Source organism: Eleutherodactylus coqui, chromosome 7 (genome assembly GCF_035609145.1).
Source record: "Eleutherodactylus coqui strain aEleCoq1 chromosome 7, aEleCoq1.hap1, whole genome shotgun sequence".
In the NCBI taxonomy this organism is placed as follows: Eukaryota; Metazoa; Chordata; class Amphibia; order Anura; family Eleutherodactylidae; genus Eleutherodactylus; species Eleutherodactylus coqui.
The window spans coordinates 201638352-201709536 of record NC_089843.1 but is presented as its reverse complement, the minus strand read 5'-3'; the positions used below and the strand labels follow the sequence as shown (position 1 = coordinate 201709536).

The following is a 71185-nucleotide window of genomic DNA, read 5'->3' as shown; positions in this document are numbered from 1 at the left end:
AGACATTTTTCTGCAAAGGTATAACAATTATGGTTTTGAATATATGTTCCCAGAACGTGCGCGTTTTTAAATCAAAGGCCAGAAGGGCAGCAATTTTTAGTTTTTTGCATCAGAAGAATGCTGATTTATTTTGCTTGCAGGAGTGTGGTATAGACACTGATGTCAGCCCGTCAGAATGGCCTTATGGTGCTGCAGCATGGTCGGGGAGTACATATAATAAAAACGATGGAGTCGGCATACTTATTAACTCCAGAGAGTTGGCGCTACAGAGTAGCGAAATAATTGAGGCTGGAAGATGCATCTCCGCGGTGTTATTATATAGAGGTACGCAATTCCGTGTTATTAATGTGTATGCACCTGCGGAGAAGCATGAGAGGAGCGCTCTATTTAACAAAATAAAGTTTTTCATGCAAGGAAGGACACCTACCGTCCTCATAGGGGACATGAATTGTGACCTCTCAAAAAAATCGTTTGACGTGTCTGCAAAATGTTTATTTGAACTATGCTCTGATTTTCACCTGAGGGATATCCAACAGGCGTGTGGCATATCCCCTCAGCTTAATACATACCATGCGGACAGGGGTGGAGTCCACTCCAAAATTGATTATTGTTTTTTATCAGAGGGTCTATCTGCCACAAGTTATGTTCAAGAGATGGCGCTATTCTCAGATCATGAGTGTCTGTTATGTGGGGTGGAGGTAGGGAACGGTGTTGTGTGGGGGAGGGGAGTCTGGAAGCTGAACCTCAAGCTTCTGGAGGGACAGGACATAAAAAAACAATATGAAAGTCTGTATAGGAGGTGGAGGGACAGAAAGGGGGACTTTGTAAATGTCTTAGATTGGTGGGATTGGGTAAAGGGGAAAACTAAAACCTTTTTCAAGTCGGCAGGATACAAAGTAGCCAGGGAAAGGAAGGCAGAGTACGTGAGGCTTGGCAACAAACTAAGCCTGTTGATAAAATTGCGCGATAACGGAAGAGATGTGCAAGAAGACATCTTGAAAACCAGAAGAGAGATAAATAAGTATCTAGTGGAAAAAGGGAAGAGCATAATGTACCGCGCTAAATTAGACAAGATGCTGCATGATGAGACATGTTCGCGGTTCTTTTTTAAAAAAGTGTTTTCTAAAAAACCTACCTTCGAAGTAATAGAGAGAGAGACAGGAGGGGAGGTGAGGGGGGAGGAGGTGTACGAAGAGGTAGCATCCTTCTATGAGGACTTATATAAGGTAAAATGGAGGGATGAAGTCCTGGAGGATGACGTGTTAACTACACTTGAAAACAAGTTAGGGGAGGCGGACCAAGTGTCCATCACACATGACATCACCGCTAAAGAAGTGTGGGAGGCGGTCCAGAGTATGGCCGCTAATAAAACGCCTGGTATGGATGGGTTACCGATTGAATACTATCGTATGCTGTGGAGTGTGATAGGGAAAGATGTGTGTGAAGTGTGCCAGTACATGTGGGTGAATGTGGATGTAGCTGAAAGTATGCGAGGTGGACTGGTTGTATTAATCCCCAAAAAGGGCAATCTGAAAAATTTAAAAAATTGGCGTCCGATTACGCTTCTTAATGCTGACTATAAAATTTATGCTAAAATCATTGCAAATCGGATGCGTGCGGTAGTAGAGAGTGTGGTGAGCGAGGACCAGTACTGTGCAGTGCCTGGTAGGAGAGTGCATGAGAGTCTGTGTCTGGTGCGGGATTGTCTGGGAGATTGTAAGGAGCGAAAGAAGAGTGTGTATGTGGTGAGCTTGGACTTTGAAAAAGCGTATGATAGGTTGTCGCATGGGTTCTTGTTCCGAGTGTTGGTGTGTATGGGGTTCCCGGGTATGTTTGTAGAGCGAGTGAGGAGTCTGTATGAAAGGATTTATAGTAGTATGTTAGTGAATGGGAAGGTTGGAAGGAGAGTGAATGTGATGTCTGGTGTGCGTCAGGGGTGTCCGCTGTCGGCCGTGGTTTTCATCTGCGCCATGGAGCCGTTACTATGTCTAATAAGACAGGAGAAGATGGTGAGGGGGATCCACATCCCAGGTAGTGACGGCAGAGAGTTAAAGGTGTGTGCGTATATGGATGATGTGTGTGTGATGTGTGAGTCTGAGAGTGCAGTGAGGAGAGTGAAGCTGTTAGTGTCTGTGTTTTGTGGTGCGTCTGCGTTCCGTGTCAACTGGGATAAAAGTGAGTGCAAGGTGTTTGGTGAGACTGGAGTGGATGCAGATATAGGTTTAAATATTGTGTCCGGGCCAATTAAAATTCTAGGCATTAGATTTAATAACAATTTACAGGGGGAAGAGAGCTGGGAGGAGGCAAGACAGAAGGTGGAGAACCGGTTAAATTTTTGGAAATTACGCAACCTGACTATGATAGGCAAAATCGTAATATTAAAGAGCGTAATTTTGCCCATTTTCTTATACGTGGCATTAGTTTTCCCTCCGGGATACATGGGTCAGAGGAGGCTGAACAGGGTCATGTTTCTGTTCTTCTGGGGGTCCAAAATGGAACGTCTGAGGAGGGAGGCAGTGTACAAGAGTTGGGAGAGAGGAGGGATGGGCTTTCCCAATTTAGAGACATACTTTGGATGCAACAGCGTAGTTTTCCTACTAAGCATGTTGCAAAAAACCACCAAAGGGGCGTGCATGATGAGGTATCTAGCAGGGAGATGGTTTGTACGTATGAAATGGTGCGAATACGACTTGAGGAAACCAGTTGCTTTCCAAATCCCTAAGTGGTATGAATGGACGGTGTGTTTTGTGGCGAAGTTTGAGTTGGATGACTGTGAAGTGAATGTACTTAAGAATAAGCGAATGGTTAAACGAATGATTGAGAGTAAGGATGAGGTGTCTGATATTAATTCTGTTAGCAGAGTGAATGTGGAGAGAGTGTGGAAGAAAGTGCGGATGGATGGGATGAGCAATAGGCAGAGTGAGATTGTATGGCAGAGTCTGCATGGCGTGTTACCGGTGCGAGAGTTTCAGCGTGTGAGAGGTTTGGTGAGGAGTGAAAGATGTCCGAGAGAGGGATGCGGTGGATGTGAGAATGTGGTTCATTTATTTTGGAATTGCAGCCATGCACAAAATGTGCTGCGGAGACTTGGTCCGTTATGCAAAGAAATAACAGGAGTTAATTTCATGTCCTTTGAGTTAGTTATGTTTGGTTTGGGTGCGAGAGGCAGTGTGAGAGAGAGACTGTTGTGGCTGTTTATGGCGTGCGTGAAGGAAGTGTTGTGGGATGTAAGGAATGTGTATGTGTTCAAGAGGAAGGATGTAAGTGAGAGGGACAGCGTGCGAATGGTGTTGGGGAAATTATACTTTATTTATTTATGGGACAAAAGAAAGGATGGAGTCGATGCGGAAGGCATATGGAAGGTCAAAAAATGGATACAATTAGTTGATTTGTCATGATTTGTAATGTATTTATGTTGTATAATGTGATGGATTTATTATGTTGTGAATAAATAAAAACCTTTGGTTATAAAAAAAAAAAAAATCTGTTCTTATCAGTTTAATATCTGATACGTCCCCTATCTGGGGACCATATATTAAATGGATTTTTAGAACAGGGAGCTGGAAAAAGAGCTTGCTCTGTCCACTCCACGCATTGACCTGGTATTGCAGTACCTCCAGGACCGGTGCACCCCCTTTCCTACAGCAGTTTCCAAAAGCAGAAAAACAAAACTGACGAGCAAGAGGTGCAGCGCAGCTGTGGCGGCTGCTGCTACCACCACCCAAGCACTTTGATTGACACTCAGCCCGTCTGCTCGCAACATTGTATCCACTGAGCAGCTGCGTCTGCCAGAGTGTGCACAGCACAGGTACAACTGGAAGCAAAACAACACACACACCAGTTCATATGGCAGCCGCACTCTATAGTTCGTACCTACCGCTGCGCTAATAGCCAAGTTGGAAACATCGGGCAGGCACAGCGTATCCTGGCAGCCTGCGTCTGTATGCTTCACGTATTCGGGTCATGGGTGTATGTGCAGGGGGCCCGGAGCCCCAGGGGGCCCATAAAGTCTCTCTTCCCCACATTGTAAACCAATGCTATCAATGAAGCTTTATAGTTTGGGGGCCCAGTTCCAGACTTTGTACTCGGGCCCCGCAGCTTCAAGTTACACCTCCAGATCAGGATAATGCTAGGCCATTCCAACCAGCCTGTGTGTGTGACCTGCAGTCGCTGGTAGTCGAAAAGCGGCCGGCCCCGGATGCGCGCTTCAGAGTGGACAGACAGCAGCGGACCCCCAATCACACAGGCCCAAGGCTTGCTATGTAGCACGGAATACCTCATTGGACTGCAGCACTCCACGCGGGCTGAGATACACGCTCCACGTGGGATGGGCAGTATTCGTCCATGAAGATCCAGGCCAACGTTTAGAGATGGAGCAACACTCGGGGAGCAAAGAACTCCAACGAACGGACGTCTACTTTACAAGGATGTATTGCTTTATTCAATGCATGGACACAGAAACAGTTCAACCGCTCGATTACAGACCGCAGTCAATACAGTAAAGAAAGAAATGTGTCTGTTTAATGTAAACTTGCATGGAGCTCGTTTGTCAGCCACTGACTGACTGAATGCTGAAACGTGGTCTAACGTTACATGCACCACCAGGGATAAGGCCTTGCCTATAAGCATTCCCCAGCTGGCAAAAACGGAACCTCCCTGCCTATTCCTCACCATGGAAGAACGGAACCTACCTTTTTTTAAAAAAAAGAAAGCCACAGCAGCAGCCAACTAGATTTTGGTAGGCCGCTGTCTCCCCCTTGTGTGCTGCATAAAAAATGCACTCCACTAAAAATAACAATGATCCACGAAATAGAGCGTATGGAGAGAACGAGGCTTCTAGATGAGCCGTCAGGCTATGATAAATTGTATCACACCTGGGCGATATGGATAGATGCCCGGAGCTCACCCCTATTTACCAAGTGGTTACAGACAGGGACATGTGAGTAACACGTTTAAACCACAATTGTAAAGAGAAACAACAATTCCGGAGCCCGCCCCCCCCCCCCCCCTTTTTGTTTTATTTTCTCTTTCTCCCGTGTCATAGATACCTACCCTCCCTTACCACTCCCCCCCCCCTTACCCTCCCCTCATTCCCCTGTTTGTAGACCTTATAAAATATCACAGACAAACATGATATAGTTCAACTCGAAATTGATTTATTAAGTTTCATTGTCAAAGTTATTTTTACATTGCTTTGAGATAAGGCAAAAGTTTCCCCCCCTCCATGAAACCAATAAAACCTATATTGAATAAAATAAAAATGATGCAGTTACCGGTAGTTCTGCAGCTTCTTGGTGGAAATAAAGACCATCTCCCGTCTCCCAGCTGCAGCAGAGACTGACTGAAATGGCTGCCAAGCCCGGTATTAATGCTTCTAAATTGATGACATCACAAAGGAGTGACATCGTCAGCCTTCCAAACACCTGGCTCAATTGCATACAGTATGTATGTATGTATGCATGTATGTGAGTCTATCTATCTATCTATCTATCTATCTATCTATCTATCTATCTATCTATCTATCTTTATTAATTATGTAGAATATAGATATGGATTATTTCTAATTTACAGATTTTGTAGATATAGATTAAAGATAGATTTAAGATTGTATGTGTATGTGTGTGTGTGTGTGTGTGTGTGTGTGTGTGTGTGTGTATGTATGTATGTATGTATGTATATATATATATATAATGTATATATGTAAAAAAAATATAAAATCTGTAGGTATGTATGTATGTATGGCGGGCGGGCAAAAAAGGCCTGCTGTATGTTTTTAAGTTCTTCGGATGACCATGCCGCTCTAATATTCTCCTTACTAGGGTCTACTAATGCTGGCCCAGGGGAAGGCAATAAAGCCCTATGGGGCCGAAGCCAATTTCCCTTATTTTAGGTAAAAAGTTTCCATCCGTCCCTACTCGAAATGCGGCTGGCCGAAGAGATCCCTCCAACCGACCGGCCGACGCACCTTCAGAGACAAACTAGTGCTTGCTTCTAGTGTCATCGCCGGCTTAACCCTCGTTTGTAGGGAGCTGACGAGTCCTGCAGCAGCAGGCTCTGCAAGCCTAGGATGCGTGAGCACGGTGCAAGAGGAAGGACTGAGGGTGTGAGGCTGGGCGCGGTTGAGAAGGCGTGGGGCGGGGCTATGGAAAGTTTTAATAGCTCTCCCAGCTGCCTGGGTGCATTGTGGGTGCGCCCAGAGTGCTGGCTGAGCGTGTTGCCTCAAGCCTTGGAAGTGGAGTTGGGCGGACCGGGCTACAGGTGAAACCCATTTCGGGTTATCGCTTCTCGGCCTTTTGGCTAAGATCAAGTGTACCTGGTACAGGAAGTCTTAGCCGGAAGGTAACTCGGGTACCCCTCTCCTTTGCCTGGCGGGATCGCCCACTTCGGTGGGCTTCACCCGCCTGCTGCCATTAGGGAGAGGGATTAGTCCCAGAGTAAACGAGTTGCGATCCCCCTGCCTCTTCTGGTCTCCGGGCCAGAGGAGGGCACTTATTCCTAGGCGTCACAAGGCGGTTTGTGACACTATAGCTACAACATGGGTGAAAACCCAACCGAAATACCGGCTTATGCGCGGATAAAGAACACCGTACGTGTCTCTTTTACCAATAGTGCGGATACACGTGGCCTGAGGTATGTGGTCGAGGACGTGCTACAAGGAGTATTTAATGTACAAAAACGTGAGATTCTAGCGATCCAAGACTACCCCAAGCGACGGATCTATGACGTCACCCTAACTGAGACGGGCATCTTTCGAGACCTGGTTGCAGCCATACCGAGCAAAAAAGATCCGAAGCTTGCGGGTGTCTTGCTGGTCGAGCACGTCCTCGACATAACCAAACTCGTAGTGATTAAGATGTATTCACCCTACATTGACGTTAAAGAGGTTGAGGATTTCCTTCTACGCTATTTTAAATCCGTCAGATGTATGGGAAAGATAATGAACGAGTTTGGTATCTGGACCTCGAAGTGGCGTTTCCAGGCCACGTGTGTAAGTGACCCCAGTAAGCCGGGGGGAGTGATCTTGCCGCCAGCGCGTTTTAAATTGGGCAAAGTGAATGGCGACCTGTACTTTGCGGGAATGCCCGACTTCTGCAGGATTTGTTCACAATACGGTCACCATAAGGATTCCTGTGCGAGCACCTGTAAGAAGTGTGGGGGCACGGATCACGAAACTACTCAATGTCAGAAAGGGAAAGGATGTTATTTTTGCGGCAGTGTTGGTCACCTCTACACGTTTTGCCCCCACAGAGCACAGAAGACGGAGCAGCAAGGGCGACCCGGACCCAAAGAGCAGCCAGGGCAGCCAGATGACCAAGCAGCACCCCCCCAGGGAGAGGAACCTGAGGAGATGGAGGTCTCCAGTGGACCCCCCCAGAGTGGTAAGGAGCAGCGGAGCATCAAAAGGAGGGTGAGTGACCGGCGGACAGGCTCTCCCTCCCGGGAAACCGGTAGAGGTAGTAGAGCCGGGGAAGCCGGTCCAGGCCCTCCGAAGATGCCCGCTCAAGCGGTGCCCGAGGTGGAGGACCCAGGGGGCACAGCGGCCGCAACGCAGAAACGGCGGAAAGGCTCAGGAGGCAAGCTTTATTCGGAGGTGGTGCAGGGGGGAACCCCGGAGATCCCGGCGAAGTCGGAGGACCCGGGGGAAGTACCCCCTGCTGTGTCATCCCAGAAGGCCCCTCCCCCTCCCGGCCAGGAGGGGGCGCGGGGTGCCACCTCCGAGGGCACAGAAACGCAAGTGAGCCAAGTACCCACCCCGGCGGAGGGGACAGAAATAAGCACGGGAGCCGGCCTGCTGGCCCCCTTGGAGTTTCCGGAAGGAATAGAATCGATATGGGATCTAACGCAAATCCCTCTCTCGGGCACCGTCGGGGGTCCACTAAGTGGAGTGGGTTCCTCTCCAGCATCGCCGTTCTCGATAGATTCGGATGCGGGGGGGTGTGAGAGTGCTAGCGAGGTCTTTGGCTTGCCCGGAGACTTTTGAAGACCCACGTATATCCTAGTCTCCAATGGCTGCTCTGTCGGGACTCACTTTTAATGTCAGAAGTATCGAGAGCCACGTGAGGAGGGTCGCCCTCTTCAACTACCTGACTATCTTTGCTGCCTCCGTATTTTTCCTGCAGGAGTGCGGCATCCCGCATAGAGCAAACTACAAAAAATACCAAGATGACTGGGTACATGGACCGTCGGTCTGGTCCGGCTCTAACGAGACCAGATCGGCGGGGGTCGCCATTCTTTTTAAAGGGAACGTTTTAATTGACGTTATTAATGAAATTTTACCAGGCAGAGTTTTATTGGTCAAGGCTTTTATCAATGGTATAAAGTGGCAGTTTTTAAACTTTTATGGATCAGCTGATAAGAAAGAGCGAGCAGAGATGCTAGAGATTTTACCCCTTTTTATTAACGATTCCGACCCCCTGATTTTAGCAGGGGATTTTAATTGTATTTTAAAGGGGGAACGCCGGCTTTCTAGCTCAGTGAGCAGAAATTATGATAAGACCTCTTCTATGTTAAAAAATCTGATTTTAGACGCCAAGCTCACTGATGCTTTTAAGAAATGCAATCCCAACGCATCAGAGGAAGCCGGCGTCACCTGGAGCAACAAGATCTGCAGCTCCAGGATAGATTTTATGTTCTGTTCTTATCAAGTACTGCCTTTTAGATGTGATTCTTTTACCAACATTTTCTCTGACCATAAGCTTTTATATTTTAAAGTTGATACCGTTTTAAAGAGGAAATCCGGTAAAAATGCCTGGAAGTTTAACGTGTCCCTTTTAGAAGATCCGCAGGTTTTATCCGATTTTATCACTTTTTATAAAGACTGCAGGCGAGTGAAAGATCCCAACACTCCCACCAGCCAGTGGTGGGAGATGATGAAGCAAAAAATTAAAAACTTTTTTATCAAGGTTGGGATCGCCAAGGCTAAAGAAAAACGCACATTTTATTCCAACCTGAACACTCGCCTGCAAACCCTGTATAAGTTCCGTGAACATGATATAGAGGTGGACCACGAGATCATCGAGGTGAAGAAAGAGATCGCCCGGTGCCTGGAGCAGAGGGGAAAAGAAATAATCTTCCGCTCTAAAGTACAACATCTGGAGGAAAATGAAACCTGCTCCAGGTACTTCTTCAAGAAGATAAGAGACAAGCGGACAGTCCTCGATGATCTCGGTGGCACCAAGGACATACAGGGTATTTTAAAGAAAGTGTATGAGTTTTATGCGGATCTTTTTAATACTAAACCTGTTGACAGTGATTTTATGAATGACTCGTTGAAGGAGATCACTGACGTTTTAGATCCTGGTTCTCGTGAGATTTTACTAAGGGACATCACAGAACAGGAGATTTTAGAGACTATTAAGAGTTTTAAACCAGGTAAGGTGCCTGGGCCTGATGGTATACCCATTGAGTTTTATGTCACCTTTTTTGGTATTTTTAAGGATGACCTCTTCTCCCTTTTTATTGAAGTTTTTATGTCTAAAGCCCTCCCGGGGTCCTGGAAGAAGGGTGACGTGTCTCTCCTATACAAAAAAGGAGACAAGACCGATATTAAAAACTGGAGACCGATCACCCTTCTGAACAGTGACTACAAAATAATGGCCAAAATATGTGCGAACAGACTAAAGACCGTAGTAAGCAAAATTGTACACCCCAACCAGGTCTGTGGGGTGCCCGGGAGGAGCATATGGGAGAATCTTAACCTGATCAAAGATGTTATTAGTGACACAAAATCAAGACAAGGTCAAATGGCAATTTTAACAATAGACTTCGAGAAAGCCTTTGACCGAGTGTCACATTTTTATCTTTTTAAGGTTTTAGAGAGAATGGGTATACCGGAAGGTTTTTTATTGTCTCTTAAAGCGTTTTACGATAATTGCACAAGCAGAATTTTAGTCAATGGTTTTAGGACACAGGAAGTACTTTTAAATTCCGGGGTGAAGCAGGGGTGTCCCTTGTCCCCACTACTTTTTATCTGCGCCCTAGAGCCTCTTTTATGTACAATCCGACGGGACAAGCTGATCCGAGGGATCCCCCTGCCCGGCGGGGGGGGGATCGAGGCCAAAGTAGTGGGGTACATGGACGATGTGGCAATACTTGGAAGGGACACCCTGTCAATCCAGAGAGCATCAAGGCAAATTGAGTTTTATTGCTGCGCCTCGGGTTTTAAGGTAAATTTTAACAAGAGTAGCATTTTAAACATCGGGGACCTGCCATTGTCAGATGTCCCCATCCCTGTGTCCGACTCAGTGCAAATTTTAGGTGTCTCCTTCAACGAGGACAACAGAGGTCTTAATAGTTGGGACTTGGTGGCACAGAAAGTCAATAAGAAAATTTGTATGTGGAGCATGCGGCAGCTGACCATGGAGGGGAGGGTTTTAATCACAAAGTCAGTGATTTTACCCATTTTACTGTATTTAAGCTTGGTGTTTCCCCCTCCTGGCAGAGTTTTTAATAAAATTGTAAAGGCATGCTTCACATTCTTATGGAGCTCCAAGATGGAAAAACTCAGCAGGGAAATCGTAATGAAGCCGAAGGAGATGGGAGGAAAAGATTTCCCTGATTTTAAAGCCTTTTTATATACGAAGTATTTTAGTATGTGTATTGGTGCTCTTTTTAAAAATCACTATTGGTCTTATTTTTTACGATACAATACTGGCTATTTTATGAGGAGGAATGGATGGTTCCGCACGGTTTTAAATTCCCCTTATTCTTTTAACTTGCCCCGTGAGTATAAGATTTTAGAAAAAATAGTGATTTTATATAATTTTACTGGCAAAAGTGCGCAAATTTTAATGAACAGTAAAGGCATTTTAAAAACCATAAAAGAAAGTGGTTTTTATGTACAAGTCAGTAATTTTAACGAAAAAAAGAGTAAAGAGACCTGGATGATGGTTAACCACTATATTTTTAATTCACAGAAAGATCTGGCCTGGAGCTGCGTCCATGACTGCCTTCCATGCCGGGCATTCCAGCATCGTAGAGGTTTGACCAACACTGCCGCATGCCCAAGACCCGGATGCCCAGGAGAAGAAACAACACTACATCTAATATGGACTTGTTTTATCGCCAAGAAAGTATGGACTAAGATATCACCGCTTATGATAAAGATCACCGGACTTAAGAAACTGACAGTGGAAGCCGTTTTATATGGATGCCTGGAATGCCCCACACAGACTCAAAGAATTATGGCATGGAAGATGGTCAACTCGGTCAAAGCAGCTCTGTGGAAAACCAGAAACATTTTAGTTTTTAAACATGAAGTTTTATCTGTGAAGGACATTTTATCAATTACTCTTAATGAGATGCACCAGTACTTTTTAGTAGACAAGAAAAATTTTCCTGTTTTAGCGAGAAAATGGCTTTTAGCAGAATGGAGCTCCATAATTTGATGCCACCAAGGGCCCTTTTATGTGATTTTTAATTTGTTTTGTATTTTAACATGTATTATACGTAGACAAATGTTTTAAATGGTATGTTTTAATGTGTTATTAATATGTTTTAAGGTACTATTGACAAACATTTTTAAAGCGTCTATGTAAATATATGTTGTGCAAATAAAAACACCCCCCCTTGTGGAGGGTTTGTCAACTTAAAAAAAATCTGTTCTTATCAGTTTAATATCTGATACGTCCCCTATCTGGGGACCATATATTAAATGGATTTTTAGAACAGGGAGCTGGAAAAAGAGCTTGCTCTGTCCACTCCACGCATTGACCTGGTATTGCAGTACCTCCAGGACCGGTGCACCCCCTTTCCTACAGCAGTTTCCAAAAGCAGAAAAACAAAACTGACGAGCAAGAGGTGCAGCGCAGCTGTGGCGGCTGCTGCTACCACCACCCAAGCACTTTGATTGACACTCAGCCCGTCTGCTCGCAACATTGTATCCACTGAGCAGCTGCGTCTGCCAGAGTGTGCACAGCACAGGTACAACTGGAAGCAAAACAACACACACACCAGTTCATATGGCAGCCGCACTCTATAGTTCGTACCTACCGCTGCGCTAATAGCCAAGTTGGAAACATCGGGCAGGCACAGCGTATCCTGGCAGCCTGCGTCTGTATGCTTCACGTATTCGGGTCATGGGTGTATGTGCAGGGGGCCCGGAGCCCCAGGGGGCCCATAAAGTCTCTCTTCCCCACATTGTAAACCAATGCTATCAATGAAGCTTTATAGTTTGGGGGCCCAGTTCCAGACTCTGTACTCGGGCCCCGCAGCTTCAAGTTACACCTCCAGATCAGGATAATGCTAGGCCATTCCAACCAGCCTGTGTGTGTGACCTGCAGTCGCTGGTAGTCGAAAAGCGGCCGGCCCCGGATGCGCGCTTCAGAGTGGACAGACAGCAGCGGACCCCCAATCACACAGGCCCAAGGCTTGCTATGTAGCACGGAATACCTCATTGGACTGCAGCACTCCACGCGGGCTGAGATACACGCTCCACGTGGGATGGGCAGTATTCGTCCATGAAGATCCAGGCCAACGTTTAGAGATGGAGCAACACTCGGGGAGCAAAGAACTCCAACGAACGGACGTCTACTTTACAAGGATGTATTGCTTTATTCAATGCATGGACACAGAAACAGTTCAACCGCTCGATTACAGACCGCAGTCAATACAGTAAAGAAAGAAATGTGTCTGTTTAATGTAAACTTGCATGGAGCTCGTTTGTCAGCCACTGACTGACTGAATGCTGAAACGTGGTCTAACGTTACATGCACCACCAGGGATAAGGCCTTGCCTATAAGCATTCCCCAGCTGGCAAAAACGGAACCTCCCTGCCTATTCCTCACCATGGAAGAACGGAACCTACCTTTTTTTAAAAAAAAGAAAGCCACAGCAGCAGCCAACTAGATTTTGGTAGGCCGCTGTCTCCCCCTTGTGTGCTGCATAAAAAATGCACTCCACTAAAAATAACAATGATCCACGAAATAGAGCGTATGGAGAGAACGAGGCTTCTAGATGAGCCGTCAGGCTATGATAAATTGTATCACACCTGGGCGATATGGATAGATGCCCGGAGCTCACCCCTATTTACCAAGTGGTTACAGACAGGGACATGTGAGTAACACGTTTAAACCACAATTGTAAAGAGAAACAACAATTCCGGAGCCCGCCCCCCCCCCCCCCCTTTTTGTTTTATTTTCTCTTTCTCCCGTGTCATAGATACCTACCCTCCCTTACCACTCCCCCCCCCCCTTACCCTCCCCTCATTCCCCTGTTTGTAGACCTTATAAAATATCACAGACAAACATGATATAGTTCAACTCGAAATTGATTTATTAAGTTTCATTGTCAAAGTTATTTTTACATTGCTTTGAGATAAGGCAAAAGTTTCCCCCCCTCCATGAAACCAATAAAACCTATATTGAATAAAATAAAAATGATGCAGTTACCGGTAGTTCTGCAGCTTCTTGGTGGAAATAAAGACCATCTCCCGTCTCCCAGCTGCAGCAGAGACTGACTGAAATGGCTGCCAAGCCCGGTATTAATGCTTCTAAATTGATGACATCACAAAGGAGTGACATCGTCAGCCTTCCAAACACCTGGCTCAATTGCATACAGTATGTATGTATGTATGCATGTATGTGAGTCTATCTATCTATCTATCTATCTATCTATCTTTATTAATTATGTAGAATATAGATATGGATTATTTCTAATTTACAGATTTTGTAGATATAGATTAAAGATAGATTTAAGATTGTATGTGTGTGTGTATATGTGTGTATGTGTGTGTGTGTGTGTGTGTGTGTGTGTGTGTGTGTGTATGTATGTATGTATGTATGTTTGTATGTATATATATATATATATAATGTATATATGTAAAAAAAATATAAAATCTGTAGGTATGTATGTATGTATGGCGGGCGGGCAAAAAAGGCCTGCTGTATGTTTTTAAGTTCTTCGGATGACCATGCCGCTCTAATATTCTCCTTACTAGGGTCTACTAATGCTGGCCCAGGGGAAGGCAATAAAGCCCTATGGGGCCGAAGCCAATTTCCCTTATTTTAGGTAAAAAGTTTCCATCCGTCCCTACTCGAAATGCGGCTGGCCGAAGAGATCCCTCCAACCGACCGGCCGACGCACCTTCAGAGACAAACTAGTGCTTGCTTCTAGTGTCATCGCCGGCTTAACCCTCGTTTGTAGGGAGCTGACGAGTCCTGCAGCAGCAGGCTCTGCAAGCCTAGGATGCGTGAGCACGGTGCAAGAGGAAGGACTGAGGGTGTGAGGCTGGGCGCGGTTGAGAAGGCGTGGGGCGGGGCTATGGAAAGTTTTACTAGCTCTCCCAGCTGCCTGGGTGCATTGTGGGTGCGCCCAGAGTGCTGGCTGAGCGTGTTGCCTCAAGCCTTGGAAGTGGAGTTGGGCGGACCGGGCTACAGGTGAAACCCATTTCGGGTTATCGCTTCTCGGCCTTTTGGCTAAGACCAAGTGTACCTGGTACAGGAAGTCTTAGCCGGAAGGTAACTCGGGTACCCCTCTCCTTTGCCTGGCGGGATCGCCCACTTCGGTGGGCTTCACCCGCCTGCTGCCATTAGGGAGAGGGATTAGTCCCAGAGTAAACGAGTTGCGATCCCCCTGCCTCTTCTGGTCTCCGGGCCAGAGGAGGGCACTTATTCCTAGGCGTCACAAGGCGGTTTGTGACACTATAGCTACAACATGGGTGAAAACCCAACCGAAATACCGGCTTATGCGCGGATAAAGAACACCGTACGTGTCTCTTTTACCAATAGTGCGGATACACGTGGCCTGAGGTATGTGGTCGAGGACGTGCTACAAGGAGTATTTAATGTACAAAAACGTGAGATTCTAGCGATCCAAGACTACCCCAAGCGACGGATCTATGACGTCACCCTAACTGAGACGGGCATCTTTCGAGACCTGGTTGCAGCCATACCGAGCAAAAAAGATCCGAAGCTTGCGGGTGTCTTGCTGGTCGAGCACGTCCTCGACATAACCAAACTCGTGGTGATTAAGATGTATTCACCCTACATTGACGTTAAAGAGGTTGAGGATTTCCTTCTACGCTATTTTAAATCCGTCAGATGTATGGGAAAGATAATGAACGAGTTTGGCATCTGGACCTCGAAGTGGCGTTTCCAGGCCACGTGTGTAAGTGACCCCAGTAAGCCGGGGGGAGTGATCTTGCCGCCAGCGCGTTTTAAATTGGGCAAAGTGAATGGCGACCTGTACTTTGCGGGAATGCCCGACTTCTGCAGGATTTGTTCACAATACGGTCACCATAAGGATTCCTGTGCGAGCACCTGTAAGAAGTGTGGGGGCACGGATCACGAAACTAGTCAATGTCAGAAAGGGAAAGGATGTTATTTTTGCGGCAGTGTTGGTCACCTCTACACGTTTTGCCCCCACAGAGCACAGAAGACGGAGCAGCAAGGGCGACCCGGACCCAAAGAGCAGCCAGGGCAGCCAGATGACCAAGCAGCACCCCCCCAGGGAGAGGAACCTGAGGAGATGGAGGTCTCCAGTGGACCCCCCCAGAGTGGTAAGGAGCAGCGGAGCATCAAAAGGAGGGTGAGTGACCGGCGGACAGGCTCTCCCTCCCGGGAAACCGGTAGAGGTAGTAGAGCCGGGGAAGCCGGTCCAGGCCCTCCGAAGATGCCCGCTCAAGCGGTGCCCGAGGTGGAGGACCCAGGGGGCACAGCGGCCGCAACGCAGAAACGGCGGAAAGGCTCAGGAGGCAAGCTTTATTCGGAGGTGGTGCAGGGGGGAACCCCGGAGATCCCGGCGAAGTCGGAGGACCCGGGGGAAGTACCCCCTGCTGTGTCATCCCAGAAGGCCCCTCCCCCTCCCGGCCAGGAGGGGGCGCGGGGTGCCACCTCCGAGGGCACAGAAACGCAAGTGAGCCAAGTACCCACCCCGGCGGAGGGGACAGAAATAAGCACGGGAGCCGGCCTGCTGGCCCCCTTGGAGTTTCCGGAAGGAATAGAATCGATATGGGATCTAACGCAAATCCCTCTCTCGGGCACCGTCGGGGGTCCACTAAGTGGAGTGGGTTCCTCTCCAGCATCGCCGTTCTCGATAGATTCGGATGCGGGGGGGTGTGAGAGTGCTAGCGAGGTCTTTGGCTTGCCCGGAGACTTTTGAAGACCCACGTATATCCTAGTCTCCAATGGCTGCTCTGTCGGGACTCACTTTTAATGTCAGAAGTATCGAGAGCCACGTGAGGAGGGTCGCCCTCTTCAACTACCTGACTATCTTTGCTGCCTCCGTATTTTTCCTGCAGGAGTGCGGCATCCCGCATAGAGCAAACTACAAAAAATACCAAGATGACTGGGTACATGGACCGTCGGTCTGGTCCGGCTCTAACGAGACCAGATCGGCGGGGGTCGCCATTCTTTTTAAAGGGAACGTTTTAATTGACGTTATTAATGAAATTTTACCAGGCAGAGTTTTATTGGTCAAGGCTTTTATCAATGGTATAAAGTGGCAGTTTTTAAACTTTTATGGATCAGCTGATAAGAAAGAGCGAGCAGAGATGCTAGAGATTTTACCCCTTTTTATTAACGATTCCGACCCCCTGATTTTAGCAGGGGATTTTAATTGTATTTTAAAGGGGGAACGCCGGCTTTCTAGCTCAGTGAGCAGAAATTATGATAAGACCTCTTCAATGTTAAAAAATCTGATTTTAGACGCCAAGCTCACTGATGCTTTTAAGAAATGCAATCCCAACGCATCAGAGGAAGCCGGCGTTACCTGGAGCAATAAGATCTGCAGCTCCAGGATAGATTTTATGTTCTGTTCTTATCAAGTACTGCCTTTTAGATGTGATTCTTTTACCAACATTTTCTCTGACCATAAGCTTTTATATTTTAAAGTTGATACCGTTTTAAAGAGGAAATCCGGTAAAAATGCCTGGAAATTTAATGTGTCCCTTTTAGAAGATCCGCAGGTTTTATCCGATTTTATCACTTTTTATAAAGACTGCAGGCGAGTGAAAGATCCCAACACTCCCACCAGCCAGTGGTGGGAGATGATGAAGCAAAAAATTAAAAACTTTTTTATCAAGGTTGGGATCGCCAAGGCTAAAGAAAAACGTACATTTTATTCCAACCTGAGCACTCGCCTGCAAACCCTGTATAAGTTCCGTGAACATGATATAGAGGTGGACCACGAGATCATCGAGGTGAAGAAAGAGATCGCCCGGTGCCTGGAGCAGAGAGGAAAAGAAATAATCTTCCGCTCTAAAGTACAACATCTGGAGGAAAATGAAACCTGCTCCAGGTACTTCTTCAAGAAGATAAGAGACAAGCGGACAGTCCTCGATGATCTCGATGGCACCAAGGACATACAGGGTATTTTAAAGAAAGTGTATGAGTTTTATGCGGATCTTTTTAATACAAAATCTGTTGACATTGATTTTATGAATGACTCGTTGAAGGAGATCACTGACGTTTTAGATCCTGGTTCTTGTGAGATTTTATTAAGGGACATCACAGAACAGGAGATTTTAGAGACTATTAAGAGTTTTAAACCAGGTAAGGTGCCTGGGCCCGATGGTATACCCATTGAGTTTTATGTCACCTTTTTTGGTATTTTTAAGGATGACCTCTTCTCCCTTTTTACTGAAGTTTTTATGTCGAAAGCCCTCCCGGGGTCCTGGAAGAAGGGTGACGTGTCTCTTTTATACAAGAAAGGAGACAAGACAGACATCAAGAACTGGAGACCGATCACCCTTCTGAACAGTGACTACAAAATAATGGCCAAAATATGTGCGAACAGACTAAAGACCGTAGTAAGCAAAATTGTACACCCCAACCAGGTCTGTGGGGTGCCCGGGAGGGCAATATGGGAGAATCTTAACCTCATAAAGGACTGCATAAGTGACACCAAGTCAAGAAAAGGTCAAATGGCAATTTTAACTATAGACTTTGAAAAAGCCTTTGACCGAGTGTCACATTTTTATCTTTTTAAGGTTTTAGAGAGAATGGGTATACCGGAAGGTTTTTTATTGTCTCTTAAAGCGTTTTACAACAATTGCACAAGCAGAATTTTAGTCAACGGTTTTAGGACACAGGAAGTACTTTTAAATTCCGGGGTGAAGCAGGGGTGTCCCTTGTCCCCACTACTTTTTATCTGCGCCCTAGAGCCTCTTTTATGTACAATCCGACGTGACAAGCTGATCCGAGGGATCCCCCTGCCTGGCGGGGGGGGGATCGAGGCCAAAGTAGTGGGGTACATGGACGATGTGGCAATACTTGGAAGGGACACCCTGTCAATCCAGAGAGCATCAAGGCAAATTGAGTTTTATTGCTGCGCCTCGGGTTTTAAGGTAAATTTTAACAAGAGTAGTATTTTAAACATCGGGGACCTGCCATTGTCAGATGTCCCCATCCCTGTGTCCGACTCAGTGCAAATTTTAGGTGTCTCCTTCAACGAGGACAATAGAGGTCTTAATAGTTGGGACTTGGTGGCACAGAAAGTCAATAAGAAAATTTGTATGTGGAGCATGCGGCAGCTGACCATGGAGGGGAGGGTTTTAGTCACAAAAGCCGTGATTTTACCCATTTTACTGTATTTAAGCTTGGTGTTTCCCCCTCCTGGCAGAGTTTTTAATAAAATTGTAAAGGCATGCTTCACATTTTTATGGAGCTCCAAGATGGAGAAATTAAGCAGGGAAATCGTAATGAAGCCGAAGGAGATGGGAGGAAAAGATTTCCCTGATTTTAAAGCCTTTTTATATACGAAGTATTTTAGTATGTGTATTGGTGCTCTTTTTAAAAATCACTATTGGTCTTATTTTTTACGGTACAACACTGGCTATTTTATGAGGAGGAATGGATGGTTCCACACAGTTTTAAATTCCCCTTATTCTTTTAACTTGCCCCGTGAGTATAAGATTTTAGAAAAAATAGTGATTTTATATGATTTTACTGGCAAAAACGTGCAAATTTTAATGAATAGTAAAGTCATTTTAAAAACCATAAAAGAAAGTGGTTTTTATGTACAAGTGAGTAATTTTAACGGAAAAAAGAGTAAAGAGACCTGGATGATGGTTAATCATTATCTTTTTAATTCACAGAAAGATCTGGCCTGGAGCTGCGTCCATGACTGTCTTCCATGCCGGGCATTCCAGCATCGTAGAGGTTTGACCAACACTGCCGCATGCCCAAGACCCGGATGCCCAGGAGAAGAGACAACACTACACCTCATATGGACTTGTTTTATGGCAAAGAAAGTATGGACTAAGATATCACCGCTTATGATAAAGATCACCGGACTTAAGAAACTGACAGTGGAAGCCGTTTTATATGGATGCCTGGAATGCCCCACACAGACTCAACGAATTATGGCATGGAAGATGGTCAATTCGGTCAAAGCAGCTCTGTGGAAAACCAGAAATATTTTAGTTTTTAAACATGAAGTTTTATCTGTGAGGGACATTTTATCAATTACTCTTAATGAGATGCACCAGTACTTTTTAGTAGACAAGAAAAATTTTCCTGTTTTAGCGAGAAAATGGCTTTTAGCAGAATGGAGCTCCATAATCTGATGCCACCAAGTGCCCTTTTATGTGATTTTTAATTTGTTTTGTATTTTAACATGTATTATACGTAGACAAATGTTTTAAATGGTATGTTTTAATGTGTTATTAATATGTTTTAATATACTATTGACAAACATTTTTAAAGTCGTCTATGTAAATATGTGTTGTACAAATAAAAACGCCCCCCCTTGTGGAGGGTTTGTCAACTTAAAAAAAAATCTGTTCTTATCAGTTTAATATCTGATACGTCCCCTATCTGGGGACCATATATTAAATGGATTTTTAGAACAGGGAGCTGGAAAAAGAGCTTGCTCTGTCCACTCCACGCATTGACCTGGTATTGCAGTACCTCCAGGACCGGTGCACCCCCTTTCCTACAGCAGTTTCCAAAAGCAGAAAAACAAAACTGACGAGCAAGAGGTGCAGCGCAGCTGTGGCGGCTGCTGCTACCACCACCCAAGCACTTTGATTGACACTCAGCCCGTCTGCTCGCAACATTGTATCCACTGAGCAGCTGCGTCTGCCAGAGTGTGCACAGCACAGGTACAACTGGAAGCAAAACAACACACACACCAGTTCATATGGCAGCCGCACTCTATAGTTCGTACCTACCGCTGCGCTAATAGCCAAGTTGGAAACATCGGGCAGGCACAGCGTATCCTGGCAGCCTGCGTCTGTATGCTTCACGTATTCGGGTCATGGGTGTATGTGCAGGGGGCCCGGAGCCCCAGGGGGCCCATAAAGTCTCTCTTCCCCACATTGTAAACCAATGCTATCAATGAAGCTTTATAGTTTGGGGGCCCAGTTCCAGACTTTGTACTCGGGCCCCGCAGCTTCAAGTTACACCTCCAGATCAGGATAATGCTAGGCCATTCCAACCAGCCTGTGTGTGTGACCTGCAGTCGCTGGTAGTCGAAAAGCGGCCGGCCCCGGATGCGCGCTTCAGAGTGGACAGACAGCAGCGGACCCCCAATCACACAGGCCCAAGGCTTGCTATGTAGCACGGAATACCTCATTGGACTGCAGCACTCCACGCGGGCTGAGATACACGCTCCACGTGGGATGGGCAGTATTCGTCCATGAAGATCCAGGCCAACGTTTAGAGATGGAGCAACACTCGGGGAGCAAAGAACTCCAACGAACGGACGTCTACTTTACAAGGATGTATTGCTTTATTCAATGCATGGACACAGAAACAGTTCAACCGCTCGATTACAGACCGCAGTCAATACAGTAAAGAAAGAAATGTGTCTGTTTAATGTAAACTTGCATGGAGCTCGTTTGTCAGCCACTGACTGACTGAATGCTGAAACGTGGTCTAACGTTACATGCACCACCAGGGATAAGGCCTTGCCTATAAGCATTCCCCAGCTGGCAAAAACGGAACCTCCCTGCCTATTCCTCACCATGGAAGAACGGAACCTACCTTTTTTTAAAAAAAAGAAAGCCACAGCAGCAGCCAACTAGATTTTGGTAGGCCGCTGTCTCCCCCTTGTGTGCTGCATAAAAAATGCACTCCACTAAAAATAACAATGATCCACGAAATAGAGCGTATGGAGAGAACGAGGCTTCTAGATGAGCCGTCAGGCTATGATAAATTGTATCACACCTGGGCGATATGGATAGATGCCCGGAGCTCACCCCTATTTACCAAGTGGTTACAGACAGGGACATGTGAGTAACACGTTTAAACCACAATTGTAAAGAGAAACAACAATTCCGGAGCCCGCCCCCCCCCCCCCCCTTTTTGTTTTATTTTCTCTTTCTCCCGTGTCATAGATACCTACCCTCCCTTACCACTCCCCCCCCCCTTACCCTCCCCTCATTCCCCTGTTTGTAGACCTTATAAAATATCACAGACAAACATGATATAGTTCAACTCGAAATTGATTTATTAAGTTTCATTGTCAAAGTTATTTTTACATTGCTTTGAGATAAGGCAAAAGTTTCCCCCCCTCCATGAAACCAATAAAACCTATATTGAATAAAATAAAAATGATGCAGTTACCGGTAGTTCTGCAGCTTCTTGGTGGAAATAAAGACCATCTCCCGTCTCCCAGCTGCAGCAGAGACTGACTGAAATGGCTGCCAAGCCCGGTATTAATGCTTCTAAATTGATGACATCACAAAGGAGTGACATCGTCAGCCTTCCAAACACCTGGCTCAATTGCATACAGTATGTATGTATGTATGCATGTATGTGAGTCTATCTATCTATCTATCTATCTATCTTTATTAATTATGTAGAATATAGATATGGATTATTTCTAATTTACAGATTTTGTAGATATAGATTAAAGATAGATTTAAGATTGTATGTGTGTGTGTATATGTGTGTATGTGTGTGTGTGTGTGTGTGTGTGTGTGTGTGTGTGTATGTATGTATGTATGTATGTATGTATATATATATATATAATGTATATATGTAAAAAAAATATAAAATCTGTAGGTATGTATGTATGTATGGCGGGCGGGCAAAAAAGGCCTGCTGTATGTTTTTAAGTTCTTCGGATGACCATGCCGCTCTAATATTCTCCTTACTAGGGTCTACTAATGCTGGCCCAGGGGAAGGCAATAAAGCCCTATGGGGCCGAAGCCAATTTCCCTTATTTTAGGTAAAAAGTTTCCATCCGTCCCTACTCGAAATGCGGCTGGCCGAAGAGATCCCTCCAACCGACCGGCCGACGCACCTTCAGAGACAAACTAGTGCTTGCTTCTAGTGTCATCGCCGGCTTAACCCTCGTTTGTAGGGAGCTGACGAGTCCTGCAGCAGCAGGCTCTGCAAGCCTAGGATGCGTGAGCACGGTGCAAGAGGAAGGACTGAGGGTGTGAGGCTGGGCGCGGTTGAGAAGGCGTGGGGCGGGGCTATGGAAAGTTTTACTAGCTCTCCCAGCTGCCTGGGTGCATTGTGGGTGCGCCCAGAGTGCTGGCTGAGCGTGTTGCCTCAAGCCTTGGAAGTGGAGTTGGGCGGACCGGGCTACAGGTGAAACCCATTTCGGGTTATCGCTTCTCGGCCTTTTGGCAAAGATCAAGTGTAAAGCTTGGTCTGAGCTGTGGGCCGTGGGTGTGCTGGGGTTCACCCAGTGAGAAGGATCACTTTATCTGTGGTGTTACACCGACAGTTACCTTGCAGGATGTACGGCATCAAGAACACGATCCGGTTTGAGGTGGAGTCCAAGAGCAGCCTAAAGAACAACCTGGTTTACATCGTCCGGGACGTACTGTTGGAAAAAGGTGATGTACCTGTGGAGGAGATTTATAGTGTCCAGGACTTTCCCCGTCAGGGGCAATATGATGTCACTTTTTGTGATGAAGGGGCATGCCTAAACGTGTTTGAATGGCTGCGAACCCAGAGAGACACTGAGCTCCTTAACGGGGTTAAAATAACCCCCCTGTTTGGCTTGCAGGAGAGGCTGGTGACAGTGCACGTGTTTAACCCTTACACGGATGTGGGCCTCCTTTTCAGTTTCCTTGAGCAGTATTGCGACCACGTACGAGGTGGTGAAAAACAGAAGAATATCCTAGGAATATTTAACTGTAAATATAAATTCATGGTGAGACTGAAGAGGAACCCAAGTCGTATCGGGGGAGTGATGCACCCCCCTGCCAATTTTTCCATTGCTGGCTACCGTGGCTACTTACATTATGCGGGACAGCCGACCTATTGCCGGAATTGCGAGCAGTTTGGTCACATTAAAGCGGACTGTACCAAAGGCCTTGTGTGCAGAAACTGCAAGGGTGTTGGGCACCATGCTGGCGACTGCCCTAAGCCAAAGAGGTGCGATCTTTGTGGGTCGTCTGAGCACGTGGTGAAAGATTGCCCGGCGAACGGTGGTTTTGGTGGCTGGCGGCGACCCCCTGAGGAGGGAGCAGCAGCCAGCAAGGCGAGCACGTCTGCAGGTGCGGCTGCTGCAGAACCTCGGCCATCAGCTGCAGCTAATGAGGTGTCTGTCCAGCCTGAGCAGGGAACTGCTGAAAGTATTACACCTGTTGTTCCTGTGAGAGCCAAGGCAGTGAGAGCTGCAGCTGCGTCTGTGTCTGCGGCTGCTAAAGCAGGAAAAGAGGAGGAAATTAAGAGGAAAGTGGATACCCAAAAAGTACCTGAGACGCCGCATGTTGGGAGTGCTACTCCGGAAGAGCAGGTGGTTGGGGTTATCAGACAGTTGGAGGAGATCATCGAGGAAGTGGACAGCCCCATTAACCCCTCAGGGAACATTGAGGAATTTTCCTCCCCTGAGACAGTCCTGAGTAAGAGGGAGGGGGGAGGTGGAGGTGGTGGGCTGAATGACTCCAGTGAGGAGGAGTTTGTGGAGGTGGCTGGAAAGAACACAGCCAAAAAAAGAAGGTGCACAAAAAGTAAAGAGACGCTCATGGAGGTCAGTAACCCTTTCGAGACTTTGGCGCAAGACCTGGAGTGCTCAGGTGAGAGTGGCGAGGACTTATAAAATGAGCCACAAAGTGTCTATATAATCCTGTGTATTTAGTGGTTTAGCCACTTTAAGTGGAAGGCATATAAGTGTATGACATTTGTTAAAAGGTCTTTGCGTGAACTAAGACATTTTTCTGCAAAGGTATAACAATTATGGTTTTGAATATATGTTCCCAGAACGTGCGCGTTTTTAAATCAAAGGCCAGAAGGGCAGCAATTTTTAGTTTTTTGCATCAGAAGAATGCTGATTTATTTTGCTTGCAGGAGTGTGGTATAGACACTGATGTCAGCCCGTCAGAATGGCCTTATGGTGCTGCAGCATGGTCGGGGAGTACACATAACAAAAACGACGGAGTCGGTATACTTATTAACTCCAGAGAGTTGGCGCTACAGAGTAGCGAAATAATTGAGGCGGGAAGATGCATCTCCGCGGTGTTATTATATAGAGGTACGCAATTCCGTGTTATTAATGTGTATGCACCTGCGGAGAAGCATGAAAGGAGCGCTCTATTTAACAAAATAAAGTTTTTCATGCAAGGAAGGACACCTACCGTCCTCATAGGGGACATGAATTGTGACCTCTCAAAAAAATCGTTTGACGTGTCTGCAAAATGTTTATTTGAACTATGCTCTGATTTTCACCTGAGGGATATCCAACAGGCGTGTGGCATATCCCCTCAGCTTAATACATACCATGCGGACAGGGGTGGAGTCCACTCCAAAATTGATTATTGTTTTTTATCAGAAGGTCTATCTGCCACAAGTTATGTTCAAGAGATGGTGCTATTCTCAGATCATGAGTGTCTGTTATGTGGGGTGGAGGTAGGGAACGGTGTTGTGTGGGGGAGGGGAGTCTGGAAGCTGAACCTCAAGCTTCTGGAGGGACAGGACATAAAAAAACAATATGAAAGTCTGTATAGGAGGTGGAGGGACAGAAAGGGGGACTTTGTAAATGTCTTAGATTGGTGGGATTGGGTAAAGGGGAAAACTAAAACCTTTTTCAAGTCGGCAGGATACAAAGTAGCCAGGGAAAGGAAGGCAGAGTACGTGAGGCTTGGCAACAAACTAAGCCTGTTGATAAAATTGCGCGATAACGGAAGAGATGTGCAAGAAGACATCTTGAGAACCAGAAGAGAGATAAATAATTATCTAGTGGAAAAAGGGAAGAGCATAATGTACCGCGCTAAATTAGACAAGATGCTGCATGATGAGACATGTTCGCGGTTCTTTTTTAAAAAAGTGTTTTCTAAAAAACCTACCTTCGAAGTAATAGAGAGAGATACAGGAGGGGAGGTGAGGGGGGAGGAGGTGTACGAAGAGGTAGCATCCTTCTATGAGGACTTATATAAGGTAAAATGGAGGGATGAAGTCCTGGAGGATGACGTGTTAACCACACTTGAAAACAAGTTAGGGGAGGCGGACCAAGTGTCCATCACACATGACATCACCGCTAAAGAAGTGTGGGAGGCGGTCCAGAGTATGGCCGCTAATAAAACGCCTGGTATGGATGGGTTACCGATTGAATATTATCGTATGCTGTGGAGTGTGATAGGGAAAGATGTGTGTGAAGTGTGCCAGTACATGTGGGTGAATGTGGATATGGCTGAAAGTATGCGAGGTGGACTGGTTGTATTAATCCCCAAAAAGGGCAATCTGAAAAATTTAAAAAATTGGCGCCCGATTACGCTTCTTAATGCTGACTATAAAATTTATGCTAAAATCATTGCAAATCGGATGCGTGCGGTAGTGGAGAGTGTGGTGAGCGAGGACCAGTACTGTGCGGTGCCCGGTAGGAGGGTGCATGAGAGTCTGTGTCTGGTGCGGGATTGTCTGGGAGATTGTAAGGAGCGAAAGAAGAGTGTGTATGTGGTGAGCTTGGATTTTGAAAAAGCGTATGACAGGTTGTCGCATGGATTCTTGTTCCGAGTGTTGGTGTGCATGGGGTTCCCGGGTATGTTTGTAGAGCGAGTGAGGAGTCTGTATGAAAGGATTTATAGTAGTATGTTGGTGAATGGGAAGGTTGGAAGGAGAGTGAATGTGATGTCTGGTGTGCGTCAGGGGTGTCCGCTGTCGGCCGTGGTTTTCATCTGCGCCATGGAGCCGTTACTATGTCTAATAAGACAGGAGAAGATGGTGAGGGGGATCCACATCCCAGGTAGTGACGGCAGAGAGTTAAAGGTGTGTGCGTATATGGATGATGTGTGTGTGATGTGTGAGTCTGAGAGTGCAGTGAGGAGAGTGAAGCTGTTGGTGTCTGTGTTTTGTGGTGCGTCTGCGTTCCGTGTCAACTGGGATAAAAGTGAGTGCAAGGTGTTTGGTGAGACTGGAGTGGATGCAGATATAGGTTTAAATATTGTGTCCGGGCCAATTAAAATTCTAGGCATTAGGTTTAATAACAATTTACAGGGGGAAGAGAGCTGGGAGGAGGCAAGACAGAAGGTGGAGAACCGGTTAAATTTTTGGAAATTACGCAACCTGACTATGATAGGCAAAATCGTAATATTAAAGAGCGTAATTTTGCCCATTTTCTTATACGTGGCATTAGTTTTCCCTCCGGGATACATGGGTCAGAGGAGGCTGAACAGGGTCATGTTTCTGTTCTTCTGGGGGTCCAAAATGGAACGTCTGAGGAGGGAGGCAGTGTACAAGAGTTGGGAGAGAGGAGGGATGGGCTTTCCCAATTTAGAGTCATACTTTGGATGCAACAGCGTAGTTTTCCTACTAAGCATGTTGCAAAAAACCACAAAAGGGGCGTGCATGATGAGGTATCTAGCAGGGAGATGGTTTGTACGCATGAAATGGTGCGAATACGACTTGAGGAAACCAGTTGCTTTCCAGATCCCCAAGTGGTATGAATGGACGGTGTGTTTTGTGGCGAAGTTTGAGTTGGATGACTGTGAAGTGAATGTACTTAAGAATAAGCGAATGGTTAAACGAATGATTGAGAGTAAGGACGAGATGTCTGATATTAATTCTGTTAGCAGAGTGAATGTGGAGAGAGTGTGGAAGAAAGTGCGGATGGATGGGATGAGCAATAGGCAGAGTGAGATTGTATGGCAGAGTCTGCATGGCGTGTTACCGGTGCGAGAGTTTCAGCGTGTGAGAGGTTTGGTGAGGAGTGAGAGATGTCCGAGAGAGGGGTGCGGTGGATGTGAGAATGTGGTTCATTTATTTTGGAATTGCAGCCATGCGCAAAATGTGCTGCAGAGACTTGGTCCGTTATGTAAAGAAATAACAGGAGTTAATTTCATGTCCTTTGAGTTAGTTATGTTTGGTTTAGGTGCGAGAGGCAGTGTGAGAGAGAGACTGTTGTGGCTGTTTATGGCGTGTGTGAAGGAAGTGTTGTGGGATGTAAGGAATGTGTATGTGTTCAAGAGGAAGGATGTAAGTGAGAGGGACAGCGTGCGAATGGTGTTGGGGAAATTATACTTCATTTATTTATGGGACAAAAGAAAGGATGGAGTCGATGCGGAAGGAATATGGAAGGTTAAAAAATGGATACAATTAGTTGATTTGTCATGATTTGTAATGTATTTATGTTGTATAATGTGATGGATTTATTATGTTGTGAATAAATAAAAACCTTTGGTTATAAAAAAAAAAAAAAAAAAAATCTGTTCTTATCAGTTTAATATCTGATACGTCCCCTATCTGGGGACCATATATTAAATGGATTTTTAGAACAGGGAGCTGGAAAAAGAGCTTGCTCTGTCCACTCCACGCATTGACCTGGTATTGCAGTACCTCCAGGACCGGTGCACCCCCTTTCCTACAGCAGTTTCCAAAAGCAGAAAAACAAAACTGACGAGCAAGAGGTGCAGCGCAGCTGTGGCGGCTGCTGCTACCACCACCCAAGCACTTTGATTGACACTCAGCCCGTCTGCTCGCAACATTGTATCCACTGAGCAGCTGCGTCTGCCAGAGTGTGCACAGCACAGGTACAACTGGAAGCAAAACAACACACACACCAGTTCATATGGCAGCCGCACTCTATAGTTCGTACCTACCGCTGCGCTAATAGCCAAGTTGGAAACATCGGGCAGGCACAGCGTATCCTGGCAGCCTGCGTCTGTATGCTTCACGTATTCGGGTCATGGGTGTATGTGCAGGGGGCCCGGAGCCCCAGGGGGCCCATAAAGTCTCTCTTCCCCACATTGTAAACCAATGCTATCAATGAAGCTTTATAGTTTGGGGGCCCAGTTCCAGACTTTGTACTCGGGCCCCGCAGCTTCAAGTTACACCTCCAGATCAGGATAATGCTAGGCCATTCCAACCAGCCTGTGTGTGTGACCTGCAGTCGCTGGTAGTCGAAAAGCGGCCGGCCCCGGATGCGCGCTTCAGAGTGGACAGACAGCAGCGGACCCCCAATCACACAGGCCCAAGGCTTGCTATGTAGCACGGAATACCTCATTGGACTGCAGCACTCCACGCGGGCTGAGATACACGCTCCACGTGGGATGGGCAGTATTCGTCCATGAAGATCCAGGCCAACGTTTAGAGATGGAGCAACACTCGGGGAGCAAAGAACTCCAACGAACGGACGTCTACTTTACAAGGATGTATTGCTTTATTCAATGCATGGACACAGAAACAGTTCAACCGCTCGATTACAGACCGCAGTCAATACAGTAAAGAAAGAAATGTGTCTGTTTAATGTAAACTTGCATGGAGCTCGTTTGTCAGCCACTGACTGACTGAATGCTGAAACGTGGTCTAACGTTACATGCACCACCAGGGATAAGGCCTTGCCTATAAGCATTCCCCAGCTGGCAAAAACGGAACCTCCCTGCCTATTCCTCACCATGGAAGAACGGAACCTACCTTTTTTTAAAAAAAAGAAAGCCACAGCAGCAGCCAACTAGATTTTGGTAGGCCGCTGTCTCCCCCTTGTGTGCTGCATAAAAAATGCACTCCACTAAAAATAACAATGATCCACGAAATAGAGCGTATGGAGAGAACGAGGCTTCTAGATGAGCCGTCAGGCTATGATAAATTGTATCACACCTGGGCGATATGGATAGATGCCCGGAGCTCACCCCTATTTACCAAGTGGTTACAGACAGGGACATGTGAGTAACACGTTTAAACCACAATTGTAAAGAGAAACAACAATTCCGGAGCCCGCCCCCCCCCCCCCCTTTTTGTTTTATTTTCTCTTTCTCCCGTGTCATAGATACCTACCCTCCCTTACCACTCCCCCCCCCCTTACCCTCCCCTCATTCCCCTGTTTGTAGACCTTATAAAATATCACAGACAAACATGATATAGTTCAACTCGAAATTGATTTATTAAGTTTCATTGTCAAAGTTATTTTTACATTGCTTTGAGATAAGGCAAAAGTTTCCCCCCCTCCATGAAACCAATAAAACCTATATTGAATAAAATAAAAATGATGCAGTTACCGGTAGTTCTGCAGCTTCTTGGTGGAAATAAAGACCATCTCCCGTCTCCCAGCTGCAGCAGAGACTGACTGAAATGGCTGCCAAGCCCGGTATTAATGCTTCTAAATTGATGACATCACAAAGGAGTGACATCGTCAGCCTTCCAAACACCTGGCTCAATTGCATACAGTATGTATGTATGTATGCATGTATGTGAGTCTATCTATCTATCTATCTATCTATCTATCTATCTATCTTTATTAATTATGTAGAATATAGATATGGATTATTTCTAATTTACAGATTTTGTAGATATAGATTAAAGATAGATTTAAGATTGTATGTGTGTGTGTATATGTGTGTATGTGTGTGTGTGTGTGTGTGTGTGTGTGTGTGTGTGTATGTATGTATGTATGTATGTATGTATATATATATATATAATGTATATATGTAAAAAAAATATAAAATCTGTAGGTATGTATGTATGTATGGCGGGCGGGCAAAAAAGGCCTGCTGTATGTTTTTAAGTTCTTCGGATGACCATGCCGCTCTAATATTCTCCTTACTAGGGTCTACTAATGCTGGCCCAGGGGAAGGCAATAAAGCCCTATGGGGCCGAAGCCAATTTCCCTTATTTTAGGTAAAAAGTTTCCATCCGTCCCTACTCGAAATGCGGCTGGCCGAAGAGATCCCTCCAACCGACCGGCCGACGCACCTTCAGAGACAAACTAGTGCTTGCTTCTAGTGTCATCGCCGGCTTAACCCTCGTTTGTAGGGAGCTGACGAGTCCTGCAGCAGCAGGCTCTGCAAGCCTAGGATGCGTGAGCACGGTGCAAGAGGAAGGACTGAGGGTGTGAGGCTGGGCGCGGTTGAGAAGGCGTGGGGCGGGGCTATGGAAAGTTTTACTAGCTCTCCCAGCTGCCTGGGTGCATTGTGGGTGCGCCCAGAGTGCTGGCTGAGCGTGTTGCCTCAAGCCTTGGAAGTGGAGTTGGGCGGACCGGGCTACAAGTGAAACCCATTTCGGGTGATCGCTTCTCGGCCTTTTGGCTACGATCAAGTGCAGTTGATCTAGCCGGAGGGCTTGGTGATCGTTTTACTGCTTGGCAGTAGTCTTGCTGTGGTTTCCAGGAATCGACAGACGCATTGAAGATGGCCGGTATCCAGAATACTATTCGTTTTATGGTGGACAGTACAAGTGGAACCAAGAACACCGTCGTGTATGTTGTCCGGGACATTATCATGGAGGAAATCGGAGTGCCCAAGGATGAAATCTTTTGTGTTCAGGATTTCCCAAGGATTGGACAATACGACGTCACTTTCTGCGGAGAAACAGTCTGCCTAAACGTGTTTGAGTGGTTGAGGAGCCATAAAGACACCGCACTACTGCAAGGAATAAAGGTAATCCCTTTATTTGGCATTCAAGAAAAGCCCTTAATCTTGCATGTTTATAATCCTTATACGGATAAGGACATGATTGTGAACTTTCTTAAGCGCTACTGTGACGTAGTAAGAGGTGGAGAGAAAATGACCAATATACTTGGGATTTTTAATTCTAAGTACAAATTCTGGGTCAGACTAAGAATGGACGCCAGTAAACTTGGAGGAGTTACGCACCCACCGGCGAACTTCACCATCGCAGGTAACCGGGGATACCTTTATTACCCGGGACAACCCACCTTTTGTAGGAATTGCAACCAGTTTGGACACACTAAAGACGATTGTTCCAGTGGCCTGGTTTGCAGGAATTGTCAGGAGACTGGACATCATGCCGGCAATTGTCCAAAGCCAAAATGCTGTGATTTGTGTGGTGATGATGACCACATGTGTAGAGACTGCCCTTTGAATTTACCGTCCAGGGGTGCCTGGAAGCCTAAAACCAACATGGCGGCTACCAGTAGTGAGGCTACCACCAGTCGTGTGGCTTCTGCCAGTAATGTGGCTTCCATTAGTGGTGTTACACCTGCTGTTGCAAACGAGGTTGCTACTGTGTTTAAACCTGTGGTGACTGCAGCGGAGAGTCCTGCAAAATCTCCTCAGACAACTGAGAAAGAGAAGTCTGTTGGGTCAAAAAAACCTAAAACTGCAGAGGTGGGAGCTAAAGAGGTGGAGGAGACCATTAAAAGGAAGATTGGGAGTCAGAAGCCGCAGGTTGGGAGTGCTACTCCTGAAGAGCAGGTGGCTGGGGTAATCAGGCAGCTGGAGGAGATCGTTGAGCAAGTGGACAGCCCTATTAACCCTTCAGCGAACATTGAGGAGTTTTCCTCTCCTGAGACAGTCCAGAGTAAGAGGGAGGGGGGAGGTGAACTAAATGTTTCCAGCGAGGAGGAGTTTGTGGAGGTGGCTGAGAAAAATGCAGCGAAAAAAAGAAGATGCACTAAAAGCAAAGAGACTCTAATGGAGGTCAGCAACCCATTTGAGACTTTGGCGCAGGACCTTGAGTGCTCAGGTGAGAGTGGCGAGGACTGATCAAATGAGCCACCATGAGTCCATATATCACCTGTATTTTGTGGTTTAGCCACTTTAAGTGTGAAGATATATATACAGTATATGACTTTCTTTTTTGCATGAGCTGTGATATGTTGCTATAAGCTTACACCTGAGATATGGTTCTGAATATATGCTCCCAGAATGTGAGGGTTTTTAAATCGAAGGCCAGAAGAGCTGCAATTTTTAGTTTTTTGTGTCAGAAAAAAGCCGATTTGTTTTGCCTTCAGGAGTGCGGCATTAACTCCGATATCAGCCCTTCAGAATGGCCTTATGGTGCTGCTGTGTGGTCTGGGAGCGTATATAATAAGAACGATGGAGTTGGCATACTAATTAACTCCAAAGAGTTGGCGCTACAGAGTAGCGAAGTAATTGAGGCGGGGAGATGCATCTCTGCAGTGCTGCTATATAGAGGTATACAGTTCCGTGTCATTAACGTGTACGCACCTCCAGAAAAACAGGAGAGGAGCGCTCTGTTTGAGAAAATTAAGCTATTTATGCAGGGAAGGATACCCACCGTCCTCATAGGGGACATGAATTGTGACATCTCTAAGAAAGCTTTTGATGTGTCTGCAAAACTTTTATTTGAATTGTGTACTGATTTTCATTTGAGGGATATCCAGCAGGCGTGTGGCATATCCCCTCACCTTAATACTTACCATGCGGACAGGGGTGGAGTCCACTCCAAGATTGATTTTTGTTTCTTATCAGAGAATGTATCTGCAATAAGTTATGTACAAGAGATGGCGCTATTCTCTGACCACGAATGTTTGTTATGTGGGGTGGAGGTGGGGAACGGTGTTGGGTGGGGGAAGGGAGTCTGGAAGTTGAACCTGAAGCATTTGGAGGGGCAGGATATTAAAAAACAGTATGAAGGTTTGTATAGGAAGTGGAGGGAAAGAAAAGGAGATTTTGTAAATATCCTAGACTGGTGGGACTGGGTAAAGGGGAAAACTAAGGCTTTTTTCAGGTCTGTAGGGTATAAAGTAGCCAGGGAAAGGAAGGCAGAATATGTGAGGCTTAGCAATAGGCTGAGTTTCCTGATAAAGTTGCGGGATAGTGGGATAGATGTGCAAGAAGATATCCTGAAGTGCAGGAGAGAAATCAATAGTTTCCTGGTGGAGAAGGGAAAGGGGATAATGTACCGCGCCAAGTTGGACAAGATGCTGCATGATGAGACATGCTCGCGGTTTTTCTTTAAAAAAGTGTTCTCAAGAAAACCAACTTTTGAAATAATAGAGAAGGAAACAGGAGGGGAAGTGAGGGGGGAGGAGGTGCATGAAGAGATAGCAGCCTTCTATGAGGACTTGTACAAAGAAAAATGGAGGGATGAAGTCCTGGAGGGTGATGTGCTAAGCATACTTGAGAATAAATTGGGGGAGGCGGAGCAAGTGTCCGTCGCACGTGATATTACTGCTAAAGAGGTGTGGGAGGCGGTCCAGAGCATGGCCGCTAATAAAACTCCCGGTATGGATGGGTTACCTATTGAATATTATCGTATGCTGTGGAGTGTGATAGGGAAAGATGTGTGTGAAGTGTGCCAGTACATGTGGGTGAATGTGGATGTAGCGGAAAGTATGCGAGGTGGAGTGGTTGTATTAATCCCTAAAAAGGGCAATCTGAAAAACTTAAAGAATTGGCGCCCGATTACGCTTTTAAATGTTGATTATAAAATTTATGCTAAAATAATTGCAAACCGGATGCGTGCGGTAGTGGAGAGTGTGGTGAGCGAGGACCAGTACTGTGCGGTGCCTGGTAGGAGGGTGCATGAGAGTCTGTGTCTGGTGCGGGATTGTCTGGGTGATTGTAAGGAGCGAAAGAAGAGTGTGTATGTGGTGAGCTTGGATTTTGAAAAAGCGTATGATAGGTTGTCGCATGGGTTCTTGTTCCGAGTGTTGGTGCGCATGGGGTTCCCGGGTATGTTTGTAGAGCGAGTGAGGAGTCTGTATGAAAGGATTTATAGTAGTATGTTAGTGAATGGGAAGGTTGGAAGGAGAGTGAATGTGATGTCTGGTGTGCGTCAGGGGTGTCCGCTGTCGGCCGTGGTTTTCATCTGTGCCATGGAGCCGTTACTATGTCTAATAAGACAGGATAAGATGGTGAGGGGGATCCACATCCCAGGTAGTGACGGCAGAGAGTTAAAGGTATGTGCGTATATGGATGATGTGTGTGTAATGTGTGAGTCTGAGAGTGCAGTGAGGAGAGTGAAGCTGTTAGTGTCTGTGTTTTGTGGTGCGTCTGCGTTCCGTATTAACTGGGATAAAAGTGAGTGCAAGGTGTTTGGTGAGACTGGAGTGAGTGCAGATATAGGTCTAAATAATGTGTCTGGGCCAATTAAAATCTTAGGTATTAAGTTTAACAACAATTTAAAGGGGGAAGAGAGTTGGGAGGAGGCAAGACAGAAGGTGGAGAACCGGTTAAATTTTTGGAAATTACGCAACCTCACTATGATAGGCAAAATTTTAATAATAAAGAGCGTAATTTTGCCCATTTTTTTATATGTGGCATTAGTCTTTCCTCCGGGATACATGGGTCAGAGGAGGCTGAACAGAGTCATGTTTCTTTTCTTCTGGGGGTCCAAAATGGAACGTCTGAGGAGGGAGGTAGTGTATAAGAGTTGGGAGAGAGGAGGAATGGGCTTTCCAAATTTAGAGATATACTTTGGATGTAACAGTATAGTCTTCCTTTTGAGCATGTTGCAAAAGACAACAAAAGGAGCGTGTATGATGCGGTACCTAGCAGGGAGATGGTTCGTGCGCATGAAATGGTGTGAATATGATTTAAGGAAACCAGTTGCTTTCCAGATCCCCAAGTGGTATGAATGGACGGTATGCTTTGTTGCGAAGTTTGAGTTGGATGATTGTGAAGTGAAGATACTAAAGAATAAGCGAATGGTGAAACGAATGATTGAGAGTAAGGATGAGGTGTCTGATATTAATTCTGTTAGCAGAGTGAATGTGGAGAGAGTGTGGAAGAAAGTGCGAATGGATGGGATGAGCAATAGGCAGAGTGAAATTGTATGGCAGAGTCTGCATGGTGTGTTACCGGTGCGAGAGTTTCAGCGTGTGAGAGGTTTGGTGAGGAGTGAGAGATGTCCGAGAGAGGGGTGCGGTGGATGTGAGAATGTGGTTCATTTATTTTGGAATTGCAGCCATGCACAGAATGTGCTGCGGAGACTTGGCTCGTTATGTAAGGAGATAACAGGAGTTAATTTCATGTCCTTTGAGTTAGTTATGTTTGGTTTGGGTGCGAGAGGCAGTGTGAGAGAGAGACTGTTGTGGCTGTTTATGGCGTGCGTGAAGGAAGTGTTGTGGGATGTAAGGAATGTGTATGTATTCAAGAGGAAGGATGTAAGTGAGAGGGACAGCGTGCGAATGGTATTGGGGAAATTATACTTCATTTATTTATGGGACAAAAGAAAGGATGGAGTCGATGCGGAAGGAATATGGAAGGTCAAAAAATGGATACAATTAGTTGATTTGTCATGATTTGTAATGTATTTCTGTTGTATAAATGTGTTGGATTTATTATGTTGTGAATAAATAAAAACCTTATGGTTTATCAAAAAAAAAAAAAAAAAAATCTGTTCTTATCAGTTTAATATCTGATACGTCCCCTATCTGGGGACCATATATTAAATGGATTTTTAGAACAGGGAGCTGGAAAAAGAGCTTGCTCTGTCCACTCCACGCATTGACCTGGTATTGCAGTACCTCCAGGACCGGTGCACCCCCTTTCCTACAGCAGTTTCCAAAAGCAGAAAAACAAAACTGACGAGCAAGAGGTGCAGCGCAGCTGTGGCGGCTGCTGCTACCACCACCCAAGCACTTTGATTGACACTCAGCCCGTCTGCTCGCAACATTGTATCCACTGAGCAGCTGCGTCTGCCAGAGTGTGCACAGCACAGGTACAACTGGAAGCAAAACAACACACACACCAGTTCATATGGCAGCCGCACTCTATAGTTCGTACCTACCGCTGCGCTAATAGCCAAGTTGGAAACATCGGGCAGGCACAGCGTATCCTGGCAGCCTGCGTCTGTATGCTTCACGTATTCGGGTCATGGGTGTATGTGCAGGGGGCCCGGAGCCCCAGGGGGCCCATAAAGTCTCTCTTCCCCACATTGTAAACCAATGCTATCAATGAAGCTTTATAGTTTGGGGGCCCAGTTCCAGACTTTGTACTCGGGCCCCGCAGCTTCAAGTTACACCTCCAGATCAGGATAATGCTAGGCCATTCCAACCAGCCTGTGTGTGTGACCTGCAGTCGCTGGTAGTCGAAAAGCGGCCGGCCCCGGATGCGCGCTTCAGAGTGGACAGACAGCAGCGGACCCCCAATCACACAGGCCCAAGGCTTGCTATGTAGCACGGAATACCTCATTGGACTGCAGCACTCCACGCGGGCTGAGATACACGCTCCACGTGGGATGGGCAGTATTCGTCCATGAAGATCCAGGCCAACGTTTAGAGATGGAGCAACACTCGGGGAGCAAAGAACTCCAACGAACGGACGTCTACTTTACAAGGATGTATTGCTTTATTCAATGCATGGACACAGAAACAGTTCAACCGCTCGATTACAGACCGCAGTCAATACAGTAAAGAAAGAAATGTGTCTGTTTAATGTAAACTTGCATGGAGCTCGTTTGTCAGCCACTGACTGACTGAATGCTGAAACGTGGTCTAACGTTACATGCACCACCAGGGATAAGGCCTTGCCTATAAGCATTCCCCAGCTGGCAAAAACGGAACCTCCCTGCCTATTCCTCACCATGGAAGAACGGAACCTACCTTTTTTTAAAAAAAAGAAAGCCACAGCAGCAGCCAACTAGATTTTGGTAGGCCGCTGTCTCCCCCTTGTGTGCTGCATAAAAAATGCACTCCACTAAAAATAACAATGATCCACGAAATAGAGCGTATGGAGAGAACGAGGCTTCTAGATGAGCCGTCAGGCTATGATAAATTGTATCACACCTGGGCGATATGGATAGATGCCCGGAGCTCACCCCTATTTACCAAGTGGTTACAGACAGGGACATGTGAGTAACACGTTTAAACCACAATTGTAAAGAGAAACAACAATCCCGGAGCCCGCCCCCCCCCCTTTTTGTTTTATTTTCTCTTTCTCCCGTGTCATAGATACCTACCCTCCCTTACCACTCCCCCCCCCCCTTACCCTCCCCTCATTCCCCTGTTTGTAGACCTTATAAAATATCACAGACAAACATGATATAGTTCAACTCGAAATTGATTTATTAAGTTTCATTGTCAAAGTTATTTTTACATTGCTTTGAGATAAGGCAAAAGTTTCCCCCCCTCCATGAAACCAATAAAACCTATATTGAATAAAATAAAAATGATGCAGTTACCGGTAGTTCTGCAGCTTCTTGGTGGAAATAAAGACCATCTCCCGTCTCCCAGCTGCAGCAGAGACTGACTGAAATGGCTGCCAAGCCCGGTATTAATGCTTCTAAATTGATGACATCACAAAGGAGTGACATCGTCAGCCTTCCAAACACCTGGCTCAATTGCATACAGTATGTATGTATGTATGCATGTATGTGAGTCTATCTATCTATCTATCTATCTATCTATCTATCTATCTATCTTTATTAATTATGTAGAATATAGATATGGATTATTTCTAATTTACAGATTTTGTAGATATAGATTAAAGATAGATTTAAGATTGTATGTGTGTGTGTATATGTGTGTATGTGTGTGTGTGTGTGTGTGTGTGTGTGTGTGTGTGTATGTATGTATGTATGTATGTATGTATATATATATATATAATGTATATATGTAAAAAAAATATAAAATCTGTAGGTATGTATGTATGTATGGCGGGCGGGCAAAAAAGGCCTGCTGTATGTTTTTAAGTTCTTCGGATGACCATGCCGCTCTAATATTCTCCTTACTAGGGTCTACTAATGCTGGCCCAGGGGAAGGCAATAAAGCCCTATGGGGCCGAAGCCAATTTCCCTTATTTTAGGTAAAAAGTTTCCATCCGTCCCTACTCGAAATGCGGCTGGCCGAAGAGATCCCTCCAACCGACCGGCCGACGCACCTTCAGAGACAAACTAGTGCTTGCTTCTAGTGTCATCGCCGGCTTAACCCTCGTTTGTAGGGAGCTGACGAGTCCTGCAGCAGCAGGCTCTGCAAGCCTAGGATGCGTGAGCACGGTGCAAGAGGAAGGACTGAGGGTGTGAGGCTGGGCGCGGTTGAGAAGGCGTGGGGCGGGGCTATGGAAAGTTTTACTAGCTCTCCCAGCTGCCTGGGTGCATTGTGGGTGCGCCCAGAGTGCTGGCTGAGCGTGTTGCCTCAAGCCTTGGAAGTGGAGTTGGGCGGACCGGGCTACAGGTGAAACCCATTTCGGGTTATCGCTTCTCGGCCTTTTGGCTAAGATCAAGTGTAGTATCTGTTCTTATCAGTTTAATATCTGATACGTCCCCTATCTGGGGACCATATATTAAATGGATTTTTAGAACAGGGAGCTGGAAAAAGAGCTTGCTCTGTCCACTCCACGCATTGACCTGGTATTGCAGTACCTCCAGGACCGGTGCACCCCCTTTCCTACAGCAGTTTCCAAAAGCAGAAAAACAAAACTGACGAGCAAGAGGTGCAGCGCAGCTGTGGCGGCTGCTGCTACCACCACCCAAGCACTTTGATTGACACTCAGCCCGTCTGCTCGCAACATTGTATCCACTGAGCAGCTGCGTCTGCCAGAGTGTGCACAGCACAGGTACAACTGGAAGCAAAACAACACACACACCAGTTCATATGGCAGCCGCACTCTATAGTTCGTACCTACCGCTGCGCTAATAGCCAAGTTGGAAACATCGGGCAGGCACAGCGTATCCTGGCAGCCTGCGTCTGTATGCTTCACGTATTCGGGTCATGGGTGTATGTGCAGGGGGCCCGGAGCCCCAGGGGGCCCATAAAGTCTCTCTTCCCCACATTGTAAACCAATGCTATCAATGAAGCTTTATAGTTTGGGGGCCCAGTTCCAGACTTTGTACTCGGGCCCCGCAGCTTCAAGTTACACCTCCAGATCAGGATAATGCTAGGCCATTCCAACCAGCCTGTGTGTGTGACCTGCAGTCGCTGGTAGTCGAAAAGCGGCCGGCCCCGGATGCGCGCTTCAGAGTGGACAGACAGCAGCGGACCCCCAATCACACAGGCCCAAGGCTTGCTATGTAGCACGGAATACCTCATTGGACTGCAGCACTCCACGCGGGCTGAGATACACGCTCCACGTGGGATGGGCAGTATTCGTCCATGAAGATCCAGGCCAACGTTTAGAGATGGAGCAACACTCGGGGAGCAAAGAACTCCAACGAACGGACGTCTACTTTACAAGGATGTATTGCTTTATTCAATGCATGGACACAGAAACAGTTCAACCGCTCGATTACAGACCGCAGTCAATACAGTAAAGAAAGAAATGTGTCTGTTTAATGTAAACTTGCATGGAGCTCGTTTGTCAGCCACTGACTGACTGAATGCTGAAACGTGGTCTAACGTTACATGCACCACCAGGGATAAGGCCTTGCCTATAAGCATTCCCCAGCTGGCAAAAACGGAACCTCCCTGCCTATTCCTCACCATGGAAGAACGGAACCTACCTTTTTTTTAAAAAAAAGAAAGCCACAGCAGCAGCCAACTAGATTTTGGTAGGCCGCTGTCTCCCCCTTGTGTGCTGCATAAAAAATGCACTCCACTAAAAATAACAATGATCCACGAAATAGAGCGTATGGAGAGAACGAGGCTTCTAGATGAGCCGTCAGGCTATGATAAATTGTATCACACCTGGGCGATATGGATAGATGCCCGGAGCTCACCCCTATTTACCAAGTGGTTACAGACAGGGACATGTGAGTAACACGTTTAAACCACAATTGTAAAGAGAAACAACAATTCCGGAGCCCGCCCCCCCCCCCCCCTTTTTGTTTTATTTTCTCTTTCTCCCGTGTCATAGATACCTACCCTCCCTTACCACTCCCCCCCCCCCTTACCCTCCCCTCATTCCCCTGTTTGTAGACCTTATAAAATATCACAGACAAACATGATATAGTTCAACTCGAAATTGATTTATTAAGTTTCATTGTCAAAGTTATTTTTACATTGCTTTGAGATAAGGCAAAAGTTTCCCCCCCTCCATGAAACCAATAAAACCTATATTGAATAAAATAAAAATGATGCAGTTACCGGTAGTTCTGCAGCTTCTTGGTGGAAATAAAGACCATCTCCCGTCTCCCAGCTGCAGCAGAGACTGACTGAAATGGCTGCCAAGCCCGGTATTAATGCTTCTAAATTGATGACATCACAAAGGAGTGACATCGTCAGCCTTCCAAACACCTGGCTCAATTGCATACAGTATGTATGTATGTATGCATGTATGTGAGTCTATCTATCTATCTATCTATCTATCTATCTATCTATCTATCTATCTATCTATCTATCTTTATTAATTATGTAGAATATAGATATGGATTATTTCTAATTTACAGATTTTGTAGATATAGATTAAAGATAGATTTAAGATTGTATGTGTGTGTGTATATGTGTGTGTGTATGTGTGTGTGTGTGTGTGTGTGTGTGTGTGTGTGTGTGTATGTATGTATGTATGTATGTATGTATATATATATATATAATGTATATATGTAAAAAAAATATAAAATCTGTAGGTATGTATGTATGTATGGCGGGCGGGCAAAAAAGGCCTGCTGTATGTTTTTAAGTTCTTCGGATGACCATGCCGCTCTAATATTCTCCTTACTAGGGTCTACTAATGCTGGCCCAGGGGAAGGCAATAAAGCCCTATGGGGCCGAAGCCAATTTCCCTTATTTTAGGTAAAAAGTTTCCATCCGTCCCTACTCGAAATGCGGCTGGCCGAAGAGATCCCTCCAACCGACCGGCCGACGCACCTTCAGAGACAAACTAGTGCTTGCTTCTAGTGTCATCGCCGGCTTAACCCTCGTTTGTAGGGAGCTGACGAGTCCTGCAGCAGCAGGCTCTGCAAGCCTAGGATGCGTGAGCACGGTGCAAGAGGAAGGACTGAGGGTGTGAGGCTGGGCGCGGTTGAGAAGGCGTGGGGCGGGGCTATGGAAAGTTTTACTAGCTCTCCCAGCTGCCTGGGTGCATTGTGGGTGCGCCCAGAGTGCTGGCTGAGCGTGTTGCCTCAAGCCTTGGAAGTGGAGTTGGGCGGACCGGGCTACAGGTGAAACCCATTTCGGGTTATCGCTTCTCGGCCTTTTGGCTAAGATCAAGTGTAGTATCTGTTCTTATCAGTTTAATATCTGATACGTCCCCTATCTGGGGACCATATATTAAATGGATTTTTAGAACAGGGAGCTGGAAAAAGAGCTTGCTCTGTCCACTCCACGCATTGACCTGGTATTGCAGTACCTCCAGGACCGGTGCACCCCCTTTCCTACAGCAGTTTCCAAAAGCAGAAAAACAAAACTGACGAGCAAGAGGTGCAGCGCAGCTGTGGCGGCTGCTGCTACCACCACCCAAGCACTTTGATTGACACTCAGCCCGTCTGCTCGCAACATTGTATCCACTGAGCAGCTGCGTCTGCCAGAGTGTGCACAGCACAGGTACAACTGGAAGCAAAACAACACACACACCAGTTCATATGGCAGCCGCACTCTATAGTTCGTACCTACCGCTGCGCTAATAGCCAAGTTGGAAACATCGGGCAGGCACAGCGTATCCTGGCAGCCTGCGTCTGTATGCTTCACGTATTCGGGTCATGGGTGTATGTGCAGGGGGCCCATAAAGTCTCTCTTCCCCACATTGTAAACCAATGCTATCAATGAAGCTTTATAGTTTGGGGGCCCAGTTCCAGACTTTGTACTCGGGCCCCGCAGCTTCAAGTTACACCTCCAGATCAGGATAATGCTAGGCCATTCCAACCAGCCTGTGTGTGTGACCTGCAGTCGCTGGTAGTCGAAAAGCGGCCGGCCCCGGATGCGCGCTTCAGAGTGGACAGACAGCAGCGGACCCCCAATCACACAGGCCCAAGGCTTGCTATGTAGCACGGAATACCTCATTGGACTGCAGCACTCCACGCGGGCTGAGATACACGCTCCACGTGGGATGGGCAGTATTCGTCCATGAAGATCCAGGCCAACGTTTAGAGATGGAGCAACACTCGGGGAGCAAAGAACTCCAACGAACGGACGTCTACTTTACAAGGATGTATTGCTTTATTCAATGCATGGACACAGAAACAGTTCAACCGCTCGATTACAGACCGCAGTCAATACAGTAAAGAAAGAAATGTGTCTGTTTAATGTAAACTTGCATGGAGCTCGTTTGTCAGCCACTGACTGACTGAATGCTGAAACGTGGTCTAACGTTACATGCACCACCAGGGATAAGGCCTTGCCTATAAGCATTCCCCAGCTGGCAAAAACGGAACCTCCCTGCCTATTCCTCACCATGGAAGAACGGAACCTACCTTTTTTTAAAAAAAAGAAAGCCACAGCAGCAGCCAACTAGATTTTGGTAGGCCGCTGTCTCCCCCTTGTGTGCTGCATAAAAAATGCACTCCACTAAAAATAACAATGATCCACGAAATAGAGCGTATGGAGAGAACGAGGCTTCTAGATGAGCCGTCAGGCTATGATAAATTGTATCACACCTGGGCGATATGGATAGATGCCCGGAGCTCACCCCTATTTACCAAGTGGTTACAGACAGGGACATGTGAGTAACACGTTTAAACCACAATTGTAAAGAGAAACAACAATTCCGGAGCCCGCCCCCCCCCCCCCTTTTTGTTTTATTTTCTCTTTCTCCCGTGTCATAGATACCTACCCTCCCTTACCACTCCCCCCCCCCTTACCCTCCCCTCATTCCCCTGTTTGTAGACCTTATAAAATATCACAGACAAACATGATATAGTTCAACTCGAAATTGATTTATTAAGTTTCATTGTCAAAGTTATTTTTACATTGCTTTGAGATAAGGCAAAAGTTTCCCCCCCTCCATGAAACCAATAAAACCTATATTGAATAAAATAAAAATGATGCAGTTACCGGTAGTTCTGCAGCTTCTTGGTGGAAATAAAGACCATCTCCCGTCTCCCAGCTGCAGCAGAGACTGACTGAAATGGCTGCCAAGCCCGGTATTAATGCTTCTAAATTGATGACATCACAAAGGAGTGACATCGTCAGCCTTCCAAACACCTGGCTCAATTGCATACAGTATGTATGTATGTATGCATGTATGTGAGTCTATCTATCTATCTATCTATCTATCTATCTATCTATCTATCTATCTATCTATCTATCTATCTATCTTTATTAATTATGTAGAATATAGATATGGATTATTTCTAATTTACAGATTTTGTAGATATAGATTAAAGATAGATTTAAGATTGTATGTGTGTGTGTATATGTGTGTATGTGTGTGTGTGTGTGTGTGTGTGTGTGTGTGTGTGTGTGTGTATGTATGTATGTATGTATGTATGTATATATATATATATAATGTATATATGTAAAAAAAATATAAAATCTGTAGGTATGTATGTATGTATGGCGGGCGGGCAAAAAAGGCCTGCTGTATGTTTTTAAGTTCTTCGGATGACCATGCCGCTCTAATATTCTCCTTACTAGGGTCTACTAATGCTGGCCCAGGGGAAGGCAATAAAGCCCTATGGGGCCGAAGCCAATTTCCCTTATTTTAGGTAAAAAGTTTCCATCCGTCCCTACTCGAAATGCGGCTGGCCGAAGAGATCCCTCCAACCGACCGGCCGACGCACCTTCAGAGACAAACTAGTGCTTGCTTCTAGTGTCATCGCCGGCTTAACCCTCGTTTGTAGGGAGCTGACGAGTCCTGCAGCAGCAGGCTCTGCAAGCCTAGGATGCGTGAGCACGGTGCAAGAGGAAGGACTGAGGGTGTGAGGCTGGGCGCGGTTGAGAAGGCGTGGGGCGGGGCTATGGAAAGTTTTACTAGCTCTCCCAGCTGCCTGGGTGCATTGTGGGTGCGCCCAGAGTGCTGGCTGAGCGTGTTGCCTCAAGCCTTGGAAGTGGAGTTGGGCGGACCGGGCTACAGGTGAAACCCATTTCGGGTTATCGCTTCTCGGCCTTTTGGCTAAGATCAAGTGTACCTGGTACAGGCGGTCTTAGTCAGGAGGTAACTCGGGTACCCCTCTCCTCTGCCTGGCGGGATCGCCCACTCCGGTGGGCTTCACCCGCCTGCTGCTATTGGGGAGAGGGATTAGTCCCAGGGTAAACGAGTCGCGATCCCCCGGCCTCTTCTGGTCTCCGGGCCAGAGGAGGGCACCCACCTAGTTGGACATCACAAGAGCGGTCTTGTGATAACGACGATTTCTAAAATGGGCGAGGGCCCTCACGACATACCGGCTTATGCGCGGATTAAGAACACGATACGTGTCTCTTTTTTGGACAGTGCGGACACACGTGGCTTGAAGTATGTGGTTGAGGACGTGCTTAAAGGAGCTTTTAACGTGCAGAAACGCGAAATACTAGCGATACAAGATTACCCCAAGCGTCGGATCTATGACGTAACTTTTACCGAAAATGGCATCTTCCGTGACGTAGTGGCAGCGATTCCCGAGAAAAAAGATCCGAGGCTTGAGGGTGTCTTGCTAGTCGAGCACGTCCTTGACATCACTAAACTCGTAGTGATTAAGATGTATTCTCCCTACATTGACGTGAAAGAGGTCGAGGACTTCCTACTACGTTATTTCAAATCTGTCAGATGTATGGGAAAGATAATGAACGAGTTTGGTATTTGGACCTCAAAATGGCGATTCCAGGCCACGTGTGTAAGTGACCCCAGTCGGCCCGGGGGAGTGATCTTACCGCCCGCGCGTTTTAAATTGGGGAAAGTGAATGGCGACCTGTACTTTGCGGGAATGCCTGACTTCTGCAGGATTTGCTCACAATACGGTCACCAAAAAGAAAATTGCGCTAGTACATGCAAGAAATGTGGGGGCACAGACCATGAAACGAGTCAATGTAAGAAAGGAAAAGGGTGTTTTTTTTGCGGCGGTGTTGGTCACCTCTACACGTCTTGTCCCCACAGAGCACAGAAAGCGGAGCAGCAAGGGCGACCCGGACCCGAGGAGCGGCCAGGGCAGCCAGAGAACCGAACAACACCCCCCCAGGGAGAGGAACCTGAGGAGATGGAGGTCCCCAGTGGACCCCCCAAGAAGGACGGTTTGGAGCAGCGGAGCATCAAGCGGAGGGTGAGTGATCGGCGGACAGGCTCTCCCTCCCGGGAAACCGGTGGAGGTAGTAGGGCCAAGGAAGCCGGTCCAGACCCTCCCAAGATGCCCGCTCAAGCGGTGCCTGAGGCGGAGGACCCGGGGGGCACGGCGGCAGCAGCAGCAAATAAAAGGAGGAAAGGCTCGGGCGGAAGGTTATACTCGGAGGTGGTGCAGGGGGGAACTCCGGAGATCCCGGCGGAGCCGGAGGACCCGGAGAAAGTACCCCCTGCGGTGTCATCGCAGAAGGCCCCTCCCCCTCCTCGGCAGGAGGGGGCGGGGGGAGCCACCTCCGAGAGCGGTGGATCAGGAACGAGCCGAGTACCCACCCCGACAGAAGGGGAAGAGATGGAGACGGGAGCTGGCCTGCTAGCCCCCCTGGAGATTCCGGAGGGAATACAGGCGATATGGGATCTCACGCAGATCCCTCTCTCGGGCACCGTAGGGGGTCCACTTAGTGAGGTAGGTTCCTCTCCAGCATCCCCGCTTACGATGGATTCGGATGTGGGGGGGTGCGAGAGTGCCAGCGAGGTCTTTGGCTTGCCCGGAGACTTCTAAGAGAAGACCCTCGTTATCACCTAGTCTCCAATGGCTGCTCTATCGGGACTCACTTTTAATGTCAGAAGCATCGAGAGCCACGTGAGGAGGGTCGCCCTCTTCAGCTATCTGACAATTTTTGCTGCCTCCGTTTTCTTCCTGCAGGAGTGCGGGATCCCGCATAGGGCCCAGTATAAAAAATACCAAGATGACTGGGTACATGGACCGTCGGTCTGGTCCGGCTCTAACGAGACCAGATCGGCGGGGGTCGCCATTCTTTTTAAAGGGAACGTTTTAATTGATACTATTAACGAAATTTTACCAGGCAGAATTTTATTGGTCAAGGCTTTTATTAATGGTATAAAATGGCAGTTTTTAAACTTTTACGGATCAGCAGATAAGAATGAACGTGCAGAAATGCTAGAGATTTTACCCCTTTTTATTAGCGATTCTGATCCTCTTATTTTAGCGGGGGATTTTAATTGCATTTTAAAGGGGGAACGCCGGCTTTCCAGATCAGTAAGTAGAAATTACGACAAGACCTCTGCTATACTAAGCAACGTGATTTTAGACGCCAAACTTACTGATGCTTTTAAAACATGCAACCCCAATGCATCAGAGGAAGCCGGCGTCACCTGGAGCAACAAGATCTGCAGCTCCAGGATAGATTTTATGTTTTGTTCTTATCAAGTACTGCCTTTTAGATGTGATTCTTTTACTAACGTGTTTTCTGATCACAAGCTTTTATATTTTAAAGTTGATACCGTTTTTAAGAGAAAAGCCGGTAAGAATGCCTGGAAATTTAACGTGTCCCTTTTAGAAGATCCGCAGATTTTATCTGATTTTATCACTTTTTATAGAAACTGCAGGCGAGTGAAAGATCCCAACACTCCCACCAGCCAGTGGTGGGAGAAGATGAAACAAAAATTCAAATCATTTTTTATCAAGGTTGGGATCGCCAAGGCCAAAGCAAAACGCACATTTTATTCTAATCTGAACACTCGTCTGCAGACCCTGTATAAGTTCCGTGAACATGATATAGAGGTGGACCACGAGATCATCGAGGTGAAGAAAGAGATCGCCCGGTGCCTGGAGCAGAGAGGAAAAGAGATCATATTCCGTTCGAAAGTGAAACATCTGGAGGAGAACGAGACCTGCTCCAGGTACTTCTTTAAGAAAATACGAGACAAGCGGACAGTCCTCGATGATCTCGGTGGCACCAAGGACATACAGGGTATTTTAAAGAAAGTGTATGAGTTTTATGCGGATCTTTTTAATACAAAAACTGTTGACAGTGATTTTATGAACGACTCGTTGAAGGAGATCACTGACGTTTTAGATCCTGGTTCTCGTGAGATTTTATCACGGGACATCACAGAACAGGAGATTTTAGACACTATTAAAAGTTTTAAACCAGGTAAGGTGCCTGGGCCCGATGGTATACCCATAGAGTTTTATGTCACCTTTTTTGGTATTTTTAGGGATGACCTTTTCTCCCTTTTTACTGAGGTTTTTATGTCGAAAGCCCTCCCGGGGTCCTGGAAGAAGGGTGACGTGTCTCTTTTATACAAGAAAGGAGACAAGACAGACATCAAGAACTGGAGACCGATCACCCTTCTGAACAGTGACTACAAGATAATGGCCAAAATATGCGCAAATAGACTCAAGACCGTAATAAGCAAAGTTGTACACCCCAACCAGGTCTGTGGGGTGCCCGGGAGGAGCATATGGGAGAATCTTAACCTCTTAAAAGATTGTATTAGTGACACAAAGTCCAGGAACGGGAAAATGGCGGTTTTAACTATCGACTTTGAAAAAGCCTTTGACCGTGTGTCACATTTTTATCTTTTTAAGGTTTTAGAGAGAATGGGTATACCGGAAGGTTTTTTATTGTCTTTAAAAGCGTTTTACAACAACTGCACGAGTAGAATTTTAGTCAATGGTTTTAGGACACAGGAAGTACTTTTAAAGTCCGGGGTAAAGCAGGGGTGTCCCTTGTCCCCACTACTTTTTATCTGCACACTAGAGCCTCTTCTATGCACCATAAGACGGGACAAGCTGATCCGTGGGATCCCCCTGCCCGGCGGGGGGGGGATCGAGGCCAAAGTAGTGGGGTACATGGACGATGTGACAATTCTTGGAAGGGACACCCTGTCGATCCAGAGAGCAACCAGACAAATAGAGTTTTATTGCTGCGCCTCGGGTTTTAAAGTCAATTTTAACAAAAGTAGTATTTTAAACATCGGGGACCTGCCATTGTCAGATGTCCCCATTCCTGTGTCCGACTCGGTGCAGATTTTAGGGGTCTCCTTCAACGAGGACAACAGAGGTCTTAACAGCTGGGACTTGGTGGCACAAAAGATAAACAAGAAAATATGTATGTGGAATATGAGAAGGTTGACCATGGAGGGGAGGGTTTTAATCATAAAAATGGTGATTTTACCGATTTTATTGTATTTAAGCCTAGTGTTCCCCCCTCCTGGTAGAGTTTTTAACAAAATCGTAAAAGCTGTTTTTACCTTCTTCTGGAGCTCCAAAATGGAAAAACTAAAAAGAGAAATAGTAATGAAGCCAAAAATAATGGGCGGTAAAGACTTCCCCGATCTGAAAGCCTTTTTATATATAAAGTATTTTAGCATGTGCCTGGGCGCACTTTTTAAAAACCACGCATGGTCTTACTTTTTACGCTACAACACAGGTTATTTTATGAGGCGGAACGGATGGTTCAAAACGGTTTTAAACTCCCCTTATTCTTTTAATCTGTCCAAAGACTATGCGATTTTAGAGAAAATTGTGGTTTTATACGATTTTACTGGAAAAAGTGCACAGGTTTTAATGAATTCTAAATTAATGATAAAGAGTTTTAAGGAAAGTGGCTTTTATGTTCAAGTTAGTAATTTTAATGAGCGCAAAACAAAGGACACCTGGAGACTAGTTAATAATCATATTTTTAACCCACAGAAGGATCTGGCCTGGAGCTGCATACACGACTGTCTTCCATGCCGGGCATTCCAGCATCGTAGAGGACTGACCAACACCGCCGCATGCCCAAGACCCGGATGTGGAGAAGAGGAAACGACACAGCATCTGATATGGACTTGCTTTTTAACCAAAAGGATATGGACTAAGTTTTTACCCTTGCTTAAAAGAATAACAGGATTAAAGAAACTAACACTGGAAGGAGTATTATATGGATGTCTGGAATGCCCCACACGGACTGAGAGAATTATGGCATGGAAGATGGTCAACTCGGTGAAGGCAGCTCTGTGGAAGTCCAGAAACATTTTAGTTTTTAAGCACGAGGTTTTATCGGTTAAAGATATTTTATCCATTGCTCTTAATGAATCATACGAATATTATATTGTGGACAGGAAAAACTTTCCTATTTTATCGAGAAAATGGCTGATCGGGGAATGGAGCTCCATCATATAGTGCCACCAAGCGCCCTTTTATGTGGTTTTTAATGTGAATTTTAACAACATGTAATATAGGTAGACAATTTTTGGAATGTTTTATATGGTATGTTTTAATATGTTATACAATGTGTTTTTAATGTACTATATGAGCATTTTAATATGTCTGGAAATAGGTTGTTGAATAGAGATGAGCGAACGCGTTCGTCCGAGCTTGCTATTCGTGCGAATATTAGGGTGTTCGGGATGTTCGTTATTCGTAACGAACACCATGCGGTGTTCTGGTAAATTAAACTTTCTTCCCTGAGACGTTAGCGCTTTTTTTTGGCCAATATAAAGACAGGGAAGGCATTACAACTTCCCCCTGCAACGTTTAAGCCCTATACCACCCCCCTGCTGTGAGTGGCTGGGGAGATAAGGTGTCCGCCTGATATGAAAGTCTGCCCCTCCCGCTGCTCGCTATGGATGCATTCTATATGCGCTCAATGGGGCCAGCGGCAGCAGCGCTGACCCCATTGAGAACATATAGAAGACAAATCCTTCTTCTCTGGCACAGCTGTAACAGCTGTAGCAGAGAAGAACGATGTTTGCCCATTGAATTCAATGGAACCGGCAATACAGCCGACTCCACTGAATGCAATGGGCTGCCGGCGATCGCAGGATGAATGGTCGGAAAGGGGTTAAATATATAACCCCTTTCCTGCAATTCATCCAGAAATGTGTTACAATAAAAATATATACCGGCGTTTAAGGCGACGGGGCGTATAAGACGACCCCCCAACTGTCACCTTATACGCCGGTAATACAGTGGAGCAAAGAATAAAAAGCATTACTTACGTTTTTAGATGATCTGCGGTGCTCCTGCAGGCTGTCACTCCCTCCTGGTCCACGGCAGACAAGCTTTCTCCACGAAAGACTTTAAATCCCTGCCTCCAGAAGCACATGTGCCTTCAGCCAATCACAGCCAATGACAATGATGTCATTGAATGGCTGTGATTGGCTGTGTTTCTGGAGGCGGGGATTTCAAGCCTTGAAATCCCCGCCTCCAGAAACACAGCCAATCACAGCCATTCAATGACATCATTGTCATTGGCTGTGATTGGCTGAAGGCACATGTGCTTCTGGAGGCAGGGATTTAAAGTCTTTCGTGGAGAAAGCTTGTCTGCCGTGGACCAGGAGGGAGTGACAGCCTGCAGGAGCACCGCAGATCATCTAAAAACGTAAGTAATGCTTTTTATTCTTTGCTCCACTGTATTACCGGCGTATAAGGTGACAGTTGGGGGGTCGTCTTATACGCCCGGTCGCCTTATACGCCGGTATATATTTTTAGTGTAACACATTTCTGGATGAATTGCAGGAAAGGGGTTATATATTTAACCCCTTTCCGACCATTCATCCTGCGATCGCCGGCAGCCCATTGCATTCAGTGGAGTCGGCTGTATTGCCGGTTCCATTGAATTCAATGGGCAAACATCGTTCTTCTCTGCTACAGCTGTTACAGCTGTGCCAGAGGAGGACGATCTTTATGCTGACAGTGGGGGGGGGGGGGGGGGGGGGGGGCACTCTTGCCGCTATTGTGGCTTAATAGTGGGACCTGTGAACTTGAGATGCAGCCCACCATGTAGCCCCTCGCCTGCCCTATCCGTCACTGTGTCATTCCCATCACTTTCCTGAATTGCCCAGATTTTCACACATGAAAACCTTAGCGAGCATCGGCGAAATACAAAAATGTTCCGGTCGCCCATTGACTTCAATGGGGTTCGTTGTTCGAAACGAACCCTCGAGCATCACGGGAAGTTCGTTACGAATAACGAACACCCGAACATTTTGGTGTTCGCTCATCTCTATTGTTGAAATAAAAATACCCCTCGGGGTTTGTCAACTTAAAAAAAAATCTGTTCTTATCAGTTTAATATCTGATACGTCCCCTATCTGGGGACCATATATTAAATGGATTTTTAGAACAGGGAGCTGGAAAAAGAGCTTGCTCTGTCCACTCCACGCATTGACCTGGTATTGCAGTACCTCCAGGACCGGTGCACCCCCTTTCCTACAGCAGTTTCCAAAAGCAGAAAAACAAAACTGACGAGCAAGAGGTGCAGCGCAGCTGTGGCGGCTGCTGCTACCACCACCCAAGCACTTTGATTGACACTCAGCCCGTCTGCTCGCAACATTGTATCCACTGAGCAGCTGCGTCTGCCAGAGTGTGCACAGCACAGGTACAACTGGAAGCAAAACAACACACACACCAGTTCATATGGCAGCCGCACTCTATAGTTCGTACCTACCGCTGCGCTAATAGCCAAGTTGGAAACATCGGGCAGGCACAGCGTATCCTGGCAGCCTGCGTCTGTATGCTTCACGTATTCGGGTCATGGGTGTATGTGCAGGGGGCCCGGAGCCCCAGGGGGCCCATAAAGTCTCTCTTCCCCACATTGTAAACCAATGCTATCAATGAAGCTTTATAGTTTGGGGGCCCAGTTCCAGACTTTGTACTCGGGCCCCGCAGCTTCAAGTTACACCTCCAGATCAGGATAATGCTAGGCCATTCCAACCAGCCTGTGTGTGTGACCTGCAGTCGCTGGTAGTCGAAAAGCGGCCGGCCCCGGATGCGCGCTTCAGAGTGGACAGACAGCAGCGGACCCCCAATCACACAGGCCCAAGGCTTGCTATGTAGCACGGAATACCTCATTGGACTGCAGCACTCCACGCGGGCTGAGATACACGCTCCACGTGGGATGGGCAGTATTCGTCCATGAAGATCCAGGCCAACGTTTAGAGATGGAGCAACACTCGGGGAGCAAAGAACTCCAACGAACGGACGTCTACTTTACAAGGATGTATTGCTTTATTCAATGCATGGACACAGAAACAGTTCAACCGCTCGATTACAGACCGCAGTCAATACAGTAAAGAAAGAAATGTGTCTGTTTAATGTAAACTTGCATGGAGCTCGTTTGTCAGCCACTGACTGACTGAATGCTGAAACGTGGTCTAACGTTACATGCACCACCAGGGATAAGGCCTTGCCTATAAGCATTCCCCAGCTGGCAAAAACGGAACCTCCCTGCCTATTCCTCACCATGGAAGAACGGAACCTACCTTTTTTTAAAAAAAAGAAAGCCACAGCAGCAGCCAACTAGATTTTGGTAGGCCGCTGTCTCCCCCTTGTGTGCTGCATAAAAAATGCACTCCACTAAAAATAACAATGATCCACGAAATAGAGCGTATGGAGAGAACGAGGCTTCTAGATGAGCCGTCAGGCTATGATAAATTGTATCACACCTGGGCGATATGGATAGATGCCCGGAGCTCACCCCTATTTACCAAGTGGTTACAGACAGGGACATGTGAGTAACACGTTTAAACCACAATTGTAAAGAGAAACAACAATTCCGGAGCCCGCCCCCCCCCCCCCCCCTTTTTGTTTTATTTTCTCTTTCTCCCGTGTCATAGATACCTACCCTCCCTTACCACTCCCCCCCCCCCTTACCCTCCCCTCATTCCCCTGTTTGTAGACCTTATAAAATATCACAGACAAACATGATATAGTTCAACTCGAAATTGATTTATTAAGTTTCATTGTCAAAGTTATTTTTACATTGCTTTGAGATAAGGCAAAAGTTTCCCCCCCTCCATGAAACCAATAAAACCTATATTGAATAAAATAAAAATGATGCAGTTACCGGTAGTTCTGCAGCTTCTTGGTGGAAATAAAGACCATCTCCCGTCTCCCAGCTGCAGCAGAGACTGACTGAAATGGCTGCCAAGCCCGGTATTAATGCTTCTAAATTGATGACATCACAAAGGAGTGACATCGTCAGCCTTCCAAACACCTGGCTCAATTGCATACAGTATGTATGTATGTATGCATGTATGTGAGTCTATCTATCTATCTATCTATCTATCTTTATTAATTATGTAGAATATAGATATGGATTATTTCTAATTTACAGATTTTGTAGATATAGATTAAAGATAGATTTAAGATTGTATGTGTGTGTGTATATGTGTGTATGTGTGTGTGTGTGTGTGTGTGTGTATGTATGTATGTATGTATGTATGTATATATATATATATAATGTATATATGTAAAAAAAATATAAAATCTGTAGGTATGTATGTATGTATGGCGGGCGGGCAAAAAAGGCCTGCTGTATGTTTTTAAGTTCTTCGGATGACCATGCCGCTCTAATATTCTCCTTACTAGGGTCTACTAATGCTGGCCCAGGGGAAGGCAATAAAGCCCTATGGGGCCGAAGCCAATTTCCCTTATTTTAGGTAAAAAGTTTCCATCCGTCCCTACTCGAAATGCGGCTGGCCGAAGAGATCCCTCCAACCGACCGGCCGACGCACCTTCAGAGACAAACTAGTGCTTGCTTCTAGTGTCATCGCCGGCTTAACCCTCGTTTGTAGGGAGCTGACGAGTCCTGCAGCAGCAGGCTCTGCAAGCCTAGGATGCGTGAGCACGGTGCAAGAGGAAGGACTGAGGGTGTGAGGCTGGGCGCGGTTGAGAAGGCGTGGGGCGGGGCTATGGAAAGTTTTACTAGCTCTCCCAGCTGCCTGGGTGCATTGTGGGTGCGCCCAGAGTGCTGGCTGAGCGTGTTGCCTCAAGCCTTGGAAGTGGAGTTGGGCGGACCGGGCTACAGGTGAAACCCATTTCGGGTTATCGCTTCTCGGCCTTTTGGCTAAGACCAAGTGTACCTAGTACAGGAAGTCTTAGCCGGAAGGTAACTCGGGTACCCCTCTCCTTTGCCTGGCGGGATCGCCCACTTCGGTGGGCTTCACCCGCCTGCTGCCATCAGGGAGAGGGATTAGTCCCAGGGTAAACGGGTTGCGATCCCCCTGCCTCTTCTGGTCTCCGGGCCAGGAGAGGGCGCTCTTCATATCATCACAAAAGCGGTTTTTGTGATATTCTCAAATATCAAAAATGGGCGAGGGCCCTACCGACATACCGGCTTATGCGCGGATAAAGAACACTATACGTGTGTCTTTTTCAGATAGTGCGGACACACGTGGTCTGAAATATGTGGTTGAGGACGTGCTTAAAGGCGTTTTTAACGTACAAAAACACAAGATCCTGGCTATACAAGACTACCCGAAGCGACGGATCTACGATGTAACCCTGACAGAGACGGGCATCTTCCGGGACCTGGTCGCAGCCATATCAACAAAAAAAGATCCGAAGCTGGAGGGAGTCTTGTTAGTCGAGCACGTCCTCGACATCACTAAACTCGTGGTGATTAAGATGTATTCGCCCTACACTGACGTGAAGGAAGTTGAGGACTTTCTTTTACGATACTTCAAAGCGGTCAGATGTACGGGTAAGATTATGAACGAGTTTGGTATATGGACTTCAAAATGGCGCTTCCAGACCACGTGTGTAAGTGACCCTAGTTGGCCGGGGGGAGTGATCTTACCGCCTGCGCGTTTTAAACTGGGCAAGGTGAATGGCGACCTATACTTTGCGGGAATGCCCGACTTTTGCAGGATTTGCTCAAAATACGGTCATCAAAAAGAGTCCTGTGCAAGCACTTGTAAGAAATGTGGGGGTACGGATCACGAGACGAGTAAATGCCAGAAAGGAAAAGGGTGCTATTTTTGCGGCGGTGTTGGTCACCTCTATACGTTTTGCCCCCACAGAGCACAGAGGACGGAGCAGCAAGGGCGACCCGGACCCAAAGAGCAGCCAGGGCAGCCAGATGACCAGAAAACACCCCCCCAGGGAGAGGAACCTGAGGAGATGGAGGTTGCAAGTGGACCCCCCCAAAACGAAGGCAAGGAGCAGCGGAGCATCAAGCGGAGGGTGAGTGATCGGCGGACAGGCTCTCCCTCCCGGGAAACCGGTCGAGGTAGTAGAGCCAAGGAAGCCGGTCCAGGCTCTCCCACGATGCCCGCTCAAGCGGTGCCTGAGGCGGAGGACCCTGGGGGCACGGCGGCAGCTCAAAAAAGGCGGAAAGGCTCAGGTGACAGGCTGTACTCGGAGGTGGTGCAGGGGGGAACACCGGAGATCCCGACGAAGTCGGAGGACCCGGTGAAAGTACCCCCTGCGGTGCCATCCCAGAATGCCCCGCCCCCTCCTGTCCAGGAGGGGGCACGGGGTGCCACCTCTGAGGAGGCCGAGGAAATGAGCCAAGTACCCACCCCGGCGGAGGGGAAAGAGAAGGACATGGGAGCTGGCCTGCTAGCCCCCATGGAGATTCAGGAAACAATAGAATCAATATGGGACCTCACGCAGATCCCTCTCTCGGGCACCGTCGGGGGTCCACTGAGTGAAGTAGGTTCCTCTCCAGCATCAGCGTTCACATTAGATTCGGATGCGGGGGGGTGTGAGAGTGCCAGCGAGGTCTTTGGCTTGCCCGGAGACTTCTAAAGAGAAGACCCACGTTATACCATAGTCTCCAATGGCTGCTCTGTCGGGACTCACATTTAATGTCAGAAGTATCGAGAGCCACGTGAGGAGGGTCGCCCTCTTCAGCTATCTGACTATTTTTGCTGCCTCCGTCTTTTTCCTGCAGGAGTGCGGTATCCCGCATAGGGCCCAGTACAAAAAATACCAAGAGGACTGGGTACATGGACCGTCGGTCTGGTCCGGCTCTAACGAGACCAGATCGGCGGGGGTCGCCATTCTTTTTAAAGGGAACGTTTTTATTGATGTTATTAACGAAATTTTACCAGGCAGAGTTTTATTGGTCAAAGCGTTTATTAATGGTATAAAGTGGCAGTTTTTAAATTTTTATGGGTCAACAGATAAAAATGAAAGAGCGGAGATGTTGGAGATTTTACCCTTGTTTTTAAACGATTCTGATCCTCTGATTTTAGCGGGGGATTTTAATTGTATTTTAAAGGGGGAACGCCGGCTTTCTAGCTCAGTGAGCAGAAATTACGACAAAACCTCATCTTTGTTAAAAAATGTAATTTTAGACGCCAAGCTCACTGATGCTTTTAAAACATGCAATCCCAACGCATCAGAGGAAGCCGGCGTCACCTGGAGCAACAAGATCTGCAGCTCCAGGATAGATTTTATGTTCTGCTCTTATCAAGTACTGCCTTTTAGATGTGATTCTTTTACCAACGTGTTTTCTGACCATAAGCTTTTATATTTTAAAGTTGATACAGTTTTAAAAAGAAAAACTGGAAAGAATGCCTGGAAGTTTAACGTGTCCCTTTTAGAAGATCCGCAGGTTTTATCCGATTTTATCGCTTTTTATAGAAACTGCAGACGAGTGAAGGATCCCAACACTCCCACCAGCCAGTGGTGGGAGATGATGAAACAAAAAATCAAAACATTCTTCATCAAGGTTGGGATCACCAAAGCTAAAGAGAAACGTATATTTTATTCCAACCTGAACACTCGTCTGCAGACCCTGTATAAGTTCCGTGAACATGATATAGAGGTGGACCACGAGATCATCGAGGTGAAGAAAGAGATCGCCCGGTGCCTGGAGCAGAGGGGAAAGGAGATTATATTCCGTTCAAAAGTAAAACATCTGGAGGAGAACGAGACCTGCTCCAGGTACTTCTTCAAGAAGATACGTGACAAACGCACAGTCCTCGATGATCTCGGTGGCACCAAGGACATACAGGGTATTTTAAAGAAAGTGCATGAGTTTTATGCGGATCTTTTTAATACAAAAACTGTTGACATTGATTTTATGAATGACTCGTTGAAGGAGATCACTGACGTTTTAGATCCTGGTTCTTGTGAAATTTTATTACGGGACATCACAGAACAGGAGATTTTAGACACTATCAAAAGTTTTAAACTAGGCAAGGTGCCTGGGCCCGATGGTATACCCATAGAGTTTTATGTCACCTTTTTTGGTATTTTTAAGGATGACCTCTTCTCCCTTTTTACAGAAGTTTTTATGTCTAAAGCCCTCCCGGGGTCCTGGAAGAAGGGTGACGTGTCTCTCCTTTACAAAAAAGGAGACAAGACCGATATTAAAAACTGGAGACCGATCACCCTTCTGAACAGTGACTACAAAACAATGGCTAAGATATGTGCAAACCGTTTAAAGACCGTGATAAACAAAATTGTACACCCCAACCAGGTCTGTGGGGTGCCCGGGAGGGCAATATGGGAGAGTCTTAACCTCATAAAAGACTGTATAAGTGACACCAAGGCAAGGAAAGGTCAAATGGCAATTTTAACAATAGATTTCGAGAAAGCCTTTGACCGGGTGTCACATTTTTATCTTTTTAAGGTTTTAGAGAGAATGGGTATACCGGAAGGTTTTTTATTGTCTTTAAAAGCGTTTTACAATAATTGCACGAGCAGAATTTTAGTAAATGGTTTTAAAACACAGGAAGTGCTTTTAAACTCCGGGGTGAAGCAGGGGTGTCCCTTGTCCCCACTACTTTTTATATGCGCACTAGAGCCTCTTTTATGTACATTCAGACGGGACAAGCAGATCCGTGGGATTCCCCTGCCCGGCGGGGGGGGGATCGAGGCCAAAGTAGTGGGGTACATGGACGATGTGGCAATTCTCGGAAGGGACACCCCGTCGATCCAGAAGGCTGCGAGACAGATTGAGTTTTATTGCTGCGCCTCGGGTTTTAAAGTGAATTTTAACAAAAGTAGCATTTTAAACATCGGGGACCTGCCTTTGCCAGACGTCCCCATTCCTGTGTCTGACTCGGTGCAGATTTTAGGTGTCTCCTTCAACGAGGACAACAGAGGTCTTAATAGTTGGGACTTGGTGGCACAAAAAATAAATAAGAAATTCTGTATGTGGGGTATGAGAAAGCTGACCATGGAGGGGAAAGTTTTAATAACCAAAATGGTGATTTTACCTATTTTATTATATTTGAGTTTGGTGTTCCCCCCTCCTGGCAGGGTTTTTAACAAAATCGTTAAAGCTGCTTTTACCTTTTTATGGAGTTCCAAGATGGAGAAACTCAAACGCGAGATTGTGATGAAACCAAAAATAATGGGTGGAAAAGACTTTCCCGATTTTAAAGCCTTTTTATACACCAAGTATTTTAGCATGTGCCTGGGCGCACTTTTTAAAAACCACTTCTGGTCTTATTTTTTAAGATATAACACAGGTTATTTTATGAGGCGTCACGGGTGGTTTAAAACCGTTTTAAACTCACCTTATTCTTTTAACCTGTCACCAGAATATAAGATTTTAGAAAAAATTGTGGTTTTATATGATTTTACCGGAAAAAGTGCGCAGATTTTAATGAATAGTAAATTAATGATAAAAAATATTAAAGAAAGTGGTTTTTATGTTCAAATTAGTAATTTTAATGAGAGCAAAACCAAAGAAATATGGAGAAAGATAAATAACCACATTTTTAATTCACAGAAAGACCTGGCCTGGAGCTGCGTCCATGACTGTCTTCCGTGCCGGGCATTCCAGCATCGTAGAGGATTGACCAACACCGCCGCGTGCCCAAGACCCGGATGTGGAGAAGAGGAGACAACTACCCATCTGTTATGGACTTGTTTTTTAACCAAGAGAGTATGGACTCAGATTTTACCATTAATACGAAAGATAACTGGACTGAGGAGAATAACGCTAGAAGCAATATTATATGGATGTCTGGAATGCCCCACACGGTCGCAAGAAATTATGGCATGGAAGATAGTCAACTCGGTCAAAGCAGCTCTGTGGAAGGCCAGGAACATTTTAGTCTTCAAACGCGAAGTTTTATCTGTGAAAGATATTTTATCTATGGCTCTTAATGAAATGTATCAATATTATATTGTGGACAGGAAAAACTTTCCTATTTTATCAAGAAAATGGCTTTTAAGGGAATGGAACTCCATTATATAGTGCCACCAAGTGCCCTTTTATGTGTTTTTTAATGTGAATTTTAACAACATGTAAGGTATGTTTTGAATGTTTTTTATGGTATGTTTTAAATATGTTCTATAATGTGTTTTTAAATGTACTATATATGAACATTCTAACATGTCAAATGTCAAAACGTGTTGTTTAAAATAAACGCCCCCCATCTGGAGGGTTAGTCAACTTAAAAAAAAAATCTGTTCTTATCAGTTTAATATCTGATACGTCCCCTATCTGGGGACCATATATTAAATGGATTTTTAGAACAGGGAGCTGGAAAAAGAGCTTGCTCTGTCCACTCCACGCATTGACCTGGTATTGCAGTACCTCCAGGACCGGTGCACCCCCTTTCCTACAGCAGTTTCCAAAAGCAGAAAAACAAAACTGACGAGCAAGAGGTGCAGCGCAGCTGTGGCGGCTGCTGCTACCACCACCCAAGCACTTTGATTGACACTCAGCCCGTCTGCTCGCAACATTGTATCCACTGAGCAGCTGCGTCTGCCAGAGTGTGCACAGCACAGGTACAACTGGAAGCAAAACAACACACACACCAGTTCATATGGCAGCCGCACTCTATAGTTCGTACCTACCGCTGCGCTAATAGCCAAGTTGGAAACATCGGGCAGGCACAGCGTATCCTGGCAGCCTGCGTCTGTATGCTTCACGTATTCGGGTCATGGGTGTATGTGCAGGGGGCCCGGAGCCCCAGGGGGCCCATAAAGTCTCTCTTCCCCACATTGTAAACCAATGCTATCAATGAAGCTTTATAGTTTGGGGGCCCAGTTCCAGACTTTGTACTCGGGCCCCGCAGCTTCAAGTTACACCTCCAGATCAGGATAATGCTAGGCCATTCCAACCAGCCTGTGTGTGTGACCTGCAGTCGCTGGTAGTCGAAAAGCGGCCGGCCCCGGATGCGCGCTTCAGAGTGGACAGACAGCAGCGGACCCTCAATCACACAGGCCCAAGGCTTGCTATGTAGCACGGAATACCTCATTGGACTGCAGCACTCCACGCGGGCTGAGATACACGCTCCACGTGGGATGGGCAGTATTCGTCCATGAAGATCCAGGCCAACGTTTAGAGATGGAGCAACACTCGGGGAGCAAAGAACTCCAACGAACGGACGTCTACTTTACAAGGATGTATTGCTTTATTCAATGCATGGACACAGAAACAGTTCAACCGCTCGATTACAGACCGCAGTCAATACAGTAAAGAAAGAAATGTGTCTGTTTAATGTAAACTTGCATGGAGCTCGTTTGTCAGCCACTGACTGACTGAATGCTGAAACGTGGTCTAACGTTACATGCACCACCAGGGATAAGGCCTTGCCTATAAGCATTCCCCAGCTGGCAAAAACGGAACCTCCCTGCCTATTCCTCACCATGGAAGAACGGAACCTACCTTTTTTTAAAAAAAAGAAAGCCACAGCAGCAGCCAACTAGATTTTGGTAGGCCGCTGTCTCCCCCTTGTGTGCTGCATAAAAAATGCACTCCACTAAAAATAACAATGATCCACGAAATAGAGCGTATGGAGAGAACGAGGCTTCTAGATGAGCCGTCAGGCTATGATAAATTGTATCACACCTGGGCGATATGGATAGATGCCCGGAGCTCACCCCTATTTACCAAGTGGTTACAGACAGGGACATGTGAGTAACACGTTTAAACCACAATTGTAAAGAGAAACAACAATTCCGGAGCCCGCCCCCCCCCCCCTTTTTGTTTTATTTTCTCTTTCTCCCGTGTCATAGATACCTACCCTCCCTTACCACTCCCCCCCCCCTTACCCTCCCCTCATTCCCCTGTTTGTAGACCTTATAAAATATCACAGACAAACATGATATAGTTCAACTCGAAATTGATTTATTAAGTTTCATTGTCAAAGTTATTTTTACATTGCTTTGAGATAAGGCAAAAGTTTCCCCCCCTCCATGAAACCAATAAAACCTATATTGAATAAAATAAAAATGATGCAGTTACCGGTAGTTCTGCAGCTTCTTGGTGGAAATAAAGACCATCTCCCGTCTCCCAGCTGCAGCAGAGACTGACTGAAATGGCTGCCAAGCCCGGTATTAATGCTTCTAAATTGATGACATCACAAAGGAGTGACATCGTCAGCCTTCCAAACACCTGGCTCAATTGCATACAGTATGTATGTATGTATGCATGTATGTGAGTCTATCTATCTATCTATCTATCTATCTATCTTTATTAATTATGTAGAATATAGATATGGATTATTTCTAATTTACAGATTTTGTAGATATAGATTAAAGATAGATTTAAGATTGTATGTGTGTGTGTGTATGTGTGTATGTGTGTGTGTGTGTGTGTGTGTGTGTGTGTGTGTATGTATGTATGTATGTATGTATGTATATATATATATATAATGTATATATGTAAAAAAAATATAAAATCTGTAGGTATGTATGTATGTATGGCGGGCGGGCAAAAAAGGCCTGCTGTATGTTTTTAAGTTCTTCGGATGACCATGCCGCTCTAATATTCTCCTTACTAGGGTCTACTAATGCTGGCCCAGGGGAAGGCAATAAAGCCCTATGGGGCCGAAGCCAATTTCCCTTATTTTAGGTAAAAAGTTTCCATCCGTCCCTACTCGAAATGCGGCTGGCCGAAGAGATCCCTCCAACCGACCGGCCGACGCACCTTCAGAGACAAACTAGTGCTTGCTTCTAGTGTCATCGCCGGCTTAACCCTCGTTTGTAGGGAGCTGACGAGTCCTGCAGCAGCAGGCTCTGCAAGCCTAGGATGCGTGAGCACGGTGCAAGAGGAAGGACTGAGGGTGTGAGGCTGGGCGCGGTTGAGAAGGCGTGGGGCGGGGCTATGGAAAGTTTTACTAGCTCTCCCAGCTGCCTGGGTGCATTGTGGGTGCGCCCAGAGTGCTGGCTGAGCGTGTTGCCTCAAGCCTTGGAAGTGGAGTTGGGCGGACCGGGCTACAGGTGAAACCCATTTCGGGTTATCGCTTCTCGGCCTTTTGGCTAAGATCAAGTGTAGTATCTGTTCTTATCAGTTTAATATCTGATACGTCCCCTATCTGGGGACCATATATTAAATGGATTTTTAGAACAGGGAGCTGGAAAAAGAGCTTGCTCTGTCCACTCCACGCATTGACCTGGTATTGCAGTACCTCCAGGACCGGTGCACCCCCTTTCCTACAGCAGTTTCCAAAAGCAGAAAAACAAAACTGACGAGCAAGAGGTGCAGCGCAGCTGTGGCGGCTGCTGCTACCACCACCCAAGCACTTTGATTGACACTCAGCCCGTCTGCTCGCAACATTGTATCCACTGAGCAGCTGCGTCTGCCAGAGTGTGCACAGCACAGGTACAACTGGAAGCAAAACAACACACACACCAGTTCATATGGCAGCCGCACTCTATAGTTCGTACCTACCGCTGCGCTAATAGCCAAGTTGGAAACATCGGGCAGGCACAGCGTATCCTGGCAGCCTGCGTCTGTATGCTTCACGTATTCGGGTCATGGGTGTATGTGCAGGGGGCCCGGAGCCCCAGGGGGCCCATAAAGTCTCTCTTCCCCACATTGTAAACCAATGCTATCAATGAAGCTTTATAGTTTGGGGGCCCAGTTCCAGACTTTGTACTCGGGCCCCGCAGCTTCAAGTTACACCTCCAGATCAGGATAATGCTAGGCCATTCCAACCAGCCTGTGTGTGTGACCTGCAGTCGCTGGTAGTCGAAAAGCGGCCGGCCCCGGATGCGCGCTTCAGAGTGGACAGACAGCAGCGGACCCCCAATCACACAGGCCCAAGGCTTGCTATGTAGCACGGAATACCTCATTGGACTGCAGCACTCCACGCGGGCTGAGATACACGCTCCACGTGGGATGGGCAGTATTCGTCCATGAAGATCCAGGCCAACGTTTAGAGATGGAGCAACACTCGGGGAGCAAAGAACTCCAACGAACGGACGTCTACTTTACAAGGATGTATTGCTTTATTCAATGCATGGACACAGAAACAGTTCAACCGCTCGATTACAGACCGCAGTCAATACAGTAAAGAAAGAAATGTGTCTGTTTAATGTAAACTTGCATGGAGCTCGTTTGTCAGCCACTGACTGACTGAATGCTGAAACGTGGTCTAACGTTACATGCACCACCAGGGATAAGGCCTTGCCTATAAGCATTCCCCAGCTGGCAAAAACGGAACCTCCCTGCCTATTCCTCACCATGGAAGAACGGAACCTACCTTTTTTTAAAAAAAAGAAAGCCACAGCAGCAGCCAACTAGATTTTGGTAGGCCGCTGTCTCCCCCTTGTGTGCTGCATAAAAAATGCACTCCACTAAAAATAACAATGATCCACGAAATAGAGCGTATGGAGAGAACGAGGCTTCTAGATGAGCCGTCAGGCTATGATAAATTGTATCACACCTGGGCGATATGGATAGATGCCCGGAGCTCACCCCTATTTACCAAGTGGTTACAGACAGGGACATGTGAGTAACACGTTTAAACCACAATTGTAAAGAGAAACAACAATTCCGGAGCCCGCCCCCCCCCCCCCTTTTTGTTTTATTTTCTCTTTCTCCCGTGTCATAGATACCTACCCTCCCTTACCACTCCCCCCCCCCTTACCCTCCCCTCATTCCCCTGTTTGTAGACCTTATAAAATATCACAGACAAACATGATATAGTTCAACTCGAAATTGATTTATTAAGTTTCATTGTCAAAGTTATTTTTACATTGCTTTGAGATAAGGCAAAAGTTTCCCCCCCTCCATGAAACCAATAAAACCTATATTGAATAAAATAAAAATGATGCAGTTACCGGTAGTTCTGCAGCTTCTTGGTGGAAATAAAGACCATCTCCCGTCTCCCAGCTGCAGCAGAGACTGACTGAAATGGCTGCCAAGCCCGGTATTAATGCTTCTAAATTGATGACATCACAAAGGAGTGACATCGTCAGCCTTCCAAACACCTGGCTCAATTGCATACAGTATGTATGTATGTATGCATGTATGTGAGTCTATCTATCTATCTATCTATCTATCTATCTATCTATCTATCTATCTATCTATCTATCTTTATTAATTATGTAGAATATAGATATGGATTATTTCTAATTTACAGATTTTGTAGATATAGATTAAAGATAGATTTAAGATTGTATGTGTGTGTGTATATGTGTGTATGTGTGTGTGTGTGTGTGTGTGTGTGTGTGTGTGTGTGTGTATGTATGTATGTATGTATGTATGTATATATATATATATAATGTATATATGTAAAAAAAATATAAAATCTGTAGGTATGTATGTATGTATGGCGGGCGGGCAAAAAAGGCCTGCTGTATGTTTTTAAGTTCTTCGGATGACCATGCCGCTCTAATATTCTCCTTACTAGGGTCTACTAATGCTGGCCCAGGGGAAGGCAATAAAGCCCTACGGGGCCGAAGCCAATTTCCCTTATTTTAGGTAAAAAGTTTCCATCCGTCCCTACTCGAAATGCGGCTGGCCGAAGAGATCCCTCCAACCGACCGGCCGACGCACCTTCAGAGACAAACTAGTGCTTGCTTCTAGTGTCATCGCCGGCTTAACCCTCGTTTGTAGGGAGCTGACGAGTCCTGCAGCAGCAGGCTCTGCAAGCCTAGGATGCGTGAGCACGGTGCAAGAGGAAGGACTGAGGGTGTGAGGCTGGGCGCGGTTGAGAAGGCGTGGGGCGGGGCTATGGAAAGTTTTACTAGCTCTCCCAGCTGCCTGGGTGCATTGTGGGTGCGCCCAGAGTGCTGGCTGAGCGTGTTGCCTCAAGCCTTGGAAGTGGAGTTGGGCGGACCGGGCTACAGGTGAAACCCATTTCGGGTTATCGCTTCTCGGCCTTTTGGCTAGATCAAGTGCAGTTGGTCTGGTCAGGGGCTTGAGTGATCTGGGTTAGCCCAGCGATCACCGTACTGCTTGGCAGTAGTCACACTGTGATTTTTCAGAAATCGACAGACTTTTTGAAGATGTCCGGGATCCAGAATACCATACGCTTCATGGTGGACAGTAAGGATGGGACCAAGAATACCGTCGTGTATGTTGTCCGGGACATTATTATGGTGGAAATCGGAGTGCCCAAGGATGAGATCTTTTGCGTCCAGGATTTTCCGAGACTCGGCCAATACGACGTCACTTTCTGCGGAGAAGGAGTTTGTCTGAACGTGTACGAGTGGTTGAGGAGCCATAAAGACATTCCGCTACTACGGGGTGTAAAGGTAATCCCTTTATTTGGCATACAAGAGAAACCATTAATCTTACATGTATACAACCCGTACACAGATAAAGACATGATAGTGAACTTTCTCAAGCGTTACTGTGACGTGGTTAAAGGTGGCGAAAAAATGACTAATATACTTGGCATTTTTAACTCCAAGTACAAGTTTTGGGTTAGGCTGAGAATGGACGCTACCAAAATTGGGGGAGTGACGCATCCGCCTGCGAATTTTACCATAGCAGGTAACCGGGGATATCTTTACTACCCGGGGCAACCGACCTTCTGCAGGAATTGCAACCAGTTTGGGCACACTAAGGAAGACTGTTCCAGTGGTCTAGTCTGCAGAAACTGCCAGGAGACCGGGCATCACGCTGGCAGTTGTCCAAAGCCGAAATGCTGCGACCTGTGTGGCGATAATGACCATATGTGCAGGGACTGTCCTTTAAACCTACCGTCCAGGGGCGCCTGGAAGACTAAATCCTACGCGGCGGCTACTAGTCGTGAGGCTACTACCATTCATGTGGCTCCTACTAGTAATGTGGCTTCTACTAGCAGTGCAACACCTGCTGCTATAAGTGAGGTTGCTACTGTGACTAAGCCTGTGGTGACTGCGGCGGAGAACACTGCAAGACCTCCCCAGACTACTGAGAAGGATAAGCCTGCGGGATCAAAAAATCCTAAAACTGCAGAGGTAGAAGAGAACATCAGGAGGAAGATTGGGAGTCATAAGCCCAATGTTGGGAGTGCTACTCCTGAAGACCAGGTGGCGGGAGTAATTAGGCAGTTGGAAGAGATAATTGAAGAGGTGGACAGCCCCATTAACCCCTCGGGAAAGATTGGGGAGTTTTCGTCTCCTGAAGCAGTCCTGTGCAAGAGGGAGGGGGGAGGTGGACTTGATGTCTCCAGCGAGGAGGAATTTGTGCAGGTTGCGGACCAAAACACAGCGAAAAAGAGAAAGTGCACAAAGAGTAGAGAGACGCTTATGGAGGTCAGTAACCCCTTTGAGACTCTGGCACAGGACCTTGAGTGCTCAGGTGAGAGTGGTGAGGAGGTATAAACTGAGCCACTATGAGTGCATGTATCCTGAAATCTTGTGGTTTAGCCACTTCAAAGGTGGAGAGTTATAGTGCATGACATACAGTTTGTTGATACCAGTGATAGTGGAATGGAGTTTCATGCCAGTGGCAAGCAAAAAGTTTGAAATATCATGTGGTTTAGCCACCTTAAGTGGAAGGTAAATAATGCATAAATGTTTCATTATGCGTCCTGTTGCATAATATCAGGATCATGTTGCTATAAGCTGCCATTTATATCATGATTTCTGTATGTTCCCAGAACGTACGGGTTTTTAAGTCGAAGGCCAGGAGAGCAGCGATTTTTAGTTTATTACGGCAAGAAAAGGCCGACATATTTTGTTTGCAGGAGTGCGGCACAGACGCTGATGTTAAGTCTTTTGAATGGCCTTACGGTGACGCGGTATGGTCTGGGAGCACGCAAAACAAGAATGATGGGGTCGGTATTTTAATAAACTCCAAAGAGTTAACACTACATAGTAGTGAAGTCATAGAAGCGGGGAGATGTGTCTCCGCAGTAGTATTATACAGAGATATACCGCTCCGGGTTGTTAATATATATGCACCAGTGGAGAAGCAAGAAAGGTGCGCTTTATTCGAAAAAATAATGTTTTTTTTACAGGGCAGGTCACCTACTATTCTGGTGGGTGACATGAATTGCGATATGTCAAGGAGAGCATTTGACGTATCTGCAAAACGGCTATATGAAATGGTCAGTGACTTTCATTTGACGGATGTGCAGCAAGCGTGCGGCATATCCCCTCGTTTGAATACGTACCACGCAGACAGGGGAGGGGTTCACTCCTGTCTGGACTATTGTTTTATTTCATATGAGTTTTCTGCTATTAGTTATACACAAAAACCGGTGTTATTTTCTGACCATGAGGGCGTGTTGTGTGAGATTGCTGTTAGGGAGAGTGCAGTGTGTGGGAGGGGTGTATGGAAGCTGAATGTGAGCCACCTGGAGTGTGAGGATGTGAGAGTGCAGTATGAATGTGAGTATAAAAGATGGAGTAGGAGGAAGGCGGAGTTTGATAACATCCTGGCCTGGTGGGAGTGGGTAAAGAAAAAAACAAAATCCTTTTTCAAGTCCATAGGATATAAAAAAGCAAGTGAAAGAAGAAAGGAGTATGTAAGACTTAATGCTCGGTTATGCTTCCTCGCAAAGCTGCGTGAAAGCGGCATGGAGGTCCAGCAGGACATAATACAAGTCAAAAGAGAGATTAATAACTATCTAAACCAGAAAGGCAAGAGTATTGTGTATAGAGCGAAGGTAGAAAAGCTGGAGCAGGATGAAAAGTGTACGCGCTTCTTTTTTAAAAAAGCCTTCGCTAAGAGACCTACTTTTGAGTGTGTGGTGAACGAGGATGAGTGTGAGGTGAGGGGGGAGGGGGTGCATGAGGTGATTGCGGGGTTCTATGAGGAGTTGTATGTGGATAAATGGAGGGATGAATGTTTGGAGCATGAGGTTTTGAGTGAGGTTGAGAGTAAGCTTGGGGATGTGGAGCGAGTGTCTATTATGAGAGAGGTGTCTACAACAGAAGTCTTCTATGTGATACAGAGCTTGGCTCTGAACAAGACACCGGGTGCGGATGGGTTGCCTGCAGAATTTTATCGGATGTTGTGGAATGTGGTGGGGAAGGATGTGTGTGAGGTATGTAAGTATATGTGGATGAATGCGGAGATGGCTGATAGTATGCGTGAGGGTGTGGTTGTGCTGATCCCAAAGAAAGGAGACCTGAAGAGGTTAAAGAACTGGCGGCCCATCACGTTACTTAATTGTGATTATAAAATCTACGCTAAGTTGATCGCCAACCGTATGCGTGATGTGATTGAGTGTGTTGTGAATGAAGATCAGTATTGTGCGGTGCCTGGGAGACGTGTGCATGAGAGTTTGTGTCTGATGAGGGATGTGTTGTGGGATTGTAAGAAGAGGAAGAAGAGTGTGTATGTGGTGAGTGTGGATTTTGAGAAAGCGTATGATAGGTTGTCGCATGGGTTTCTGTTTAGTGTTTTGTTACGTATGGGATTTCCGGCTGAGTTTGTGTGCAGAGTGAGGAGTTTGTATGAAAGTATCTTTAGTAGAATGTTGGTGAATGGGAAGGTTGGAAGGAGAGTGAATGTGATGTCTGGTGTGCGTCAGGGATGCCCGTTGTCTCCGATTGTGTTTATTTGTGCCATGGAGCCACTACTCTGTATGCTTAGAAAAGATAAAGTGGTGCGGGGCATTCATATCCCCGGTAGTAATGGGCGAGAATGGAAGGTGAGTGCATATATGGATGATGTGTGTGTGATGTGTGAGTCTGAGTGTGCTGTGAGGAGGGTGAAACTGTTGGTGTCCGTGTTCTGTGGTGCGTCTGCTTTTCGTGTGAATTGGGAGAAGAGTGAATGTAAGGTGTTTGGTGAGGCTGAGTTGAGTGCGGATGTGGGATTGAATAGAGTGAGAGGCCCTATTAAAATCCTGGGGACCAAGTTTAATGACAGCCTGGATGGGAAAGAGAGTTGGAAGGATGTGAGGCAGAAGGTGGAGAGTCGTTTAAATTTTTGGAGGCTGCGGAGCCTTACCTACATAGGTAAGACCCTGGTAATAAAAAGTGTGGTCTTACCAATCTTTTTATATGTAGCGATGGTCTTTCCGCCAGATTACATGACCCTCAGGGGTCTAAACAGGATCCTTTTCACCTTTTTCTGGAGGTCGCGGATGGAACGGCTGAGGAGAGAAGTGGTCATGAAAAACTGGAGAAAGGGGGGAGCGGGTTTCCCCAACCTTGAAATTTATTTTGGTTGTAATATTATAGTTTTTTTACTAACATCACTCCAGAAAGATTCGAAAGGTGTGTGCATGATGAGATACTTGGCTGGGAGACTGTGTGTGCGGATGAAGTGGTGTGAGTATGATTTACGTAAGCCTGTGTCGTTTGAAAGTCCAAAGTGGTATGAATGGGTTGTCAGTTTTGTAGTGAAGTTTGAGTTGAGTGAGTGTGAGGCGAGCGTGCTGAGGAATAAGCGGATGGTCCAGAGAATGATTGAGAGTAAGGATGTGGTGTGTGATATCAGTTCTGTGAGGGGAGCGGATGTGGAGAGTGTGTGGAAGAAAGTGCGGATGGATGGGATGAGTAATAGGCAGAATGAGATTGTATGGCAGAGTTTGCATGGAGTGTTACCGGTGAGAGAGTTTCAGCGTGTGAGAGGTTTGGTGAGGAGTGAAAGGTGTCCGAGAGAGGGGTGCGGTGGATGTGAGAATGTGATACATATCTTTTGGAATTGTAGTTACGCGCAGAACGTACTGCGGAGGTTAGGCCCCTTGTGTAAGGAGATCACAGGAGCCACGTTTATTAATTATAGTTTAGTTATGTTCGGGTTTGGTGTGAGTGATTGCGTGAGACAGAGATTGTTGTGGCTGTTTATGGCGTGTGTGAAGGAAGTGTTGTGGGATGTAAGGAATGTGTATGTGTTTAAGCGGAAGGAACTAAGTGAGAGGGACAGTGTGAGAATGGTGCTGGGGAAATTGTACTTTATTTATTCGTGGGATAAAAGCAAGAGGGGGGTGGATGCGGAGGGTTTGTGGAAAGTTAAAAAATGGATTGAGCTAGTTGATTTATCATGAGTGTAATGTATTTATGTTGTGGTTATGTGATGAATGTATTATGTAAAAATTAAATAAAAACCTTTGGTTTTCAAAAAAAAAAAAAAAAAAATCTGTTCTTATCAGTTTAATATCTGATACGTCCCCTATCTGGGGACCATATATTAAATGGATTTTTAGAACAGGGAGCTGGAAAAAGAGCTTGCTCTGTCCACTCCACGCATTGACCTGGTATTGCAGTACCTCCAGGACCGGTGCACCCCCTTTCCTACAGCAGTTTCCAAAAGCAGAAAAACAAAACTGACGAGCAAGAGGTGCAGCGCAGCTGTGGCGGCTGCTGCTACCACCACCCAAGCACTTTGATTGACACTCAGCCCGTCTGCTCGCAACATTGTATCCACTGAGCAGCTGCGTCTGCCAGAGTGTGCACAGCACAGGTACAACTGGAAGCAAAACAACACACACACCAGTTCATATGGCAGCCGCACTCTATAGTTCGTACCTACCGCTGCGCTAATAGCCAAGTTGGAAACATCGGGCAGGCACAGCGTATCCTGGCAGCCTGCGTCTGTATGCTTCACGTATTCGGGTCATGGGTGTATGTGCAGGGGGCCCGGAGCCCCAGGGGGCCCATAAAGTCTCTCTTCCCCACATTGTAAACCAATGCTATCAATGAAGCTTTATAGTTTGGGGGCCCAGTTCCAGACTTTGTACTCGGGCCCCGCAGCTTCAAGTTACACCTCCAGATCAGGATAATGCTAGGCCATTCCAACCAGCCTGTGTGTGTGACCTGCAGTCGCTGGTAGTCGAAAAGCGGCCGGCCCCGGATGCGCGCTTCAGAGTGGACAGACAGCAGCGGACCCCCAATCACACAGGCCCAAGGCTTGCTATGTAGCACGGAATACCTCATTGGACTGCAGCACTCCACGCGGGCTGAGATACACGCTCCACGTGGGATGGGCAGTATTCGTCCATGAAGATCCAGGCCAACGTTTAGAGATGGAGCAACACTCGGGGAGCAAAGAACTCCAACGAACGGACGTCTACTTTACAAGGATGTATTGCTTTATTCAATGCATGGACACAGAAACAGTTCAACCGCTCGATTACAGACCGCAGTCAATACAGTAAAGAAAGAAATGTGTCTGTTTAATGTAAACTTGCATGGAGCTCGTTTGTCAGCCACTGACTGACTGAATGCTGAAACGTGGTCTAACGTTACATGCACCACCAGGGATAAGGCCTTGCCTATAAGCATTCCCCAGCTGGCAAAAACGGAACCTCCCTGCCTATTCCTCACCATGGAAGAACGGAACCTACCTTTTTTTAAAAAAAAGAAAGCCACAGCAGCAGCCAACTAGATTTTGGTAGGCCGCTGTCTCCCCCTTGTGTGCTGCATAAAAAATGCACTCCACTAAAAATAACAATGATCCACGAAATAGAGCGTATGGAGAGAACGAGGCTTCTAGATGAGCCGTCAGGCTATGATAAATTGTATCACACCTGGGCGATATG

The 71185-nt window shown here is 46.4% G+C and overlaps 11 non-coding genes across 11 annotated transcripts; all 11 read left to right on the top strand.

The window, feature by feature from the left end:
* The first annotated feature begins 3449 nt into the window (after nucleotides 1-3449).
* On the top strand, nucleotides 3450-3636 carry LOC136573839 (U2 spliceosomal RNA). The gene has a single exon (XR_010786057.1). It is a non-coding gene; the product is annotated as a U2 spliceosomal RNA (small nuclear RNA).
* A 7927-nt stretch (nucleotides 3637-11563) lies between these two features.
* Nucleotides 11564-11750, top strand: LOC136573922 (U2 spliceosomal RNA). The gene has a single exon (XR_010786125.1). It is a non-coding gene; the product is annotated as a U2 spliceosomal RNA (small nuclear RNA).
* A 7931-nt stretch (nucleotides 11751-19681) lies between these two features.
* On the top strand, nucleotides 19682-19869 carry LOC136573926 (U2 spliceosomal RNA). Its single transcript, XR_010786128.1, has one exon. It is a non-coding gene; the product is annotated as a U2 spliceosomal RNA (small nuclear RNA).
* Nucleotides 19870-27505: 7636 nt separating this feature from the next.
* On the top strand, nucleotides 27506-27693 carry LOC136573938 (U2 spliceosomal RNA). Its single transcript, XR_010786138.1, has one exon. It is a non-coding gene; the product is annotated as a U2 spliceosomal RNA (small nuclear RNA).
* Nucleotides 27694-35338: 7645 nt separating this feature from the next.
* On the top strand, nucleotides 35339-35527 carry LOC136574004 (U2 spliceosomal RNA). The gene has a single exon (XR_010786185.1). It is a non-coding gene; the product is annotated as a U2 spliceosomal RNA (small nuclear RNA).
* A 2643-nt stretch (nucleotides 35528-38170) lies between these two features.
* Nucleotides 38171-38361, top strand: LOC136573737 (U2 spliceosomal RNA). Its single transcript, XR_010785959.1, has one exon. It is a non-coding gene; the product is annotated as a U2 spliceosomal RNA (small nuclear RNA).
* A 2670-nt stretch (nucleotides 38362-41031) lies between these two features.
* Nucleotides 41032-41222, top strand: LOC136573736 (U2 spliceosomal RNA). Its single transcript, XR_010785958.1, has one exon. It is a non-coding gene; the product is annotated as a U2 spliceosomal RNA (small nuclear RNA).
* Nucleotides 41223-50849: 9627 nt separating this feature from the next.
* On the top strand, nucleotides 50850-51035 carry LOC136573857 (U2 spliceosomal RNA). Its single transcript, XR_010786074.1, has one exon. It is a non-coding gene; the product is annotated as a U2 spliceosomal RNA (small nuclear RNA).
* A 7913-nt stretch (nucleotides 51036-58948) lies between these two features.
* On the top strand, nucleotides 58949-59137 carry LOC136574072 (U2 spliceosomal RNA). The gene has a single exon (XR_010786219.1). It is a non-coding gene; the product is annotated as a U2 spliceosomal RNA (small nuclear RNA).
* Nucleotides 59138-61767: 2630 nt separating this feature from the next.
* Nucleotides 61768-61958, top strand: LOC136573735 (U2 spliceosomal RNA). Its single transcript, XR_010785957.1, has one exon. It is a non-coding gene; the product is annotated as a U2 spliceosomal RNA (small nuclear RNA).
* A 7789-nt stretch (nucleotides 61959-69747) lies between these two features.
* Nucleotides 69748-69935, top strand: LOC136573853 (U2 spliceosomal RNA). Its single transcript, XR_010786070.1, has one exon. It is a non-coding gene; the product is annotated as a U2 spliceosomal RNA (small nuclear RNA).
* Nucleotides 69936-71185: the final 1250 nt, after the last annotated feature.